This window comes from Paroedura picta, chromosome 8, assembly GCF_049243985.1.
Source record: "Paroedura picta isolate Pp20150507F chromosome 8, Ppicta_v3.0, whole genome shotgun sequence".
Taxonomy (NCBI): domain Eukaryota; kingdom Metazoa; phylum Chordata; class Lepidosauria; order Squamata; family Gekkonidae; genus Paroedura; species Paroedura picta.
The window spans coordinates 32,049,467-32,121,555 of NC_135376.1; the positions used below are offsets into that span (position 1 = coordinate 32,049,467).

Genomic DNA, 72,089 nt, shown 5'->3' on the forward strand with positions numbered 1-72,089 from the left:
ATTTACGAGCATGCTTCTTCCATTCAAATTGGACAAATAATAGTACCTTAATCCAGGAGGTACCATGAAATCACTTGGTGGGGAAATGATTTGTGACATTGCAAAATAAAATATTAAACTATTCTTTGTTTTGGTTGAATTGCTTTTATGAAGCTGGATTTTGCTGGCCACATTTTCATGGCTGTGAACAAAGCTAGCTCTCTTGGCTGCTTAAAGGATATCTATTCCACTCTACAAATAAGCACACACAAATAAGCACACACAAGTGAGGAATCTATGAGCAGAAGCCTATGTGATATCCAATAAAATTGTGTATTAAGATTAACAATCACTGACGAAGATGCAGGAAAATGGGCAGAATACCTGGGATACCATTTTGATTATTGATCACATTTAAGAAATTGAAAATATAAAAATAGATCTCGGGACTGTGCCGATTAAAATTCTGAAATCATGACAAAGAAGAAATGAATGAATAAATATTTTAGAAAATGTATTTAGCCTACAGATTTCCTTTTGGTTGGGTTCATTACTTGGAGGAATTGACAGTTCGGCTACTGGGAAAAGCTGAAAGCAGCAGGAGAAGAGGAAGACCCAGCTTTAGATGGATTGACTCAATTAAGAAAGCCACAGCCATCAGTTTGCAAGACCTCAGTCAGGTAGTTAACTATAGAATGTTTGGGAGGTCATTAATAAATAGGCTCTCCATAGGTTGGAAGTGAATTGATGGCACTTAACACACAGAGAGAGTAGCTCATTGGAATTTTAGACATTTATCTCTGTATTCCTTTTCATGTAGCACCTTTCCTTTGAAAGACATTCCAAAACAACTCATCAATAATACAGTGAATTTGAGCCAATTTGCATGGGATGATAATTGAAGAAAAATTTGCTTGTCTGTATCAATTACATTGCACAAAATTTCTTATGTAAATTTCTTTTGGTGACAGAAGGGTTTTTTTTCTTTTTAATTCAGTTCTGTACGCAGAATTCAATGGGAGGGATAATTTCAAACTACAATCTGAGTCTAACTGGCCTTGAGTTATTATGCTATTTCCTTTTAAGTTATAATTCCCTTGGTGAAGCTGAATTTTCTTGTTATTGTATGTTTGTCCAAACAAGTATCTCCTAGATTTACAAGGAGAAACTTGTTTCTCTGGGAAGAGGTGTTCTAGTTTCACATAAAAAAGGCCTAATCTATATATTCTTGCAAGAAGTCTGTACTTCTACTCCTGAAATAATGTCAGTGGCTAAAAGCAGATTCATTATTTTAAATGTTGTCCATGCAGACAAATATTATAAGCAAGCTGGCATGACTTTGGATAAAAACTTTACAAATTCCTGTTTTTGATAGTATTATTTTAAAGCCTTCAGCCAAAGTACAGAATCACTGCTTGTGCATTAGGATATGGTTTGAGGAACAGAGATTTTTTCCTATGTTCTTTTTTGGCACTCAAACAAACATACCGATGACACAGATAGATTTCCTTCTGATTTCTCTCAATCTTCTTTGTCTTTGTGAAGCTTTTAGCCAGCGCAGATGCTACAGCCCTAATGTGATATGTTTTATAATGTTCTGTCTGTCAGAAAGCTGGCTCTTGCTTTCTGAATCAACTGACTCTCCTGGACAGTTATCAAGAAGAGTATATTAAAGAAATCTGGGTTTGATGTTAAGAAAGCATAAATGATGATTGCAAGGTTGAGCCATTAAAGGAACATAGACTTGATACTAAGTCAGATGAATTACAAGCCCATCTATTCTGACTGGATGTGGTTCTTCAAGGTTTCAGACCAAGGTCTTTCTTTATCCTGCTATCCAAGTTTGTTTTAACTGTAGATGCAAGGGATTCAATATGGCACCATATATCTGTAAACCACCAAGAGGTGGCTTGCTGGGAGCAGCAGGATATACATCTAATAAATGACAGACAGACAGACAGACAGATAGATAATGTAAAACATGTACTGTACTACTGAGCTATGGTCTTGCCCATTTAAAAGGCTTCGTTATTCTCTATCAGACTTGCAAAAGTCCTTTATACCACTGTCAGTAGTACCTGGATCTTTACCTGAACAAAATCCAGCAATAAAATTATATCCATAAAACAGTCCTCAGGCTAGCAGCACACCATAAAAACCGCTTTAAAAGATAAAAGCCTGCACTTAAAAGCATGGGTATAAAAAGAAATGTTTGGCCTTGGTGCCTCAAGGAACGTATGGTAGGCACCTGGTGAGTTACAATGGAGAGGGTATTCCAAATATAGGTAACTGGTCCCACCCTCATGGCTTCTGTATTTAAGGCCATAGAAACAGAGTAGGAGAAAAGATTCTAATCCAGCAGTTTGGATAGCATGGTAGAAGGCGGTTCTTCAGTAACTCAGTCCCAAGCCACTTAGGGTCTTCAAGTTAAGAGCCAGTGTTTTGGATGCCACTGTGTCACAAAGTCTTACCAAGCCCAAGCTGGTGCTAGGGGATCTTCTGCTGCCAGCAAATGTTTCCCTGTTGCCACACAGTGTTTTGCCAAATAGAGTTTGGTACAAAGATCAGAACATCCCTGGTATCTCACAGGAATGTGCCAATATCATGTTTAGGTGCACACAGAATGACATCAATAGGCTGCCAATATCCCCCCCCCCCCATTTTCCTCCGTTTTCATCCCTGCCAATCCACTGAGTAGCAGCAGTAAAGCCCCTGCCAGAAGTGGGGTATACCCTGCCACCAACTCGGGCTTGGAAAGCCTAATGACAAAATTCCATAGAGTTAAACCATGGAGATTTACCCAAATGCCAGACTGTTCCTGGCAATGCACTGGTATCGTTTCTGGGCACACAGGGAGTAACATCAGCACATTGTCAGTGACAGCAGAAATACTTATATTAAAAAAGAACTAGTGCAATTGATTAGGGACTATTGGTTATACCTACTCTGAAAGACCTACACTGGTTTCTTATTAGTTTCTGGATTAAATTAAATGTGATGATTATCAGCTTCATGGCTTGGGACCTTCATATCTGTAAACCATCTTTGTTGATATACTGCCCAGCAGCAGCTTTGTCCTATGAATTAAGCAGGTGGGTAATATCTGCAACTACTTTGGCCAGAACTTTCATTGTGGGCCTGTGTTGTGGAATGGCTACCCAAAGGGTTAAGAATGCCCTCACTTTACTGACTGTCTAGAAACTGCATAATGTTTAGGCATAGCTTTACTTAAAGGTTTGGGCTATTTGTGTTTCTCGTAGCACCGAGCAAAGAATGAGAACATTTCTTAGGCTCTGTGAGGGTCATATTGATTGGTATCTTTTATTGTTTTAAATGACGATAGTTTGTAATCATTCATTTTTAATGAATTATTTGGTATATGATTTGGTGCATGATTTATATTTGGTGTATGATTTATATTAAGTCCCTGAGTGGAAAGAAAGACCTTAAATTGCAATATGTTTTAAAAAAATAGACCAGGAGAGGTAAAAGATTTGTTTTACAAGTTATATGAAATAGCTGATGATATTCTGCTCTTTATTCTGCTCTGGTTCGGCCTCCCTTGGAGTACTGTGTTCATTTTTGGGCACCAGAGTTGAAGAGGGATATAGACAAAGTGGAGCATGTCCAGAGGAGGGCAACAAAGATGGTGAGGGGTCTGGAGACCAAGACATATGAGGAAAGGTTGGGGGAGCTTGGTCTATTTAGCCTGGAGAGGACAATATTGAGAGGGGATCTGATAACCATCTTCAAGTATTTAAAAGGCTGTCATATAAAGCAGTGGTCCCCAACCTTTTTATCACCGGGGACCGCTCAATGCTTGACAATTTTACTGAGGCCCGGTGTGTGGGGGGGTGTAGTTTACTCCTCTACTCTCAACCACTGCCCTAACGCTCTCTGATTGCTATGGTAATGTTTAAATGTCCCTTCAAAATAAGATACAGACACGCCACAACAATGAACATAAGGAACATTTTATTTTCATGGAAATTTTAACTCATAACAATGACAAATCAATGGGAATCCTGAGCTTGTTTCTCTGCAACGAGATAGTCCCATCTGGGAGTGATGGGAGACAATGATCACGAAGTGTGTTGTAAAGGGCCGGGGGGGAGGGGAGAAGGCGTCCTTCGCAGCCCACCTCCAATTAGTCGACGGACCACATGTGGTCTGCAGCCCACAGGTTGGGGATCGCTAATATAAAGGATGGAGAACTTTAGGCCCCACCTGGAGGGCTGCAACCATTAGAGCACTATCAAGAGTAATCTGTAAAATCAAGGGAACATTTGTAATAATTTGACTTTATCCTGGAACTCTTTCCTTAGATATCTTCTGTAGCAGATCCACTCAGCTTAACATTTTAGTAAACAATTTAAGACTTTGGAAACATGGATGGTATTTGAAGACATTTCAATCCAGACTTGCTCAACAGCTAGTATATAATTATCATGTTTATTTTAATAAGTGTTATGTTACCACGATTTATTGTTGCTGTTAATAGGTTTCAAGCTATTTAAAATATTTACCTGGATATATATTGAATAGATACAAAAATAAATTGATCTGAGTTTTGATCCCATCACCAGGCTGAAGAATATGTTTTTCTCTTTACGTCTTGTCAGGTAGCTAAAATGGTATAATGCTATTTCTGCAATTCTCAGCAATGTGTACAGTTATCCATGATTAATGTCAGTTTTTTTTAGCTATGCCAAGACATAGAAATGTCCTACAAACATATAGAAAATATGACTTACTAAAGGAATGGTAGAAGATGGGGTGGATGGGTTTATTCTAGTTTTAAAACTAGTACTGAAATTCAAAGAAAAATAATAGTCATTCATATACATCATGGAATCAGAACCAAATCTGGCAGCTGGCATTAATATAGTAAATCACATAATTATATTAAAGATGAATTGCATGGCCTTACAGAAATAAATCACAGACGCTGTTTAGATCTCCAATCATTTGCTCAATACAAGTAGACTTAACAATGAGAAATTAATATGATTTTGAAACAAAGTAATGAAAGTCAGATTTCCATTTAGTTACCTATCAAGCTTGTGTTTTCTATAGCCCTGTAGCAAAAGTGTTCTGCGAACTTTCTGATTTCCTCATCTCTTTGAAGCGCCACTGCACTGATTAACACACACACACACAGAGGGAGAGAGAGAGAGAATACAATATAAGTGTAAATTCCACATTTTAATTATTTCAGATGGTTGTTCTATCTCATTGCTTCTTTGAATTGGTTAAGAGTTTTTGAGTGTTGGATGCATTAGGCAGACAAGCACAGCTGCCTTTTATGGGGAGGTATACCCTGGCTCAAAACTGTATCTTCCAGTTTAATGTGTTGTAAGGACCCTTATATGTTTGGGATTCTGCTGCACAGAACCAAGGACACTTCTTCCCAGTGATGGCCCATTCTGGACAATGCCTCAAGATGCCTCCCAGTTATTACTACCTATTTTGAGCAACTCACTTTATTCCTGCGAGCTAGGTGTTACTTAACCAGTCTGAGACTAGACCAAGTTAACTAAACACTCCTCTTTCCAGGACATTGTGAAGTAGGCAGAAAGAAGTTTTTCCTCAAGCCAATCTGGTAAAACCTTTTAAAAAATCCTTCTTAGCCCTATAAAAGTAGCCAATTGATGCCATAACAGCCCAAGAGAGGGTGGGTAGATCAGCTGCATCAGCAAAAGCCTGCATGGGAGGGAACAGTACTCTTGACATAGCTACTTATAGAATCATAGAATCATAGAGTTGGAAGGGGCCATACAGGCCATCGAGTCCAACCCCCTGCTCAACGCAGGATCAGCCCAAAGCATCCTAAACCATATCTTCTCATTGGCCAGACACTCTCCATCCCTGCTGTATAGTGTTCTATGCCTCTTTAAAAAGAAAGGGAACAGGGCAAACAAATCCAATACGTTAATATTGTGAATTGGCCTTCGAGACACAGACTGTTTTTATATGCAGTTAATTGTTTCAAGTTAATCAGAATTAAAGGAAGCTGCTGGGGTAGGTATGGATAAGGGTTAAGAGATAACAGAAAGCATGGTTTACAGTCCCATTCTAGAGAAGCAGCTGTGTTAACTCTGTGTCAACTCAAACCACAAAGAGTCTTGTGGCATCTTAAAGACTAAGATGTCTGTTTTGGCAGACACCTTCATGAGTTTTGCATTCTAGAGTCTTTATGCATAAGTTGTTCCAGTTCAGTGCTTCCTTTTAATGTTCTTAGAACTGATACATTAGAATAATAAGTAAGCAACAATTGTCCATGTCTAACATCCACTCAGGATTCAGTGGCTGCTGCCTTTGAAATGGTTGCCTGCTGGTGACTGTGATAAGTCAGTGTCATCCTGTTGCTTTCAACAGAATAAGGACAGCCTTATTTAATTATTTACAGTAACTAGCCAGTGCCGAAGGTAAATAGAAGACAGTTCCTATAGTTTCACAGATTCAATGCGTTGTGAGATAGAAGTCACTAGTACTAAGCAATGACTCTTGATAGCTGTGCAATCATAAAACTGAAGATCCTAACAATATTCATAACAGGCATCATAAGAACATCAACATTGACCAAGGTGATCTTGCATAGGTATAGATATGGATGGACTGGATTTTACTCCCTTCCAATATATTATCAGCTTTGTTTTGGTAGAATGAGCCTTGTTCTGGAGAAATTCTGTACATGGTCTAAGCATGTAGAATTAGCAATATGAACGTGAGACCATGCATGAATGGTATGGGCAAGTCATCCACTCAAACAGAGTGACTGAAGAAAAGTTTTGTAAGAAAGATATAAAGAGACAAAGAGAGATCTGGATTTCTTGGATACCAACAGGGAGTCCAACACCAATCTAGAGGTCAAGAAGATATCTGGACAGCAAATCAAACTACTATGGAAAGGCAGAGTCAGGTGCTCCTCACCAAACATCTGGTCATGAAAAGAATGCTGTGCCCTGTTATAGGGCAAAAATAGTGGTTATTTTTTTAAGAACGGTTGGTTTTTATAGCCTGCTTTTCACTGCCCAAAGGAGTCTCAAAGCAGCTTGCAATGACCTTCCCTTTCTCTCCCCACAACAGACATCGTGAGGTAGATGGAGCTGAGACAGCCATGACATTACTGCTCTGTGAGAACAGCACCATAAGGGCTGTGACGAACCCAATGTCAGCCAGATATGGTTTGCTAAAAAGAAAAGAAAAAGGTGTAAACCTCACTTACTGTACAATGATATTTCTTTAAACAAATAACAAACTGAGATCCATTAAAGGTCAAGTATTCCATGCCCAGTTCATAGGGGGAGGTCTCTACCCCCCCCCCCATACGACAGATCTTTCCCTTGCAACAGATTCAACAGAAATCCTTTTGCACTGCTAATATTTAAACTCTCTTAGGGACAAGATATGATTTTGCTGGGCCAAGTCTGCTAAACCCAGAACTCCTGTCATTCTGCAGGGCCTGTAAAAGGGAGCTCCTCCACCAGGCCTTTGACTGAGGCTGGCAGATTTAACACCATTCAGCTGGTCCCCCAGACATCACAGACATCCTTCCACACCCTGAACCCAACTGATGCCCCCCCCCCTTATGGGCTCTGCTTAAAAAGTTATGTTTCCCCTCATTATTATGACTGAACTTATAAAGGGGTGGGAGGATGGTTTAGCTGTCCATCAGGGAGGCTTAGCCCCATGCACATGATGCCTTATATAGGCAGCCACAGTTTTGCTTACAGTTCACGCCATTAGGTGTGCCACCTGCCAGCACACATGCTGCTGAGCCCTAGGCTGGCTGCGCCTCATTCAGGCCAGCCCTCCACAGCGTCAACCAGCGGCCATGGTTAATCACAGCCACCCTTTCATCTATCATTCAATCTTTTGGTGCCAAACCAAACAAATCTATTAAATGCCTCAATTCTGATCATCGTAGCTGAACATGTCAAGTTCAACTGTAAAACAAGTTCACAGTGAAATTTTTGGTGTTTCTGACAGACTCCTTCATAACATTAGATCATACAAGGTACCAGTTTGTCTGTTTTGTACAGGTACTCAATATACTGGCCTGCACTAGTCTCCTTTCACCCCAACTCTTCTGAAAGAGATGATTTAAGCTGATCTTTAAAGCAAATGTAGAATCGAAGGCACTAACATTCTATTTACATGTAAAGTCCCCTTTTATGTCAATGCTTCCTTGATGGAGCTCTTATTCATTTCTGTGCAGTATCATCCTAACCAGAATTACACCTGTCTAAAGCCTCTGAAGTCAATTGATTTACAAGGTCTGCTCAGAATGGCCCTGTAATTCACCCAAATAACTGGGATGTTTAAAAAGACCTTTCAATGAACATCAGAGGTTTCCCGACATAGCAGAGAGGTTCTAGAGCACACACCCCCAAAAAAGTCTACTTTCCCTCCTTTCAAAGAACTTATTAAATTGGGCTTGAATGCAAGTATTATGATCTAATTAGGTTATGGATTTGGACGTTGTAAGTATGAATTACAAAGCACTGTGATCATGTGGTTTCAATAGTATATGTGGATTTAATGAGCAAGCTGCTGCATGCCACATATTGGTGTCTCATTCCAGGTGGCTGGTTATAGGCAAAGCCTAATGTATATCACATTGTGGTAATCTGCTAACAATAGCATCTGGGTGAAACAGGTGTTCCAGGATTGTCTAACAAAAATTGGCAACTGATTTCCAAGCTTAAGAAGGGGAAGCAGGAGCATGACTTCAATAAAGGGACAGGCACAACTCTTCTTTATTTTCCAGCTGCTGGCTACAGATGTTAATTTATGCCGTTTCATACATTATCGTGGGTATTGTGGTTGCTGCTGTAAAACCTGTTCAACCTTGGGTGGCTCCCATAACTAAATAATGTATGCAAAACCCCTCACAAGGATAAAGCCAGTAACACATTAAATGTTCTTATTTGAGCATGGGAAGAACACACATTACATTTGCAACTGTGTATTAGACACAGAGGAATGGCCTAATGGATGAAAGGATGCTACTAAGGTAATTCCAGTCAGTAGAACACAACTGAGGTAATGTTACACACTAATCCTTAACATGGACTGAACTTGCTGGCCTTGACAATGCTGCCACAGACCTACTTTTTTTGGTATGATGCAAAGCTGGCAAGTCTACAAAGATCACCAGGAGCTTTAGACCACAAGCACTATATCAGGGCTCATGGTAGGGATGCAAGACAGATGGAGGGAGGCAGTCAGATAGGTATTCTGACTGGGCAGCTGAAAGGTCAATACATCCTCTAGTTGCTTAGATCAGGGAGTCAGGGCAAGCTAACAGCTTTGTAGGTCAACTTAAGAAGTCCCAAGTTATAGCATTCTTGCTGAAGCTAAGCAGGTATGAGTTTGACCACTGTCTGTAGAAATCCTTTGTTTCCAAGTCTCAATTCCATGTTAGAACAAAAATGGAATATAAATAAAAATAAGAGTTGAGGCTAAGGCATGGAAGACTGTGGGGGCCCCCTACAACTCCATATTCTATATTGAATAGGAGATTTAGTGCTAGATTGACTGAAATCCCTGGAGAGTTTCTTCCATCTGAGGTGCTGGGGGTGGGGTCATAGTGGGAGGATAGCTGGGCGGTGGGACTCTTTTCATTTGCTCACCAATGGGGTATTATTTCAATATGGATTATTGGATTTTTAATGCCTATGCATTGGGGGTTTTATTGTTATTGTAACACACCACAGGACATTTATCAGGAGTGTCAGGTAATAAATACAATAAATAAATATACAACTCATACAAGAAATAAAGAGCTCTTCAGAACACCCTATTACTAGCCAGTAGTAAGGGGGGAAAGCTATTACTGCTTGGAATTATTGTGCAAAATGTATGTCAGACTAGAAGCATGGAGATCTGAGTTCAGAGTCCCATTTTTACCTGAAGGTCACTAGGTGACCTTAGACCAGCCATAGTGTTTTTTTTTTAACCTAGCCTATGTCAGAGAGTTGCTGTGAAGATAAAGCTGGCACCTAAGTATGCTCCCCTGAGTTCCAAGGAAAATGGCTGAAATAAAAATAAAATAACTTATTGTCATTAAAACCATAAGAGCAGGAATTCTTGCAAGAAAAGGTGTAACTATATTGAACAAGTCATTGGCCATCTGTGTGTAAGGTGGTTAGAATCATATTTTGGGAAAGAGTTTAACGCATTCAATTAGGATTAATAAGTAGTAACATTTTCTAAAATACATTGAATAAGGAACATCATATACATTCCTGTAGTTCCTGTTTCTGAATATCATTTTTGATTTTGCCAAGATCCGTTACACTAAAAGACAAATAACTGAATTAAAAGAAGAGAAATAACATTGACAGCAGAGGAGCGGCAAAGCACAGTGTAGTATATACTTATCTTAATGTACTGTTTCTTGTAATCCCCTAGTGCCACCTCTGGCTGAAGCTCACTGAATATGAAAAGCTAACAAGCATTTCAAGGAGAAAATGAAGTGTAATGTGTTTGACAACTCCGTGCTTAAGCAGAATGCTGAGCGTCCTGCTGGGTTCACCACCTTTTCAAGCTGATAATCAAACACTGTATTCTCCGGCTCCTCTGATGGAGGGAGGTCTCCCCTGTTCCCCTGCTATTATTGTTAATAATGAAAGGTTAGCAAGAACAGAATGGCTTTGATATTCATAATGCTTCAGACCTCAGTACACCAAGGGAAAGCATACATACATTATCTCCTTTCCAAATGATCACTATATCAAATGGTATAATATCGCTGTTGCATTTGTTTGCTCGCTTGTTTTTGGGTTGCTGACAGACCACAAAATTGGCCTGGCTGGGTTTTGTTTGTTTGTTTGTTTGCTATTGTTCTTTTCAGATGAATGGCCAGAAACAAGGGGTGAAATAATTGGTCTTCTTCAGCTGTCTGTCAGCTGTACACATTAGGGGATTAGATAGCTTTATCCCTGGACCATCCACAAAATCAATAGGTTCTGAAGAAGAAGAGTTATATCTTATATGCTGCTTTTTTCTACCCGAAGGAGTCTCAAAGCAGCTTACAGTCACCTTCCCTTTCCTCTCCCACAACAGACACCATGTGAGGCTGAGAGAGCCCTGATATTACTGCTCAGTCAGAACAGCTTTATTATTCCAGTTGCGAGCCCAAGGTCACCCAGATGGCGGGATGTGGGGGAGCACATTTATTTATTTATTTATTTGTTTGTTTGTTTATTTATTTATTTATTTATCGTTACATTTTACCCTGCCACTCACATAAGGGCTTGTGGTGGCTAACAGAAATATAAAAACCCAATACATAAAACCCCAATAAAGCCTATAAATAATTTAAAAGAATCCCAAACTGGTTCCTTAAAACCATCCATGTATGTGTGTGTGTATGTGTTTATATATATATATATATATATATATATATATATATATATATATATGTATGTATGTATGTATGTATGTATGTATGTATGTATGTATGTATGTATGTATGTATGTATGTATGTATGTATGTATGTATGTATGTATGTATGTATGTGTATATATATATGGAATGGCTGTTGTGTTAATAACAATTGCTAATTAAATAGTTAAAATACTCATTAGGTGCCTTCTTGCTTACAGAGCTCAAGACATCTGGCAGTATACATGAAACATAGAATATATTAGAAACATAAAAGACAAAATTTCAAATCACAACTGAATACAATCCTAAATAAATTTGTCTTTTACTTCCTCCTAATGATTGAAAGTGAGGGGGCAAGTGAGGGGGATTGAAATGTTTGGGGAACATTTGAGCAATTAATATGTGCCTGAAATACAGATAATTTAGATTAATTAATCATCCTTTGTCCTGGTTTGGAGTACTATGTTCAGTTTTGGGTACCACAGTTGAAGAGGGATATAGACAAACTGGAGTGTGTCCAGAGGAGGGCAACAAAGATGGTGAGGGGTTTGGAGACCAAGGCTGATTCTGTGAAGGTTCAAGGAGGTGGCAGGTTAAAGTGAATGAGCGATAGGGTTGTGAGTGTCCTGCATACTGCAAAGGGTTGGACTAGATGACCCAGGATGTCCTTTCCAAGTCTATGATTCTATGATTTTTTCCCCATTTTAAAATAGGTTGCAAATATAACTGAGGGGACAAGTAAAATTGTATTTTGCTCAAGAAGACAAAATATCTTAAATGACCCTGAAGAAAACACAAGTAAAGCTATGAGTCCACCGAGTCTCTATATTTATTGGTTGGACTTGGGGACCTACTAGGCCCATATCTATCCATAGATGAATTTAGTTTGTATACAAAAGCATTTCTGAAAATCCAGGGCTCTGCAAGACTCAGTATAGCAACAAATTGTGCAACTAGTCACAGCTATGATGTTTTATGAAACACAATGGTGAGAAGGAAAGGAACGACAATAACAACTGAACAAAACAGTAATTGATGTTTCCCAGGCATAATCTTGGCATCTCTTTAAATCCTATTACAATGGTTTGCTTGCCAAGACCCTGAATATGCATAGGGTATTTCACCCATGAAGGTTGGAGCTACATTTCTTTGCTGCTTTGAAAGATCCATAACTCAAAAGGCCCTGAAAAGGCCCTGAGGCCAAAGTGAATATTGAAGGACTTTTTTTTAAGTGAAGAAATCATAATCACCCTTCATGGGTGAGATCTCTGGTTTGGTCTCTGGAGACAGATCTGTTCTTTAAAATAGCACTTTTGAAAGACAAATTCTAGATTAGAAAATGAGAGACCAGTGTACAACATACTTATGGTGATGTGAGGCCTAAGAAAGAAATTGGACCCCAGGAAATATATTGAGTGCAAAAATAGGTGTATCTGATGAGAAGTAAGTGAAAATAATGTGGCAGATGAAGTTGAAGAAAGCAGTGTTGTAGCAAAAATTATAACGATGTCTTATCCTATCAAATATTTCTGAGGCAAAATGATTCTTTTGCATACTTCTCATATGTATATTGTTTTCCAAAAATGTTTCCTTCCTTAGTTTTTACATCCCTTCCCTAACAGACCAGAGTCCTTAGTTTTTACATCCCTTCCCTAACAGACCAGAGTGGTTTCCTGCTTGGAGTATGAGGTCCAAGCCCAAGTCCATCAATTTACATGAAGCTCACTGTGACCGATCCCACCTTTCTTCCACCATGCTGCAGCAGGGGTTCACTCACCCAGAGTGAGCTAATAGCATTTGCAAGCTTGTGAAAGCTTGAGTCACATGCAGCATAGAAAGATACATAATTCTAACAATTATCAAGGAAGGCCATGTCTGATTACAGCCCCCATGCATTTTTCTCATGAAAACTGGTTTTCTTTAATTAAAAAAAATAATGGTTGATGTTACATACAAGGGTTTAACACTATGTTTCTGAGCATTGTGGTCTCACAAGATTGCCTTGGTACATACTCCATAAATGTCAGGTGAATATTCAGCCACTTTGAGAACTGTTCTGTGGTTTGTTTTGTCTCACTCGTCTTTATTTATTTACTGTAGAGGCATAGCATAACCACCTATGGTCTAATCATGTGATAGCCTCATCCAATAATTTATGTTAGTTTTGTATGTTTCATTTGGCCATTTTGTTTGGTTGTTGGGCCCTTATGTTTGTCAAACAGGCATGTAAACCATATTTGCAAAGCCTGCAAGACAGAGCCTCATATCCTGTTTTAGCTGATTTGAATCAGCTAAATTTGATGGAGATTAACTCTGCTCTGAATGTTTAGTTGAGCTCTAATGTACTGTTGATTGCTGGCTTTATACAGTGAATTGAGAGGTCCTTGGAATATGCAATGCAGCTGAAAGACCATAATGTTGATTGGTAACAGTTGGAACTAGGTAAAAACAGCAGTGCTAGCTTGACAAAAAATGCCTTTAAGAATTCTGATATTTTTGGAAGAAAGACAACTTTTTAATCTTTTGGATATTCAGCAATAGCTGTCAATGTTTAGACACAATTTTAAAATGATTGAAAACTAGCAAGAAAGCCCATTGCAACCAGGAATGCAATGGGCGCTAGGACCCAGGGGACACCAGGAGGTGTTTTTTTTTCTGCTGCGTGGAGCTGTGAAAGGCTCCTACAGGGTTTTTTTTTTCTGCTGCTTGGAGCTGGGAAAGGCTCCTACAGGGTTTTGTTTTCTGCTGCTTGGAGCTGTGAAAGGCTCCTGCAGGGTTTTTTTTTTCTGCTAGCTCTCGTGGGCGTGCCGGCTTGGAGCTCCTACAGGGTTTTTTTTTCCTGCTGCTTGGAGCTGGGAAAGGCTCCTTCAGGGTTTTGTTTTCTGCTGTTTGGATCTGCGAAAGGCTCCTACAGGGTTTTTTGTTCTGCTGCTTGGATCTGCGAAAGGCTCCTACAGGGTTTTTTTTTCTGCTGCTTGGATCTGCGAAAGGCTCCTACAGGGTTTTTTTTTCTGCTGCTTGGATCTGCGAAAGGCTCCTACAGGGTTTTTTTTTCTGCTGCTTGGAGCTGTGAAAGGCTCCTGCAGGGTTTTTTTTTTCTGCTAGCTCTCGTGGGCGTGCCGGCTTGGAGCTCCTACAGGGGTGTTTTTTCCTGCTGCTTGGAGCTGGGAAAGGCTCCTTCAGGGTTTTGTTTTCTGCTGTTTGGATCTGCGAAAGGCTCCTACAGGGTTTTTTGTTCTGCTGCTTGGAGCTGTGAAAGGCTCCTGCAGGGTTTTTTTTTTCTGCTAGCTCTCGTGGGCATGCCGGCTTGGAGCTCCTACAGGGGTTTTTTTTCCTGCTGCTTGGAGCTGGGAAAGGCTCCTTCGGGGTTTTGTTTTCTGCTGCTTGGATCTGCGAAAGGCTCCTACAGGGTTGTTTTTTCTGCTGCTTGGAGCTGTGAAAGGCTCCTGCAGGGTTTTTTTTTTCTGCTAGCTCTCGTGGGCATGCCGGCTTGGAGCTCCTACAGGGGTTTTTTTTCCTGCTGCTTGGAGCTGGGAAAGGCTCCTTCAGGGTTGTGTTTTCTGCTGCTTGGATCTGCGAAAGGCTCCTACAGGGTTTTTTTTTTTCTGCTGCTTGGATCTGCGAAAGGCTCCTGCAGGGTTTTTTTTTTCTGCTGCTTGGATCTGCGAAAGGCTCCTACAGGGTTTTTTTTTCTGCTGCTTGGAGCTGTGAAAGGCTCCTGCAGGGTTTTTTTTTTCTGCTAGCTCTCGTGGGCTTGGAGCTCCTACAGGGGTTTTTTTTTCTGCTGCTTGGAGCTGGGAAAGGCTCCTTCAGGGTTTTGTTTTCTGCTGCTTGGATCTGCGAAAGGCTCCTACTGGGTTTTTTTTTTTTTCTGCTGCCTCTCGTGGGCGTGCCGGTTTGGAGCTCCTACAGGGGTTTTTTTTTCTGCTGCCTCTCGTCGCGCTAGCGGCGAAAGGCTCCTCCGGGGGTGGTTTTTTTTTTTTCTGCAGCTTCTCGGCGGCTGGAGTCTTGTGTTGTGTTTGCGGCGGGGGCTTCCTTGGGGCCGGCCTGACGCGGTGAGAGACGCTTCGCGCCTCTCACCACGTCAGGCCGGGAGCAACTGCGAGCCGCGCTGAGCGCGGCTCGCAGTTGCTGGGGCTGGGAATCGGAGGGACCAATCGGCAGGCGCTTCGCGCCTGCCGTTTGGTCCCTCCGGTTGTCTGTCATGAGGAAGGGTCCAATCCGGACCCTTCCTCATCCCGGACACATCCCGCCCCAGAACCCCTTACTGTTTTATTTAGTCCGTGGCGCCCGCGGCGCCACGGGCGGTGTACAGATATTGTAATAGTAGAATCATGTAAACTACATATCAGAGTTTTTTCTTGATTCAGCTGAAAAGTCAACATACTTCTCATCAATATTTCACAAGAAAGGGTTAAAAGAAACAATTTCAGAATATATATATACACACACACACACACACACACACACATACAGAGAGAGAGAGAGGGAGAGAGAGAGAGAGAGAGAGTTCTATTCTCAACTATGGATGTTTGAAAACCATGAGGGCAAGATACAGAAATCTAAGTATATATGAATCTGGTGAGAGCCTAGATGACAGACCACTAGCCATCCAATATAAGTGCCTCAGGTTTTGCTAAGGTACTAGAATAGTTTAGATAAAGAAAAATCTCCAATTCATTAAATGTTATACTGTCCTTTGTACGGAAGATTTTATCAGCTTATCATGCTATGTGAAGTAGCCTTCACTATCAGGGAATCTACCATTTCTAAATCTGACCACATGGGAAGAAGATTTAGGTTCTTTGAAGAGCCAGCTTGATATAGTGATTAAGAGTGGTGGCTTATATTCTGGAGAACGGGGCTGAATTTTTACTCCTCTACATGTAGCCAGCTGGGTGGCCTTGGGCCACTCACAGTTCTCAGAGGTCCCTCAGCCTCATAGGGTGTTTGCTGTGGGGAGAGAAAAGGTAGGTGATTACAAGATACTTTGAGACTCCTTTGGATAGTAAAAAGTGGGGTACAAAAACAGCCTGGGACCCTCATACCTCTGGGACTGCTTCTTCTGGCATGATCCTTGCCATCTTCTACACTCTTCATCTTGGCATTCATTGAAGGTCCACTAATGGTCTGCCTTGGGTCAACTAGGATGAGGGTTTCAGTAGTGGAACCAGCTACCCAATGTGGTGTGTGCCTTGCAGGACCTCCCTCGGTTCCTCAGCATGTGCAAGGTTCCTCTTTTGGTGGCAGGCTTTGGATGATTGTGATCCGGCAGGCAGCTAGTAGATTTCAGCTATGTCTTTACCATCCATGCATCTTTCCCTGATTGACAGTGGATAAATTTTACTGGGGATAGATATTTAATTATTTTATATTTTTAAAGTTTATTATTGTATCTTTTGTATTGCTTTTCTTCAGTGTATTTTATATACTGTTAGCTGCCCTGAGTCCCATTTGGGAAATAAGGAACAGGATATAAATTTGATAAAGATTGAGTTTCCTTCTCAAAGACATTTTTGCCTTCTTATTTAAGTTAACAATCATTCAAAAAAAAAGGTGTAGTAACATGCACCTTGTAAGGAAACATATTGTCATTCTATTTTCGGCTCAGTAAAAAAATAATGCCTATTTAAGAACTTCCTACTTTTGTCTATTTCTCTTGTGTAAATCATCTGGTATTCTTAGAGTTTCTTTGCCATACAGTCTGGCTTAAGTGCCAGGAAATCAATAGTTTGTGATTATTAAAAATTGCTCAAGGAAACCACTAGGAGGTTTTAGATAAAACTACAATTCTTTGTGCACAGATCTGGCAGAATTTAATCTGACAGAAGTTATTTCTCATTCGTTATATACACAAAATTCTTTCATGTTCTTGCTTCTTAAGGAGCAACTCTACAAACATGAAACAGTTACTTAATTCTGAATGGAAAGGTATGCTTTCAGAACAAAAGGTGTTTTAGACACCCCAAAATGAAAGGCTTTTCATTTCACTTTTGCAATCATTAGCATAATTTTTATGCAAAAATACTATGTTAACAATGGCTAGCATAAATATATGTTAAATCTAAAGTACTCTACAGTGAAATTTAAAAATAAAATTATAGTCCAAGGGTTTCTGAACCAAAATACCTATTTCTAAATTTTCTCTTCTCTAAGCACCTTTAGCAATGCATAGGATAATTTATTAACAGAAAAAATAAATACTTCTCCTATGTCAGTCAATTAATTAGCATTTTCTGAATTAGCAACTGACTATGAACTTCTGACTAAATACCTGAACAATGTTTAAACATGTGAAATCTCTTTCTACGAGTAGAAACAGAACCAGATACTATGCCCCCAATATTTCTTTCAGCTTGGCCCTCCAGAAATACTATAGTTTTCATTAGTATGGGAATGGACCATGGCTCAATGGTAGAACATCTGCTTTGCTCAAAGTATGTCATCAGTCCAATCCCTGGTATACTCAATTAAAACTTGTTCACATGTGCATGTTAGTCACCTGATGACTGACAGATAAAGGGATGACTTGCACATATGAAAGAACCATCCTATGAAAGAACCATCCTCCCCACCCCCATATGTATGATCCATCCCCGGTCGGACCGGATTATTGGATCATCAATGCTGACCTGGCAGGAACAGTTAGCGGGCTGAAAAAAGCACTTGTCTTTTGGCTTCTATTTTAGGATTCTTTAGGATGCTTAGGGCTAATCCTGCATTGAGCAGGAGGTTGGACTAGATGGCCTGTATGGCCCCTTCCAACTCTATGATTCTATGATTCTATGATTTTTAGCCATTGAATGATTTAAGGGGTTTTAATGGGTTTTATGCTGTATTTTACTGGTTTTATGTTGTAAACCGGCTTGAGACAATCTGTCATGTGGGGTGGTATAGAAATGTGAATATAAATAAATAAATGGATCAAACATCAAACATCCACCTTTAACATTAGTTCAGATTCAGCCCTCCCCCACCCAGTAGTGACATTTCATACATTCATTTGCGAGAGACTGTTAAATCATGTGAGATGGATGCATGTATGAACTAGCCTGAAGGAGAACAATTCAACTGACAGATTTTCACCACAGAGTTCTACTTTTTACGAATCATCGCATAGGCCTGGCAGAGCTTTCTTATTTATGAACTGTTTGATGGCTGTCCTGTTCTCTACTCCTACTGTATATAGGGCCTAAATACCTTGCTTGACACAGAGTCAGTTTGGTGTAGTGGTTAGGAGTATGTCGGGTTCAATTCTGCACTCCTCCACATGCAGCCAGCTGGGTGACCTTAGGCTCGCCACGGCATTGATAAAACTGTTCTGGCCAAGCAATGATATCAGGGCTCTCTCAGCCTCACTCACCTCACAGGGTGTCTGTTGTGGGGAGAGGAAAAGGAAGGCGACTGTAAGCCGCTTTGAGCCTCCTCTGGGTAGAGAAAAGCGGCATAAGAACCAACTCTTCTTCTTCATCATCTTATAAGACTCAGGGCAGATTACAAAGCAGAGGTTTAAAATAAATATGTTAAATCATAAGAATTTAATTTCCCACTTTTCTATCATGGGAAAGAGGACAGGATCATAAAGATGGCCATTTGAGTTGGCCAGTGGATGCTGACAGGGAGGACAGTCGATCATATGTTTTTAGGTGTTTTATCCATTGAAACCAGTGGAATAAAGAACAGAATAATGAATATGAGGTGTAATAACTTACAGCAACATAATTAGATGAATGTAAATGCCTCAAATAATATTTCTGTAATAGAGAAATTATCTCTACTAGACAAAATGTTGACTGTTGGCTCAGATAACCAAATTTTCAAGGCTGTATCCAAAACATGCTGGGTAGTGGAAAATGCAGGCAATTGCAGACAACTTATAACAACCTCAAAGGGTTTGCAAGGCAAAAGACATTCAGAGGAGGTTTGTCATTGGCTGCATATCAGCCCTGGACTGCCTCAGTGGTAACCCCTCCAAGCACTAACTAGAGCTGACCCTACTTAGCTTCTGAGATTTGATGCGATCAGGCTAGCCTGACCAATCAGGTCAGGGGAGATACGAGAATATTCAACTGCACAAAAAGAGTAACAATAGTGGAATCGAGGGAGGGGGCTCAGAAAAACATAGGAGAAGGGAACAAAGACTATATAAAGCACACCTTAATTTGGAAACTAAGCTTGGGGCCATCCCTAAACATTTACTTTCATTATCTAATGTGCCAGCGGATTTGAAACATCAGGGTAGAATTTCCAGACTCTTCAGGTCATTTAAAAGCTTAAGAGATTATCAAACTAGTCATTTAAAATGACATTTTCACTGTGCAAATATTTGTCTGTTAAATAGGCTGTATGGCACAGGACCTGATCAGCCTTGGCAGCATTACAGGATCTTCATACACTCCAAACCCCACTGTTTCCTCATAAAGCTGTCAAGTCTTCGTTTAATGAAACATATATAAACTCAATGATGCTAGCCATGTCTCAGCAAGTTAATTCATTTTGACATTTACTCGGTGACTTCTTCTATTAGGGTTTTTTTTTTATCAATTTATCCTATTAGGAACACACCAGCATTTTCCCCGGGGCCTCAGGATGGGAAACCAGAGAACGTGTTTAATATTCAAACAACCCAAATAGTACCCCATATAAATAATAAGTCCTATTGAAGTCTTATGATGGTATATTTAAGAAGGCAGATTATTTGGGTTTTCATTGGGTGGCAGCAGCAAAGAGCAACCATTTCGGAAAAGTATTTCTTAAAATTGTTTGGGGCCGTATGCTCTGCTCTCAAATCTCTAATTTTAAAAATGGCCTGCTGAAAACAGAGACAGATTGAAAATGAAAGGGAAAATGCCACTTTAATTACTGACGGAGAATCTTTTATCTTCTATTATTCACAATAAAATGCAAGCTGAAGCATTTTCTCCCAAATGTTCATGCACATTTATTTTACAAAATTTTCTACGCAATTCTGAGAGCTTGCTAAATTAACTGCGGGCTTCCTAGTGCTTTTGGCCGAATGAACACAATCTTTTACAGTGAATTTTGCCTTTTGTAAAAAATAGTCAGGCCTAAAGCAAAAAAAAAAAAAAAAAAAAAAGCCAAATAGTGCACTCAGTTAATCTCATAGACTTTTTACCTCTGGAGAACAGGCTTCAAATCTTATTTAGGTCATAAGAGTATGTCTGGAAGGGATGGAGAAAGTAGATTGGCTTGACGGTCTCATCATAGTTCCTCAGGGATGAATGTTCACAACATACTTCTCAGCAAAAATATGACTACAGGCAGTCTCTGTGCAAGAGAAAGAGCAGACACAATGCTGATCCAAACAGAAGGGACAGGAAAACATATTAATTATTAGTAAAGCTGTGAGGAATACAATTCAACTTTGAAAATAAAAAGTGAATCCGTTGCCCTGGAACCAATGACTAAGGACCTATAATCATAGGATAGTTTTCCGCTGGTAACTATCCTGAGAACACAGCCTCAGGCTGATCTACTCTGGCTGATTTATTTAGGTCCTTTATTTAGGTTGTTGTATTTCACTGCAGAGTTTGTATCCTAGATATCTCGTCAACCTCTAGATGGGGTCTGGAAATCTCTATTAATTATAACATCTCCAGCCTACAGAAATCAGATCCCCTGGAGAAAATGGCTGCTTTGGAGGGTAGACCCTATGGCATTGTTCCCCATTCTTCTCTTCCCAGATGCCACCCACACCAAGCTCCATCCTGAACATCTCCAGGAACTTCCCAACACAGTATTATCAGCCCTAGTGTATATCCCACACACTAGGAACAAACGCGTTATGAGTTATATGTTTAGTTCTCTCAAGATGAATTGTGATGTTAGTCAGTATGAAAATGAAGTTAATCAATCTTCCCATATTCATTTCTTTGAAACTGCTATAACTTTCTGACAACAAACCAAGCCTGAAGCCGCCTCAGAAGTTTTTATGAAAAAACAATGATCTCATGGATGTTAATTCCATGTTTATGCAAATAAATCTGCCATCTCATCATAAATTAGCACTGTGTAACTGTATGTGCTGATAATCAGACTATGTCACATGAAGCCATTCTCAACGGCCTTAAGTCAGCATGCACAGAGACAGCACAATATTGGAAGTGAAAATCCTTTGGTGAATTTCAGGTTTAAGGAATTTGATTGCTTTTGTTAAGTAATTACTATGTTTCAATATTTCCCAGGATATTGCTGTGTCAGGATTTGATAAGGGCCCCTTGATATACATTTTTTCTTTGCATTTTTAAAATCTCTAAATACTATTTTAAGTACTTTCAATAAAATTTCAATAAAACAAATTTTAAACATTTGGCCAAATGCATAGTAATGCTCAAGGGTTGAATTCCAAAATAAGACTCCTAGATTTAATCATATTTTATGTTGGCTGTGTGATTACTGCCAGGAAGTCAACTTGTGTAGCAATTGGCCATATGGTTAGCTATTTAAATGAATGGGCATCCATATGGCTTAGGATAACAACATTACAGGGTCACTGTGACCCTCTATGTTAGATTGAGTCCTGACAGTCTGAGGGCATATGTTTCAATTCACACTATGGAAAGTGTGGTAATAATCTACACATTCCTATAGTATGCATCTTGTATAGTTTTATCCTGCCTTTTCTCTAAAGAGCTGAGCATGGCTAATAGAATGCTCTTTTCTTCTATTTTATCCTTGCAACAGTCCTATGAGATAGCTTAAGATGAGAGAAAGCAACCAGTCCAAAATCATCCACATGGCTTTCTCATGGTTTCATGAAAACGTTGGTGGCCACAAATATGGCTGTAATGTATGAAATAAGGCAGCTGAAGCATGTGTTATCTCAAAGATCCATAACTCACACCTTGGTCACTGTTCCTTTGATTATCCCGGCATGTCAACTATCGGTACAGTACAATTCACAGAGAAAATTCTACACAATTCTACATAATTACTCGGAACAGCAGAGCAATAAATAATGCCTACTCCAAACTTCCCTTGCTCTAAAAAGCAGTTATTATTGTTGCTGCTGTTTTTAATTGGAAATAGTGAAAAAACCAACAAACCACTGAGTTTTCTGTACCATTTTGAAAAGAGAAAGAAGGCAAAAATCTCTCAGATAAATTATTCATGGGGATGTCTTTGGCCAACTGTGTGGTTTATGATGCTCCTTGAGGTTAATTAAGCCCATGGACATTTTTTGTAAGTTGGGAGGGTGGGTAAGAGGAGTTATGGCAGGAAGAAAAAAAATGTTTGTTTGCCATTACTCTGTGACTTCCTTTTCTTGTGGGTTCCCCGCCCCTCCATCCATGATAACTATGTCTGGGCTAAGCAAAGTTAAATGCATATACTGAATTATGGAAAGGCAACCAGCTGTGAATATTTGCTATGCTCCATTGCAATTAAAGGAAGATCTTGTAAAAGGAATGAGAAAGCCACAAAAAAGCCACAAGTACTTCTCTTTCTCTGTAGCAAACGCAGGACTTAGCCAGAAGGTTGTGATATTAGTAGCTTGTCCCTGACTGATGTTGGTTGAAGGCAAATTATATTGATGGGGATTAGACAGCCACCTGCAGGAAACTCTATAGTCCCTGTTAGTTTTCTCTTTAAGGTTTCACAGTAGAAACGGCAATGTGGACTGAATGTTGTTTTAGCACCATAACGGTTGATATTCCTAGATTAGGAAGCAACAATCCATGTCTGCACAACTTTCCAAATTGGACCTATTCAACAAGGTTGGCTGCTTGCTGCTGTAGAATCCCAGCCTGTGGGGTAACTTTGCTGTGTCCGATGCAACGTTCATGTTATTTGTATCTCTATCCTAAAGCTGGCAGAATTGTGGCCTCCAGCTTCTTCATAGGTTAACGGATAAGTTCAAACATACAAAATGCACACAAATTAGGATTAGTCCTAATACATGGATTCTTGCTATCAGATCATAGGATGAAATCATTATTTGATTTCCCTCATATTCCCTGAAGCCTAAAACTGTTTTGTTATTTAAAAAGTAAAGGTCATGGCAGGAGTCCCGATCGCTTTGTTCCTGACTGTTTGGAAAATAGTAGCATATGCAATGTCCAATGTGTGAGTGTGTATATTAAGTGTCACCCAGATAGCCCTAATAATTAATGTCACCCCATCTAATTGCCTTGCTCAGGTTTTGCAAACTGAGGACCGTGGCTTCCTTGATGGAATCAGTGAATCTCATATTGGGACTTCTCAGGCCTTTAACTTTTCCTAGTATTATTACCTTTTCCAGTAACTATTGTCTTGTCACAATGTGGCCAAAGTATGACAGTCTCTATTTATTTCAGCTTTTAGGAAGAGTTTAAGCTTGATTTAGGCTTGATTTGTTCTAGAATCCACTGATCTCTCTTTTTGGGAATCCATCCTTATCCATGGTTCCTCTATCCTTATTCATGGTTCCTCTATATATTTATGAAACAGCCTGGGGGATAGAATGTGTCTGGCTGTCCAAGTTGGAATAGGGCCAATCAGGGTGCAGCCAGCACCCTGATTGGCCCTGCCCCTACAGCTCCTGCCCTCCCTCCCTGGACTCCAGCCACGTTCCTCTCAGATCTGCCACAGACAGAGAGAGACACACACAGAGCCCCGCCAGACCAAACACAAGCCTTCATTCCCTCCTATCACTCCTGTTGCGAGAGAGGCAGAGAGAGACATAGAGAGAGCCATGCCTGTTGCGACGGAGGGAGAGACAGACAGACAGACAGAGCTGCCCCAAACTGCACACCAGCCCTCCTTCCCTCCTACAAACCAGCCCTTAATTACCTGCTATGCCTCCTGCTGCGAGGCACACTGAGACTCACAGCGAGAAGGAAAGAGAGAGTCTCAGAGAGAGATCTGGACCTCCCGGTGTCCCCTGGGTCCTAGCGCCCATTGCATTCCTGCTTGCAATGGGCTTTCGTGCTAGTAGTATTCATAAAACTCTCTATTGCATTTGAAATGAATTGACTTTCTTCCTGCCGAATTGTCCTTCTTTCACACCCATCCATAGTAATGGAGACTACTATTGTATGGATTATCCTGATCTTGGTCACCAGCAACACATCCTTACACTTAAGAATTCTCACTAGCTCCTTCATGGATGCCCTTCCCACTCTGTTTCCTTCAGATTTCATGATTGCAGTCTTCATTTGGGTTGTTGGAGCAAAGGATAATCTCGACAATTTCTTCATAATCAACTCTCAAGTTGTGCAATTTCCCTGTGGTCATTACTTGTGCCTGCTTGATGTTTAGCTGTAAACCTGAATTCACACTTTCTCCTTTAACCTTCATTGGTAGTCATTTCAAGTCTTCTCTATTTGCTGCCAGTATTATGGCAACATCTGAATTTCTCAAATTGTTAATGTTCCTTCTGCCAATTTTCACGCCACCTTCATCTAGATCTAATCCAGTTTTCCTTATGATGTGTTCAGCATATAGATAGAGGTTGGGTAGCTATCTAGCATAACTGACTTCTATCAAGATCTATGCCACTGTGTTAACTTTTCTGCAGTTGTTCCATTTCCTCACCTACATTCACCACAAAATAAATGAATGTGTGAAACTAAATTGCAAGATAGTGGCAGTAACTGATGTAGGTGACTCTGGTGGCTGCCACTGAGTGATGACTGAGAGCCACTGAGAATCCGAGCTGAAAGCATTTCATATGAAAAGTCCCCCTGTGTGTTATAATAGTTTGGGCACCCTCGGCCTTGTCATCTACTGTTGCTGACAGGCTTGAACAAGGTCCAATTTAATAAAAACCTTTCCTCCTACCAAGACAGACAACAAGTGGTTTATGGCCCAGTGCAGCCACTTCTGCACTAATGCGGACTGGAAGAAACAAGCCAGTCTGCTCTCAACTTATTTCCACAACTTCCTGGGTGTTTTAATAACAGCGGAATACCATCCTCATCATGACTTTTTGTGTAGTGGAGCAAACAACAAATGCCTGGTTCCCTTTGTTGAAGGCCTGTTTATTAACTGTAGGACATAAGAAATAACAAAACATGGCCAAGTTTCATCACAGCAGCTTGTTGATGCCGTGGAGGGCCGGCTGGAGGCGACCGCGACCGCCTCATTGGACCATTTGTGGTGCACACTGCATAAACGCAGCATGGTACCTGGAAGCCCCTACCTTATTTATACTCAACATTGGTGTGCTGTGTCTTATTCCATCCCATAATGCCCTCTTGCAAGTCAATACTTAACTGTTTCTAGAGCTGGATGTCCTGGCCTGATTCTGAGGATTCTTAGTATGCTCTGAACTCCTACAGGCTGCTAGCAGGGAGACTGAGAAGCAGGGAGACTGAGAAGTCCCTCCTATTCTCCTGCTTTCTCTGAGGCTTCTTAAAGTGACAGCATATGATAAGCCCTTTGTCCTTCTTCCTTTGAATGTGCAAAGAAATCAAAACTGTTTTAAGTGTCTTTTAAAATCCCAGTGCAAGACACACATGGCTGTCAGTGAAAAGAGCAGCTCTGTGCCTGATTTCCTCTCCCCTGTATAGGATTGCCAGCTCTGAGTTAGGAAATACCTGGAAACTTCAGAGGTGGAGTCAGAAGTGGGTGGAATTTAGTGGGTGGGAGAGACCTCAATGAAGTTTAATACTATGGAGTCCCCCCTCCAAAGCAATTATTTAACCCAGGGGAACTGATCTCTGTAGCCTGGAGATGAGGTATAAAACCAGGGGTCCCCCAGTCCCCCCTGGGGATTGGCAATCCTACTCCTGCAAAAACTTGTAAAACAACACATGTGATTGGGCCTTATCATGCTCCAAGTTTGTATTGCTCCAGATCCACTGGCTGCTGCTTCTGGGGCAATGAAAATCTTAGCATTTTTGTGTTAAATCACACATTTTGTAATACTGGCTATTACAACACATAGGAGGAGACGCAGTGCTGCTGTTTTTGATGGATGCCTCACATCTCCTGTAACATGTGCCTCTGGTATAATATGGACTGAGAATAGTAACAATCTCCTTTGAGTAGATCATTTCTATTTAGTAGTAGGAAGTAGCAGGGTAGATCAGGAGTATCTTAGATCAAAGCCAATTTCCATTTCTCACACTTTTATCCTGCTCTTGCCTCAAGGAATATAATACAGTAAATACACAGGTATTCTATAACTCTTGTGAAATGGGGTAGATTGAAAGGCAGTGATATCTACTTATTCATGGCTGGTACTAAGGTTGCCATATCACCACTAGAGATGGGAGGTCTCCAGCTCCTGGCAGCAGTAATGACATGAGTTTTCTCTAAGAGTCATTGGAAAATCACCATAGAATTTCTGGCAATTCCTAGAGTGGGCTATCATCACTTCCTTTTATCCCAAAAGAGACATCATGCAATTGCTGATGGTAGTTACCCACTGCCCTGCCATATTGACGCTTGCATGGCCTGGCATGACTTTACAGATCATGCTTTGAGTTTTCCTTGCCCCAGATCTCTCCAAGCTCATAGTTTATCTAATACATATATAACATTCTCTCATTGTGATTTTCATTGAGGGACAGAAGGTGAAGTCAATGGAATTCCCAGACTAGAACCCTGATTATCAACTGGTTAATTTCACAGAGATTGCTACAGGATATCTTTTTGGACCATATAAATTCAAGCTCACAGCACCACAGACTCACACATTTTTACTGTGGCATTAACTTCATGAAATAAGTAACACAGACATTTAAGTTTATGTCTGCTGTAGGGAGAAACACAAAGTGGGGAATCACAAAGACATCCTGATGATTTCAATCCCCTTTCCTCCACCACACTTTTTTTATATAGTCCCCCCCCCGCCAGCTACAGGCTACACTAACTCCCATTGGCTTCTTCTCTGTTATACACCTGCCAGTCTACCACTGCTCGATATTCCCCATTAGTTTCAGCCCCTTTTTCCTTGCCTTTCCAACTCAGTTCGCTTTTTAAAAACATCTGCACTTACTGTATATACTCGCATATAAGCCGGGTTTTTCAGCCCTTTTTTAAAGCTGAAAAGTCCCCCTCGGCTTATATGCGGGTATTTAAAAAAGAAAAACAGCTTCCAGACAAGACAGGAGGGTGGGGGTGGAAGACAAGTATACTTGCCTGAACAAGCAAAGGAAGGAACAGCAGAGATGCAGCAAGCCTGGGAGGAAAAGAACAGTCTCTGCCTCCCCCCCTCCCTGCCTTAACGAGGCTAGCATGAGGCCAGCACGTGTTGCAGGAAGCTCTGAAGCCTCTGTCTCAGAGGGAGAACAGAGAGCAGAAAGAGGGAACACCCCTAGAGGAAGGAATAAAGGCAAGAGAGATCATAGGGAGAGCAGAGGAGGGAGGAGGGTGGGAAGAAAAGGGGAAAAATCCTGCCCAAACAGGGGGGAGGGGAGGAAAGGAGTAAAAGCCACTATCCAAACACCACCCTTGGCTTATATGTGAGTCAATAAGTTTTTCCAGCATTTTTGGGTGTAATTAGGTGCCTCGGCCTATATGCAGGTCGGCTTATACGCAAGTATATACAATATGTGGACATGACTGTGAAATGGATAAGGGATCTCAAAATTAGTGAGATTTTTAGTCAGAATTTTTCAAAACCAGGGTATTTGGAAATCTTCCAGTAGATAAAGCAGCTGTAGGTAATGAATCAGATGGTGTTCTTTGATGGTACCTAGAAGCAGTTGGCTGTATGTACAGGATGATTTATTTAGCTTTTAGTTGATTTACCGTATATTTTAGAGTTTATATATCTCTTGCATAGTTGTATTGTGTTGTCCAGAAACTAGACTATATACAGAGTACTCTAGACATACATAGGTTAATGAACTGTGTAAATTGTTGAGATCTAAATATAACTTCTTAATGGTCTCCTTCATGTAGATTATGAAGTCAACATTGATATTTGTCGGGTAAAGGATAAGCATTTCAGCAATGTATTCCCTAATTGTGCACATATGTTTTTCAGCAAAATGTTTCCTAACATTATAAAATATATACTAAATGAGTCGGCAGTGTTTTTGTGAAATGCCTAATCAAATGCAAATTGAAATAGCAACTTGATAATTTATACTACTTAGTCTACAAAAGATTTTTCTTCTGAGGTTCTTCACCTTCTCTCATGAATGAATGCATTTAGAAAAAACCTAACATGAAATGGTGGGGTTTTTTTTAGAGGAAATATGGTCAGGAGTCTTGCTCCTTTTCATTCAGTGTCTTGAAATGAAAGGCTACTTGCAAGAAGATAGCTCTATTGTCACCATTATTTATATTAATAGGAAGAAGAATTACGCTGGATCCCAAGGCCCCCCATGGATTCACATTGATTCCACACACATTTCTATCAACTCTGCTTGAAACCACATATTAAAACCCACCAATCTTTCCACTACTGCCTGATGAAAACCTCAACAGAAACAGCTGCATTTCACATGTGGTTTAACTTAATATCCTCTCCTGTATGTATAACTCCGGTGCTTTTTTTGAAATGTATTCACAATCCTCTTTTGTTTTACATTGTGAATATAGTCATGTCTGAGAACACAATGAGGCTGGTAGCACTTCATTTCTGCAATGTCCAACATAACTTCAATTTATGGCATAAAACATGACAGCCAGAGCATGGGCAATATTCAGTAAGCCCATAAAATTCTTAGCTAGCTTCATACCAAGCAATTAGGAATCTCATACCATAGTAACCTTTTCTCCTGTAAATTCTGAAGAATTTCATAGCTGTGAGTGGCAAAGAAAATATTTTTAAACATTGGAAAAATATGTCTGTATTAATTTATCACACATAATTTCTGATTTCTGACATATTCATTTCATTGTGCTATATTTCTCTTAGTGACTGCAGTGTCACATAAGATTTGACTAAAAACAAAGCTTCTTTATTGGCATGCCTTTTTGTCGGGTTTGTTTTCATTGTTCTGTGTCAGCATTTGTGGCATGGGACATTTAGAAAAGGAGGCACAGAATCCTTATGACACAGCTTATATCAGAAAAGGAGCTACCAAAGTTGAATTCACAGAGTTACACACATACTGCCTAAGAAGCCAACTTCTACTCAGGGTGAATGCCCCATACCAACTGGTACATTTCATGGGAGCCACATTTACCATACAATAAAAATGCTGACATGACTCAGTCCAGAAGTTCTTACCCATAATCATAGATTTATCAGTCACATATATGTTCTCTCACAATTATATGGTTGGCAGCTCTGGAATGGGAAAATCCCTAGAGATTTTGGGGGTGGAGGTGGGAGTGAGCAGGATTTGGGGCAAGGAGGAAACTCAGTGGAATATAATGTTATGGAGTCTACCCTCCAAACAGCCATTTTCTCCAAGGGAACGTATCTCATTAGTCTGGAGATAGCTACAATTCCAAGGGATCCACAGGACCCACCTGGGAACTGGCATCCCTACAGGAGCACAAATCTTCTTGGAATACATTTTCAAATACATTTTTGAGATACAGTAATATATTGTAATAATACATATTATATTATGCCAATGCAAGCTTTTTTCAGGCTGTGCGGTGCCCTATAGCAATATACCATTTCAGATGTGAAGTTATGCATGCTTAAGGCTTAATGTAATATTTTACTAACACAAGATATCAATACTTCCAGTATGCTGGAGATAGCCTTATAGACTGTATCTCAATGTATCATTGTTTGAACGTGTGACATACTAAATCAGACCAGTGGTACATCTGGCCTACACTTACTGAACACAGCTCTTTTAAGTCACAGGCCTACTTGTTTCACAGATCTGTTTTTAGTTTGAGATATCAGCAGCTTGATTATAGAAATAAAATTTCTGTGTTCACCTATGTTCTTGACTCATACAGGTAATTCAGGAAGTATTGGAAAATGCATAATATAAATTGTATTTTCCCCTTATGTCAACTTTCTATGCTGCACTGAGATCCCTAATTTGACTACATTTTCCTGCCCTGTTAGTATCCTGGTATAGTAGCTAGGAACGATGGTACAAAAGTAACCCATACCTTTCCTGGATAGATCTGAGTAGGGAAGTAAGGAAAACTGTTTATGGGGGAGCAGGTAGAAGGTTGGTTGGTGAGTGGGAAGGAGAGAAGAAAAGCAGGGGGAAAGGGAGATGCTATGAGGGCTTTTAGGAAAGGAAATGAATGGAAAAGAAGAAATTGTGAGGGAGCTGAAAATGAGATGTTCCCTGCAAGTCCCTGTGGACCCTCAGCTTGTAAAATCATAATTTAAAAAGTATATATTGGGATAATGATTGAACACACTCCTTCACATTCCCCGGAAAGGACAAAAAATAGGACTTCTGTTACTGAACTTCAAAACTCAACTCTCATGGAATGGTATATAACAGGGGGATATGGTATCCTGCAGCTGATGATAGACTATTTTTTTGTCCATAGAAACTGTGAGTTCAAAAAAAAATACTTTTGTAAAACATTGTAATTTATTTCACTCCAAATGATAAAAGAGAGATACGAGCAATGGGACTAAGCATTCCCAATGGACATTTTCCAACAAAAGATAAAGGCACAAAGAGAGGAGGTCATGAAAGTGCACATTATTAACATAATCAGAGAGAGGGGTGTCAGCAAATTAGATCTGAAGATGCCCATGTCATCTGAAATACAAGCCTAGGGCCAAGCAATACAAACGCACAGAGTGTGGAATCTGTGCTCATTTCCAACAGATTAAAAAGAGGGTTTCAAGGCATCAATACGTGTGTGCTACAGTCGCTAAAAAACCCTCATAATTGAATGTCAAAAGTGGACTCTGCATTTCATAGAGGGTTTTTCACAGGCAAATAAGCTTTCAAAACAATGCAGACTTGCCTTTTTGGTAGCTTTCCCATCATTTCTTCCCCTATAGAAATAAAATTCTACACAGTGACAGCAGTATAAAAGTACGGGAAAAGAAGCAAGATTTATTCTGATGGCAGAGAAACTGAATAAATCCTGTATGTCTGTTTGCACTATAAAAAATGTGGGGCCTTTTCCTCTTTGGGGGAAGGGTATCTGAGGAAGTACATCAGAGATAGCAGGATATGTTCTAGGATTACAGGACAAATTAAAAATAGGTGTATAATATTTTTAAATGGTATTTTTTTCAGTTTGGGTCTATTGGACCTGACCTTTTTTTGGTATTTCTGAAAACTGTCAGATCCCAATACTGTGAGTTCCCTATACTGGGATATGGATCCAGGATTTTTCATAAATTCCAATTTTTTGGGGGGGGGGGGGGGTGCAATAGACCTGAGAACCAAAATAAAGGTGTTGGCTTTTCTTCTCCTACAGCATGATCTACACTGTGCTGCAGGAGAATCTGGCCCCAGGATCTGCTTGACAGAGAGAGGTCTCTTCCCACTGCATACAAATCCTGACTGGGATATCTTCTCCTGCAGGGCAGAAGCTGCAGGAGAATCTGTCCCCAGATTCTGCTGCATCACAGCAGCACAGCAGCTTCCAGACCTAGCCCCAAGCCAAGCCAGCAGGAACAGTCTGCTCCCCTGATCCTCAGTCTTCTTCAGTCCCTTTAAACTTTAAAGGGATTTGGATTGCAGTAGAATCCTGACAAACGGCTGAGAGACCGAAGCAGTCTGGTTCCCCTGATCTGGTGTTTTCAGATCTACCAATAATTCTTCTTGGGATCCCCCCCCCCCAGTTTTCTTGAGAAAACCTAGATACATTTGGAAAGCTGAAATATACCCCAAAATACTGGTTAAGAAGAAGAACAACAACAGAAGGAAAAATCTCTTGAAACTGACAAGAAACATTTGAAACTGACAAAATCAGCCTGGGAAACCCACAGAAAGCCTTCAGAGACACCAACAAAAACAGGAGGGTAGGGGAGAGAAAACAGTCCTTAATCTTCCTGGTAAATTGAAATATTTATGAGATTTCTAAGAACCTTTTTTTCTCTTTCCAATATACTCCTATATACTCCTGCCAAATATAACCCAAAATACTGATAAGGTATTTTGAGATATATTTTTGACTTAGGTATATCCAAATACACACTCTTACTTGTGACTGTGGCTTTTTAACTTGCTTTAATAATAACAGAGGGGGTGGGGACAAGCTAAATTATACCTTCATACAAATGCAACATAAATGACCCATTATGCATGGGCCGGAACGCCCACGCTGGGCATTGGAGAAAATCAGGGGACAAGTCCCAACATCAAGCTGGGAAATCGGCAGTTTGAGAAGCCAGGGGTGATCTTTTTGAAATACAGCAGTGGTAGAGGGAACATCACACCAATGAGGAGCAAAGCCAAGGCATTTCAGGGTTGGGAACCCCTATTTCATATATACAAGATTTCACCATCCGAGCATGATGAGCGATACTAGATGAGCCACCAATTGCTCACTTAGCTCTTAAGATGCGTCTCATTGTATTAAGGTTTATCTATCTATCGAAAGATATTTAAAGGGGAAAGATATAGGCTTTTTTGGTTGAAACTTGCAACATAGGTGTTTCTGTGGGCTTTTGTTATTGCCCATGAGTTTTGCTAATCTTGCAGTCATTTATTGTAATCCCTTCATGAATAACTGGTGCTTATGGTGAAAGTACAAAAAGCATACAATAGATCCAGTGTTGGTTATTTAAACGCCACATCTGACTATGCAGGTACAAACAGAGGATTAACTGAGTAATCATGTGCTTTACAAGTAAATTTAATGAACTAACTATGACCCCAGGTTATATGTGCCTCTTCTCTGATAAATGAGGTAATTAGTTTGGAAGATGCAACTTGGTACTAATTTATGAAGGTATGGCTTGGTCTTATGCAAAACCAAAACCAAAAAAGGAACACAACACAAACTTGGCTTGGTCTTATAACACAAGTGGCTACTGTGCAGGCACAAAACTGGTCAATGCAGTGCTAAACTCAAGATGACATTTAACATGAAAGATTAGTGTGATCTGAACAGGACTGCTTGGTCAGAGCAGTACTATCAGGGTTGTGACAAACCTGAGGTCACTCCGCTGGCTGCATGTGGAGGAGTGGGGAATCAAACCTGGCTTGCCAGATTAGAAGCCATCACTCTTGACCACTACACCATACAGAAACAGTCTCTCTTCACTTTGCATCTCCAACCTGGGCCTAATTGAACTCCTCTGGGATTTTTTTTCAAAAGGTCTTCCTTCAAAGCTAGTGCATGACTTTCAAGAAATCTATCCTGAAAATGTAACATGTAGTTTGGCCCTTAGAAACTGAAGGAACATTGACTTGGTTCATTTCAAGTCCTTCCTAAGCACATTTACTTAGAAGTAGGAACTATTTAATTCAATAAGAACTATTTAATTCACATACATAGATACGTACATACATATACATACATACATACACTGTTGTGGTCATTGGTAGGTGCCCAAGATCCATGCTTTATTTTCTCTGTTAGCAGAAGTCTTCCACTTGATCAGAAAAAGGAGGGTGCGGCCTTTTTAGCCCTTTGTTGCATTAAACAACTATAGCAGTGTTTCAGGCACAAGTTCACGAACACTTTTCCAGGGACATGTCTAGTTGTGTGGGAGAGAAGAAGCTGAGAATAAGAAGGTTCGACTGGGCTAATGATGAACTTGACTTCTGAAATACCTGCTCACAGCCAGCTCATGACACTTCTCCCCCATCCCACAAAAACAACAAACTGACAGCAAACAAGCCTTGCCCAGTTTGCATATTCCAATCTACGTTTCAAACAGAGCCCTTTGCTTTTCATCCTAAAGTGGTACTTGTTAAAGGAGCTGTGACCACTCAGGCTGTTTCCTTTGAGGATGATAACACTGCTGCAGAAGCTTCATTATTATGCTAATCGAGCACAGTCTGAGCAGCTTTCATAACTGCCACATTAAATCATCTACCAAGGGGAAGCCTCGAGAGCCATTTACATTGCACCGTATGCATATTAATAAGGCTGGAAGCCACGGAGTTGTTTTTGAAGCAATAGGCGGGTGGGTTGGAGGAGGCAATGGAACGCTGCACGTCTTGAGAGAGAGAGAAAAAAAATCAGAGGTGGGTTAAAACTTCACAAAGGTTTCTCAGAGATGCAGCTTGGAGGGTTTGGCCTTCCTGTCATGGGGAGAAGAAAACAGAAGAGAGATAGGAAGCAAAAGGCAGGGTCGCTAACAAATGGAGCAGTGATCTGACACATGGGTTCATGTGTACCTTTCAGCACTGCTGGGCTTGCTTCCGCTAAGGGAATGCATTTGGTGCACGGTGACATTGAAGAATCTCGTTTTAATATATATGGCTGGCCCAGACCAGACTGCATTTCTGCATCCCATGCAAGGCAAGTGGGGACAGAACTATGTAGCATCAGCAGAAACATTCATCCCTGCATTTAAAATGTGCATTGCAGGTGGACACAAACATGAACACATGAAACTACTTTATACTGAATCAGACCCTTGGTCCTTCAGGGTCTGTGTTGTGTACTCAGGCTGACATCAGCTCTCCAAGGTCTCAGGCAGGGGTACTCTTCTTGATTCCTTTTGCTCATCTATGCTTGACCAATCAGCAACATTCTGCTTCTTTTTAAATTGCCACAGTGCCCCTTGGAACTTCTGCAGTCTGATTCTATGTATGGTTAACCAAGCTGAATGCAATTTATGCTAAGCAAAGTATACCCAGGATCACACCCCTAGAATGTAAAATAGCTTGTACTTTACTTCAGTTCACAAGACGCAAGTCACACTTTTTTCCATCTCTCCTAGCCTTGATATTTTCATTACCTCAGTCTAATGGAGTGGTTCCCAAACATTTCCAGGCTGCTGCACCCTTGGCTCCCAGGCACATCCTTAGTGCCCCCCCCAACATATGAACACCCACCTCTTTCATGGTGTTAGGTCTGCTGTAAATTCAAAACACATTATGTTGTGTACTCTTCTTTTTCTGTTTGTTTTGCAGCAGCCAAATTTTAGTCTGGAAAAAAAGATGTGCATTCTTTGTAAAAGCCAATTTTGGGTCCTCATTGGGGGAGGGGGGAGACAGAGAGAGAAAGAGAAGCAAGCAATGGAAAATCCTATGGCCAGGAGCAAGCAAGAAAAGACTTTTCCAGCCTCCCAGAGATGAAGACTTCTGGGGAAGGATTGCCAGCCCTGGGTTAAGAAAATTCCCGGAGATCTGGGGTGGAACCTAAGAAGGACAGAGTCTGAAGAAGGGAAGTAGCTCAGCAGGAATATGATCCATATAACCTACCTCCTGAGGCTGTTGCTTTCTTCTGGAAGCTTAGCAGCGTTGGCCTTGGTCATGGTTTCCCTTCCTCTCCCCACAAAGACATCCTGTGAGATATGTGAGGCTGAGAGAGCTCTGACAGAATGGCTCCATATAAACAGCTCTAAGAAAACTGTGACTTCGCCATGTGGAGGAGTGGGAAATCAAACCTGGTCCTCCAGATTAGAGATTTCCACTCTTAACCACTGCATCATGCTGGGTCCTCATGGCATGCCTCATTAGTCTTTAAAATGATGATGGCATCCATCAGTTGGACCTTTTGCACACCATCACGTCTGGTTTAGCCCTTAGGAAGGTATTTGAGCAAGACAGTCATATTTTACTTTGTTTTTGGGAGGAAATTCAGGCAATAAGAGAGAATGGAAAATTTTCTTAGACCAGTTAGAATTTTCAGTGTCTGAATATGGTACAGCTGGAGAGTAAAAGGCATGGGAAGCCAAAACAGTGAAGAAAGATCGAGTGGATGTTACTGTTAGAGGTTTTGAGTTCCTGCCTGCCTGCTGTTCTCAAATGGCTGAAATAAAAAAAATATATATATAATGCAGCTTTAAGAGCCGAAGAGGAGAGTTGGAAGATAAACAGTTGGGATAGGAGACATAAAGAAAACATTCCAATTGTCTAAATGCGAATGCTAGGAGACAATATAGACTTCTAGAGAATGGAAGGCCTAATGGTCTATAAGGGGTTAAATTTACACACACTTGCACACACTCAGTCCCAGGCCAATTAGAGTTTATCAGATATGGAATAATATTAAACACTAGTGTTGTGTAATCACATTTCTTCTAGTTAATAAACTTTTTCAAATGGAATTTCAGGAAGGACATAACAACTACCTAACCAAAAACAAACAAACAAAACAGAAAATGGTCCCAATGGAATGACAGAGAGAACTAAACAAAGTAAATGGTAGAACTATGCCCTTTGTAGGATCTCAGAATGGTGCGATGGACTTCTTAAGAGAATCTGGTAGCGGATGATGTAAAAGACCTCTTCTTGAGGCTCCTGAGAGTTGCTCGCAGTCAGAGTAGATAGTACTGAGCTTGACAGGCCCGTGTTCTTATTCAGTATAAAGAAGCTTCATTTCTTTTCAGTGGGTGCCACTAATAGATTGGTATACTTTATTCATTACCCAGGTTCTCTGATGAGAATCCAGCATGTTCCCCGGCCAAGAATCAGGACCAAGAATCACCTTTCAGTTGTCCTTATTAATTCATTGCCAGGGACCAGAAGTAGCATGTTCAACCATTTCATTAGCTCTTATTGTGTCTTTGATAGAACTATAGTTGACCAATATCTTACTATAGTAGTTGCCAATTGTGGAATCTGTATATGCTTTCAAGAGAAATGGTTCTCAGGCAGCTGTGTCTATATTTTGCATTCTCTGTGGGTTCTCTTATGCAGCTGTGCTTGTCAATTCACCCTGTGTGGGCACGCCATTATCACCGGCTTGCCTGGCCTTCCTGCTGCCTCCCTAATTGTGTTTGTGGAGCATAGCAAACTGAACAAATTATTTTCAAGTTCTTATCTTTTTCTTGTTATTCAAGGATAGCATGGTTCAGTGCATGCTGTTTAATTTTACTTACTTTGCTGGCTGATCGCATGCCAGAAGCCAATAGGAATAGCTTTATAATCTAACATTATGTACAGGAGTGGGGGGGGGGGGAGAAGATAGAGTTAATCTTTTTTTTTTAATCAAAATTTTGTAACCTTTCCAGTTTTGCATTTCACATTTCTGATTGAAACATCTGAAGCAAAATATAAAATCACAATTTTAATATTAATATGAAAAAATCCTCAAAATCCGGAATTCAAATGCTTCCTGGAATTTCTTGCTCATTTGGATTTTCTCAAGCTGAAACTACACTATAAGCTATCATCAAATACTAATAATCCTTTCATGTAACCTATTAAATATAGTAGAATTAAAAATAACCACTACAGATTGACTGTCAAGCATTTTCGAATGTTAAATATTATTGCATTCTAATTATGACATTCTTTAAGATATGATTTACTAGCAGCATTCATACTATCTTCTAGAATATTCAGGGCTTCTCCATTTGCAATCTACAGCATACTCCGGTACCTTAATCACCTGTGTTTCAGGGAGACTGCTTGTTCACCAGTAGTGGTCTCTTCCTGGAATACAGCTAGATTTGCATCCCGAGGCACATACTAAGTATCTGACAAAGGGATCTTTGACTCTTGAAAGCTTTAAGCCCCCCAAATCATGTTGGCCTGGATGGCTGGCAGCAGTGCTCTGCCCTGGCTGGCCTGTGCAGGCACGCCAGGCACAGGCCTGCCCTTGGCCCCCACCAGGCCTGCGCCGATGCTGCACAGGCGCACAAGACGAGAGAGGCTCGCGGGAGAGGTGCGTGGGAGGCAAGGTAAGCCCAGTCAGAGGGAAGGAGGCTGCCGCCACATGTGCCACTGCCATCACTGCTCACACCGCTACCGCCACGAGACGAGGCCTTTTTATAATATTACACAAAAGAAACAAGAAGTGGATGAAACAAGACCCTCTGTAAAAATTATTTGAAGGGGATCCAAAAAATGCCTGGCCGGCCATTAATGGTGACCAGAGAATAAGAATCCCATGTTATTCCATATAGCAGAATGTATGTGTAGGTCAGCTGTAAGCAGCAAATGATTACGAAGGAGGTTAGAGCATGTTTATCCACTTCTCTTTGCATTATCCCATTGTCTGGGCACTAGCGCAGTTTAGCCAATGATTCCTCATGCAATATTTGAGTTACATGAACTGGCACAATAACTTCTATGACCTCAATAAGGGGCTTGAAGAAGCTGTTGCTAAATATATGTTTTATTTATTTCCTAGTCCTGTAAAAAAAAAAGTGACTATTTTCAGAACTGTATGGAAATCAGCAGGTTGCCTACCTGTTCTATTTTATTTTAATTTTTGCCAGCCAGTGTGAATTGCTCAGCATTTAGATTCCAATGTTGTATAAACGGAGAGCTTGCAAATTGATGATGTTGAAAATAAAACCTGTATTAATAGAGTTGGCAAACAAAATACTCTTGTAATGGAATCTGTACATATGTAACATCATTTCCTAGCTTGGTAAGGTGAATTATTTCACCTTAGAGACAACTTAATACAAGAGAGTGCATAAAACTGGAACGCTGCCAATGCCTCTGCATTCAGGGGATTTCATCCACATTAATAAAGTGCTGGTCTGTAGATTCCAATTAGTCAAATAAACTGGAGCAATCATAAAACTTGAGGATAACAGATTTCAAAGATTTTGCATCTTTAGGCCATGTGTATAATGCCAGCTCTTGCAGGTGGAATGCATACAAATAGGGATTCATATGCCAGACATACTGCTGGCATTTCAAAACATAACAAAGGAAATGCCCCTACCAGGCTGCTAAAAAGGAGTGCTATTTTTGTCCTCTAGAAATGTCTCAGTCATTGCCATTCAAATGCACTGTCTGTAGTTCAAACACAAAGGGAACCCCATTGTTTCCATAAATGTTCCCTTCCTTACCTTGTCCATGGGCTGCAACACTGAGGAAGAATTCTGCCGTGCAAGCCTGATTGCAACGCTGGGTCCGATGTTGAGCAAAGATAGCAATGAATCACAAAATGTAAAAGCATCAGTTGGACCCGATGATGTTATAAATCAGAGGCAAATCTGCTTTGATGAAGAAATTGTATACATTTTAATTGACATGAAATCAGACTGTTGCCATAGAAATTCTGCAGAAGTCCCTGGTAGAGACGTTAACTGTAGTTAAAAATATACATTGCAGGGTAATAAATCCCTATTAGCATCTTTAGAAAGGCTCTGGTGACTATAATTTACTATTACATTCAAAAGCACTGTTTCCACTTCCGTGTGTATTTTAACATCCACAGTACATTAGGAGACTCCTTGGTAGAGACATCAGCATGAGACAAGAAATGAAAGCAGCAGAGCTTTGTATGTAGAAGGATCAATCCCCAGTCTGTGTTCAAAGTTGCTCTGGTAGCTGGACTGAGGAGGACTCCTCCTTGATGCCTGGAAGAGCCACACCACTTAGATTCAACAATACTGAACTAGAATGATCAGTGGTCTGAATTACTGCAAGCAGTGGTGTCTCATGATGCAGAATGAACTAAATGGCACAACTCAAAAGTAGAGCTCTACACCCTCACTGGCAGGCAGCAAAGACAGGGCAGGATAATCTCTTCAGCACTATTGCTTCTTTGCCTGGCAGCAGTAACAGATTAGGGAATTCATATTAGTCTCCTAGATTTTGATGATATGGTCATGGTCTGAGCTTCTCCCCTGCAATGGAAGTACCTCCTAAAAGGAGGGTTTCGAACTCTGCATTTGGAACTTCTTGGTGATTTGGGGGAGGTGCCTGGGGAGACCAGAGTTTGGGGAAAGAATTCAGAAAGGTTAAAGTTCATCCTCCAATTCTGCCAGTTTCTCCAGGAGAATGGATATATATATATATATATAGGCTATGAGTTTAATTCTGAGAGAAATCCGGACCACTCTGGAGGGGCACCTTTCCTAGGGGTCTTCCAGTGAGGCTGTAAAACAGAAATACTGAAAAAAGTGCCTGCAGCAAATTGAATGGTTTGGGGCTTAATTGGTTTCACTGTTCAATTATGGTTTTCATGAACTCTTGCAAATTAAATATTAATATTTATGTATTTGTTTACTTGCCTTGTGTCCTGACTGTGTATACAAATGTTCTAAATAAATAAATAGCTAGCAGAACTCCACTTGACCTTCACCAGTCCTGTAGTGCTGTAAAAGATGGCCATTTTCAAATTGTCTTTGTATTCTGTTTTAGAAACTGGTAGCCAATGGATTTCTTTCCCTATCATTTCAGTAACCAGCTGATAACAGAACTTATTTACCTATTCATTAAAAACCTGCTTGTGTTGGTTAACAAAGGGTGGTTGAGCTGCTTTTGAGGGAACAACTTTCTTTCCTTTTTCTACCCCTTCATTACACTTCTGAATTACTGTGGTATGTTGTTTAAAATGTCCATAGTGCTTCCTACAGGGCCACTCCCCCACCTTTTTTTGCTGCACTATTTTCCTTAGAGGTTTTTTTAAAAAATATGTTCTAAGTTGAGCACTATAGTGTTAAACCAATAAAACACTTCAGTGCTATAGCACACCATTGAGATGCCTTGATTCCATGGCGTCACTGGAGACAAGACATCTATAGCACTATAGCACCAATATAGTGCACAACTTAGAACATTAAAAAAAAACTCAGATGAAAGTAATGCAGCAAAAAAGGGGGGGAGCGTGTGTGTGTGTGTGGGGGGGGAGCAGCAGTCTTTGAAATGGCTATAGTGCTTCAGAGATGACTCATCAACAGAAGGAAATTTGTTGCGTGAATAACATCCAGTTTAGAATGGTCATGTGAAAATCATTGATGGGCTTCCTAGCTTTGCTGCTTCCAACAGATGACCACTGTTGAGGATGTGGAGCTTCTGTCACTCTCAGTTATCACTCAGCAACTGCCGCTAGTGTCATCTACATCCATTCCTGCCACTAACTTATAATTTAGTTTAACATATTAATTTATTATGTGGTGAGCGACGGTGAGAAAATGGAACAACTAAAGAAAAGCGAATATTGCTTCATAGATCTCGATATATTAGATAGCATCAATCTATATGCAGAACACATCATAAGGAAAACTGGATTAAATTTAGATAAAGGTGGAGTGAAAATTGGCAGAAGGAACATTAACAATTTGAGATATGCAGATGACACCAAATTACTGGCAGAAAATAGTGAAGGCTTGAAATGACTACTGATGAAGGTTAAAGGAGAAACTGTGAATGCAGGATTACAGCTGAACATGAAGAAGACAAAAGTAATGAGCACTGGGGAATTACACAGTTTTAAGGGGGATGATGAAGAAATTTAAATTGTTCAAGGTTTTTCTTGTTTTTATCATCAACCAAAAAGGAAGACTGCAACTGAAGAAGCAGCCATGAAGGAGCTAGAAAAGATTCTTACGTGTAAGGATGTGTTACTGGTAACCAAGATCAAGATAATTCATATCATATTATTCCCAAAATATTATATATAGGTGTGAAAGTTGGATAACGAAGAAAACTGACAGGAAGAAAGTTTGTACATTTGAAAGGTGGTGTTGTGGGAGAGTTTTGCAGATACCATGGACCATAAAAAAATATGGATTCTTGATGAAATCAAGCCTGAAATCTTCCTAGAAGCTAAAATGAGCAATCTGAGGAATCATACTTTGATCACATTATTAGAAGACAAGAGTCATTGGAAAAGACAATAATGCTACAACAAGTTGAAGCCAGCAGGAACAAGGGAAGGTTCAGCATGGGATGGAATGATTCAACTGAGTCAGCCATAAACCTCATTTTGTAAGATATGAGCAACACTGTTAAGGATAGGATGCTTTGGAGGTCATTAACTCAACGGGTCACCATAAGACAGAAGTTACTGGATGGTACTTAACACACACACACAACATAAAAACTGTGACCTTGTTCAGGTCATTCGACACTACACAAAAAACCTGAGGCTCTTCTCTTGCTCCATGTGATTTCTTCTTCCTTCTCATCTTACTTTGAGGTAAACCACTGTCTTTCTTTTGGATCCAGGCAATGTTTTTAAGTTGCTCTCTGAACTTGAATGTTTAAGCTAGGTTTAATCAGCTTTGCAATTCTATTTGGAAGCAAGGCCTATGTCTGTCTGTCTGTCTGTCTGTCTGTCTGTCTGTCATCAGATTTATATCATGCCACTCTTGGATACTAGCTCATGACAATCCAGGCAATAAAACCCCATAAAATATCCATTAAAACTCCAACATAATAATTACAACAACCCATGATGGCAAAATAACCCTCCTAACAGGAAGGCCCTTACGAGGGCAGCATGGGGGAAACCAAACTGCGCCAAGCTGTCCAGTGCAATGTATTAAGAGGGACCCTTAGCTCTAGCACTGTCCCTGACCATAAACCTGGCAGAAGAGTTCTGTTGTGCTGCCCTGTCTGGCCACACCCAGTGGCAGCTGGGAGGAATATGCCCTTAGCCGGGAAGCAAAGCCTGAATCACCAACTGTTTAACAGAGTCAAAGTCCAGTCTGGATCTCAACATGTGCTAAGGTAACCAACATCCAGGGGAGAGCCAAAAAGAGAGAATCAAAGGAGCCAGCAGGGTTCAAAATACCACTAAAGCTGAGTCAGGAATCAAAGCCAGCCTGTTTATCAGAGTCATATCCAGGAGCCACAAGCAGGAGTCAAAAACAAGGGAGTAAACTGGCAAAGCTTCTCTGTAGCGATGGTGGACCAGGAACAGGCAATCAGACTGATGGGAGGGGTTTTTGCATAGATTGCATCCATGCTGAGTAGCTGTTTCTGCTTTGCTTAAGTGAAGCCTGGCTGAGGGGTTAATTGGCTGCACCTAGAGAATCGATCTTCATCTTTCGAAGCAGCCCCAGCTGGGTTCCGTCTAGTTTGACAGTGAGCCTGAAGCCATCTTCTATGTTTTGTGAAGTCTGCTCTCCTTCACTGTCTTCTGCATTCTGGTGAATTGTCTGGTCTGTCCTGTGGTGCCAGCAGGGTTGGGGTTGAGTCTGGTGGAGGCACCAGTCTATTCCTGTGGCTAGGTCCTGGCTGCTTCTCTGGGACAGAGTCTAGATCATGCCGCTCATCCTCCTGTGCCCGTTCTGACAGCTCTAATGGCAGTAAGGTTAGCCGCACTACTTGATTAGCTGCACCTGCATCCTGTTGCTGTGGCAATGACTCAGAGGCTAGGAGTGGGGGCAGGTCCGGAGGCTGTAGCAACGACGTGACACCCATTTTACAGGCCCTAAAAAAAGCTGAAAGCTCTCCAAGGACCTGCAGTTCCTCCAAGAGCTCATTCCACCAGGTCAGGACCAGGACTGAAAAGGCCCTGGTCCTAGTTGAGGCCAGGTGAGTCTCCCTGGTGTCAGGAATGACCAATAAGTTAGTACCTACCAAGTGTAAAGCCCTGCATGAGACATAGGGTGAAAGGCAGTCCCTCAGATATGCAGGTCCCAGACCACGAAGGGTCAGTATCAAGACCTTGAACCTGATCCAGACCACAACTGGCAGCCAATGCAGCTGCCTCAGCACAGGCTGGATATGGGCCCTCCAAGTGTTCCTGTGGGGACCCTAGCAGTTGCATTCTGCACCATCTGTTATTTCTGGGTCAGGGTCAAGGGCAGGCCCACAGAGAGAGTTACCAAAATCAATTCTGGAGGTGATTGTTGCATGGATCACCATGGCTAGGTGCTCGGGGGAAAGGTAGGGTGCTGGTAGCCATGCCTGGCGAAGATGAAAAATGCCTGGCCAGCTTCCTTCATAGGGCTTGTGATTTATCAGCAGAAGACACTGATGGTTATGGATCTTTTCTGCATTCTTTTCCTTCCTATAAACGCTTCTAATGTCAGGAGAGTTGATTCTAACCAATAATCATGAGGCCAAGGGCCATCATTGACAAAGAAGAACTGAGCTATCATGTTCCTCTTATATCAGTTTTGGTGATGGTGACCTATGGACATGGATTTTCACCATTTTCTTTCTTGTCCTTATTTCCTTTAGCTTTTAACTTTCTTTTATCTCTTTGTTTAATTATTTACTATCTCCAAATCCTCCTTTAGTAGAAAAGAAATAAAACAAAATCTATAAAATTATGTCCACAGTGTTTCATAGTTCTGTTATTGGTCCACAGTGTATATTTAATACCAGTGATGTCTCCTTTTGTTTTTATAATGATAGGCACAATGGGAAACTATTTATGTTTGAGTATATTAATAAAAAACTACCATTACTGAAAATTGGCTTATTCATTTTCTTTGCATCCACAACTGGCTGAGGTTACACAAGGGAAAATCAATAAAACAGATTTAAGGGTGTGAAATAACCATATACTTTTCATTGAAAGACAAAAAAATGTGAGTGACATCTCTATATAGTAATAGATTTCATTCTTTTGCTATTTATTGGTAGTCTAAAAGATAAGGCTGTATTAAAACATGGTTGGAAATATTAATATGTAATAGAAAGGCAACTCTAACAGCTGACTTTATCAAAATGAATTGCTGAAAATAAGTTTTAGAAATGTAACATGAATGGTTGCTGACATGGAAGAGGGAAACAGTGTTAGGTTAATGTCAAATTTACGGGTGATTTCTTTTCCATTTGATTCAACGTTGGTCTTCTTCTTCTATGCTTCTTTAGTCCTTCCTTCTTCTAGAAGTTTGGTATCTCAGCAGAAGCCATTTGAAGCTAGTCAGGCTGCAAGTTTTGAACTCCTGTATTCATTAGACATGCTGATTCATAAGTCACCTGTGTCTGTCCATCCTTGCTGACATCTGGGGTCCTGACTCTCTTTTGCTCCATCCCGCTGTCTGGCCCTGTGTCTTATGTACACTGATTTGTGTTCTTTCATCTTGCTGTTTCTCTTCTCATACTTCTCTGGAGACATCTGTTGTTAGATTGGCTGCTTCCTCTTTTGGGGTCCTTTTTGGTTCTTTCACAATCATTCATACTGCTATTACCTTTCTGCTCAGAGTTAACAAGTTACAAGGTCATGCCATAATTAATTTATGGTACTTCTATATTATATCAATTATCTGGTGATCACATAATAAAGATGAAGAGAAAAGAAAGTGAGTGGCCATAGCATCTGTAATATTTCTACATCTGCAGTCCATCAAGATCATTAGCCAATAGCCCAAGACAAACATTCAGGTATGACAGGGGATATTTCTATTTGACAGAATATTTTGATATTTTTACCATAAGCCCCCACTTCTGAACATGATGGAACTTGTAGACTGAATGAACCAATAGGTAATTTATGTGTTGGTCAATCCATACTCTGGGGTCTGTATCTCAGAAGTCAAATTTTACAAGCAATTTTAAAATTAATTATCTTGGTAAAGATTTCTTAATTTAAAAAAGAGTCCTATGATGGCCTCATTCACTTCACTTCTCAGAGGCAAGATTTTCTTTCTGTTTTTCTTTCCCTTTGCTGACTAAGCTGCCCTAGCAATGTGCTTTCTTCTTTGTTGAATAACTATGGCTGTCCCACCCTGTCATAATATGATATTTTGGCTGTTAGTTTAGTCCAGGACCCTGAGGGAAGGTTTGGGAATCTCCTTTAATTTAAACAAATGGCACTCAAGGCACTTTGAAATTCAAAACTAACCAAATAATTTATTTAACACAGAAGGGAAAGGACAGGTGGAATCAGGGATTGAACATTTCTGTGGTAATATCAGTACATTCACTGACATTTGTTCTTATATTTTAGGCTAATGAGAGTTTCTTAAGTTTTTCATAGCAACTTAAATTTTTACGTTGAGAGTCTTTTGTTCCTATATCCCCCCCAAACACTTTAGTAATTTGAGTATTCTCTAATTTGAGTATTCTCTAACTCATTTGGTTTGGTTTTCAATAGACTGGTGCACTCTTTCCAGTACTCAAATTCTTTCTCTTGAAACACCATTACTCCTCTTGATTTTTTAACTGTTGCTTAAGGTTTCTAAAGGTAGTTTCTAGTCACACCAGACCAGAGATCACTGCACTCCTCAGAACTAACTCCTTGTTTGACTGGGTAAGGTATTTTCTTCCCTTTCTAGAAGATCTATTCCTTTTCATTAGCCTGATTCGGAACCTTCACCTACTTCACAAACTTCTTTGCCAACTTCCCCCCCAGTTCTCTGTCCAGCTACTCTCAGCTAGGACTGAAATCCAACTGAATTCTCCTCCTTTATATACTCTGCTGATACTAACCAATCAGATTACTTGGAGCAGCTTGTCAAGGCTCTCTGGCTCTGTGAAAAATAAACCCTTCACAGTCCTTTATCTGCTTACACATAACTTCTAAACTTTTAAAAGAGCATTCTGTCACAAATCCTATGCTCTTTTATGAAGAAGAATAGAGCAAAATAGGCATTCTAGATCTGACATGTAGTTTCTAATTGCTCTTCCCAGAAAAAAAAAATACGGTCCCTTTTACATTACCTTACAAAGGTCAAAAATGCAATTAATATTGATGCAGCTGCAGGGTAACAGAAATAATCAAGTTTGCCCACTCTTTACTTGTAGATTAGTTAGTACTAAAACTTCCTGGGTCAGCATTACTGCAACTTAGATTTGTGCCCTCTATATTTATCCTGGCAAAGGTTTACCACTTTAAATTATCTACTTTAGTGACACAGCATAGTTTCATTCATGCCAGATCTTTATTGGTTGGTAGAGGTCAGGTTAAAATAAATTGCATCAGTGTATTTGTGTGATCAATTGATTGCAAGGTCAAATACAGCTTAAATCCAGGGGAATGTTGGAACACTGGAGACCCTAGACATTTTCTTGAAATCATTGGCTGCTTCAAAAGGTGTGATAACGGGAGGCTTTGGGCCATTAACACCATCTGGTCATTAAGCCCCTTGAAATTGTTATAGCTTTTATAACCTCTCTTATCTAAAGCAAACAATTAAACATTTTAATTACATTATTGGAATGACAGGAGATAATTGAAGTTATCAGGAAGTAAAGTGGCCACATTAATGTGAGTTACTGTGTCACTGTTTACCTATGGAGTTGCCATGTAGTTAACACAGACAAGAGTTATTACCCAGCCTCTATTCAATTAGGCCTGGATCCAGGTTGCTTCTTCCATAAAGGATGGCACAAAAAAGGAAGAGATGAAGAGAGAGAGAAGCTGTTTTGTATTTAAGGAGTTCTCATATATTCTAACTTGGCTCAAGCCAGGTGGGAATTGTATATCTATCCAGTGTAGTCTGATCACAGAAAATATCTGTTTCTATTGTTTCTTTTGTTGCTATCACCACTGCCATTTCATAGGGCCATTCTGCAGCCAGAAAATATAGTGAGATTTCAAACAATGTTGTCAGCATCCAGCCTCCCAGCAGCAAACCGACAGCTACATCCTCCATTTTAAAGCTCTAGTTGGAGAATCCACAAAACTGGATTCCCCCAACTATGTAGTGCTAGCAGCCAGCAAGCCACACACTAAGGAAATGTGTGAAGGTTATGTAGCATTATCTCCACCTCCAGCGCCCACCCTTGCATCCGCCTCCCTCTCCCTTCTCCCAGGGACAGGGCTTTTTGTAGCAAACTGCCTGGAGCAACAAATACATTTTGATTCATCCAAGCAGAGGAAAAAAAAATTCCCTCAACAGTTGAGAGAATCATAGAATCATAGAGTTGGATGGGATCTCATGGGTCATCTAGTCCAACCCCCTGCACTATGCAGGACACTCACAACCCTATTGCTTATCCACTGTAACCTGCCACCCCCTTGAATCTTCACAGAATCAGCCTCTCCGTCAGATGGCTATCCAGCCTCTGTTTAAAAATTTCCAAAGATGGAGAACCCACCACTTCCTAAGGAAGCCTGTTCCACTGAGAAACCGCTCTAACAAAGCATTCCTCTCAACCCCCCCCCCGCCCCCACTCAAAAAAAATCCAGGGAAAATTAATTTCTTTAAACTTCAAAGCTTATTGTTCCAAAAAGGGTGGCATTAGAATAAGCACTATGCATCTATGATCAGAATGAAGAAGATTTATGTTTAAAAATATTGCTTACATTGCAGTTCCTTTAAAACAGGAAGAAAGGTCATTGGCTGTCTGGCATGATTGACAGGCAGGGGGAGAGTTGGGTATATATCCTCCACCATTTTAGGCAGCCACATGGAGTGCCAAGAAGCACCAAAAAACAGCAGATGAAAGTGAGAGAACAAGAAGCTGAGAAATGGCAGGGGGCTATTTTTTATAGCGTCATGCAGTTGCGCTGGCGTGATGCTATATTTTTAGATGTGCGGGTTGGCCCATAGTTTTCCACAAATAACAATGTAGCTATTTCCCCATCCTCTAAGCATCACCCAGGTATGTGGTAACTCAAGGAGACTAAAGAGCTATTTGAGAGGGGAGTCCAACAAAATCAGAGTCCAGTAGCACCTTTAAGACCAACAAAGATTTATTCAAGGCGTGAGCTTTCGAGTGCAAGCACTCTTCGTCAGAGTGGAGTGGTAAGTGGAAATGACCATGTTAACCACTCCCTGGGAAACAGCAAGCAATAACAAAGCTTTCAACAGAGTCGGTAAGGAGGCTCTCAGGATTCCTCAGAGCAGTCTGGAAACTAATTTGATTTCTCGGTCTCTGAGGTCAAAGTATCCTTATTGTTCCTGCAGCTTCCTTGGTGTCCACCATATGTCTTTAAAAGGTGTATAGGGCTGTGAGTATTAAAATAATATTGTTTCTGTGGCAGCTACCATATTAGTGGTTGTTTTATTTTGTCCCAGTCTCAGATCATTTCCTCCTGCTTGCAAATGCACGATAGAAAACTGCACATTGCCATGCTTCTTGATAGTATTTTAAAAAATACACTTCCACATTGCTATTGGGAAATGCCACAACAATAAAATATATATTTTTAATACTTCACTTCCGTGTTGCTACAGGATCACACAACAACAATAAAACAGTACCTTAGAATCCTTTTTGGGATACTGTCTATAATAGTCTCGCTTAATGTTTGGGTAGATTTGTGAAAGGCTGGCCATGGTAACAGGACCCTGATGATTTAAAACCCAGAGCACAGAGGCTAAGCTAATAGGGCTGCCTTATCACGAGCAATGAGAGACTGTGCAGGGAAACTTCCTCATGAGGAAATGGTCTCAGTGTATTTGTTCAGTTTCCTGTCTTCTTCCCTGCACCTGGGCTTCCTCTGTGTTTTTGGCTGCACCTCCTAGGATAGTCATTTGGAGTTGCACCCACCATCCTGCATCAGAATTCAAAAGGATATTTGCTAGAACAACACTGGCGGTGCAGTAATATCTATTGGCCAGCCTCTGACAAACTTGCAGCACTAACTATACTTCAGAAGTAAAATGTCGTTAAACATGACATTCTTGATTACATATGCTAAATACCATAACAAATTACATCTTCCTAAAATAGCCAATAGCACTGGCAAACCACCCCGTATTGAGTCTGCCATGAAAACGCTGGAGGGCGTCACCCCAAGGGTCAGACATGACCCGGTGCTTGCACAGGGGATACCTTTACCTTTACCTTTAAAATAGCCAATCATTTATTTCTAATATTACTGTACTGCATATAACAAATTCTGTTGTGTATAAATTACTACATACTTTTTAAATTAGGGAATATCTCCAGTAAGGTACCAACAGTGTTGTTCTTTGATTCAAACTATCAAAGGTTCCTGTTATTCCTATTAATGTCATCTGTCTACGCAGCAGGAAAGCAGATGTGCCATAGCTATTCTATGGAAAAACAAGGTTCTATAGTCCCAGAAGGAATATAGGTGAAAGCAACCAGGTTACAGGTTGTTTTGGTTCTCCCAGGACTAGAATTCCAGATTTTTGGTCTTTACGCTTTTTCTATACAACTGCAGGAGTGCCACTCAATAATGAAAAGATGCTTTATGTCTCAAGAAAACAAGTTTAATCTTGAAACATGTAGGCATTCACATTAGACTTTTCAAATACACCAAATATCCCTGTTTAGCAGGCACACTTCCCAGTACCATAATTCCTAGCAGAATCATGTCTTAACTTGTTGTTTAGGATACTTTTTCATATGTATATTCAGTTCAGACCACTATGTAATAATTTTCTATACCTTTGTCGGATTGCCTAGTTTCTATAATCATGCCTTGTATCCATTGGTTTCAGTGGGAAATACTTATCTGTAAACCGCCCGTGGCGCCGCGGGCGCCATCTGTAAACCACCCGTGGCGCCGCGGGCGCCACGGACTAAATAAGACAGTAAGGGGTTCTGGGGCGGGATGTGTCCGGGATGAGGAAGGGTCCAGATTGGACCCTTCCTCATGACAGACAATCAGAGGGACCAATTGGCAGGCGCGAAGCGCCTGCCGATTGGTCCCTCTGATTCCCGCCGCCAGCAACTGCGAGCCGCGCGCAGCGCGGCTCGCAGTTGCTCCTTTGCCGCTGGCCTGAAGCTGCGTCAGGTCAGGGGAAGGCTCCAGAGAGCCTCGGGTGGGGTGGGGGGGCGGCCGGCCCTCTCCTGGCTGCTGGAGCGGCTTCGCAGCTTCGGAGACGCTGCGCGGCCGCTCCAGCAGCCAGGAGAGGGCTTCGGAGAGCGTCGGGTGGGGTGGGGGGGCGGCCGGCCCTCTCCTGGCTGCTGGAGCGGCTTCGCAGCGTCGGAGACGCTGCGCGGCCGCTCCAGCAGCCAGGAGAGGGCTTCGGAGAGCGTCGGGTGGGGTGGGGGGGCGGCCGGCCCTCTCCTGGCTGCTGGAGCGGCTTCGCAGCGTCGGAGACGCTGCGCGGCCGCTCCAGCAGCCAGGAGAGGGCTTCGGAGAGCGTCGGGTGGGGTGGGGGGGCGGCCGGCCCTCTCCTGGCTGCTGGAGCGGCTTCGCAGCGTCGGAGACGCTGCGCGGCCGCTCCAGCAGCCAGGAGAGGGCTTCGGAGAGCGTCGGGTGGGGTGGGGGGCGGCCGGCCCTCTCCTGGCTGCTGGAGCGGCTTCGCAGCGTCGGAGACGCTGCGCGGCCGCTCCAGCAGCCAGGAGAGGGCTTCGGAGAGCGTCGGGTGGGGTGGGGGGGAGGCCGGCCCTCTCCTGGCTGCTGGAGCGGCTTCGCAGCTTCGGAGACGCTGCGCGGCCGCTCCAGCAGCCAGGAGAGGGCTTCGGAGAGCGTCGGGTGGGGTGGGGGGGCGGCCGGCCCTCTCCTGGCTGCTGGAGCGGCTTCGCAGCGTCGGAGACGCTGCGCGGCCGCTCCAGCAGCCAGGAGAGGGCTTCGGAGAGCGTCGGGTGGGGGGGGGCGGCCGGCCCTCTCCTGGCTGCTGGAGCGGCTTCGCAGCGTCGGAGACGCTGCGCGGCCGCTCCAGCAGCCAGGAGAGGGCTTCGGAGAGCGTCGGGTGGGGGGGGGGGGCGGCCGGCCCTCTCCTGGCTGCTGGAGCGGCTTCGCAGCGTCGGAGACGCTGCGCGGCCGCTCCAGCAGCCAGGAGAGGGCTTCGGAGAACGTCGGGTGGGGTGGGGGGGCGGCCGGCCCTCTCCTGGCTGCTGGAGCGGCTTCGCAGCGTCGGAGACGCTGCGCGGCCGCTCCAGCAGCCAGGAGAGGGCTTCGGAGAGCGTCGGGTGGGGTGGGGGGGCGGCCGGCCCTCTCCTGGCTGCTGGAGCGGCTTCGCAGCGTCGGAGACGCTGCGCGGCCGCTCCAGCAGCCAGGAGAGGGCTTCGGAGAGCGTCGGGTGGGGTGGGGGGGCGGCCGGCCCTCTCCTGGCTGCTGGAGCGGCTTTGCAGCGTCGGAGACGCTGCGCGGCCGCTCCAGCAGCCAGGAGAGGGCTTCGGAGAGCGTCGGGTGGGGTGGGGGGGCGGCCGGCCCTCTCCTGGCTGCTGGAGCGGCTTCGCAGCGTCGGAGACGCTGCACGGCCGCTCCAGCAGCCAGGAGAGGGCTTCAGAGAGCATCGGGTGGGGTGGGGGGGCGGCCGGGCAGGGCTTCAGAGAGCCTGGGGGGCGGGGGCCGCCACCCTTCTGGCTGCCGGAGCGGCGAACGCGCCGAAGAGCCGCCGCCCGATCTCAGTTCGCCCCGTTGACCAGTCGGCCCAACTTCGTCGCCAAAACACTGAGCCCCAATGACCAGCCACCACGGGAGCCCACACCCTGCTTGCCAATGAAAGCAGAATGGCGCCGCGGAGCCGCACCCCATCCTCAAAAATGGCCCCTCTGGACGGTAAGCTCCCTCGCCTCTTTCTGCCTAATTGGGCAGCACGCCGCAGAACAAGCTGCATTATTGATTCAGAAGCCTTCAAGATAAAAACTAGATGCTGTTCGTTTTTTTAAAGTTGGAAGACAGGACAAGGATTACTTGGATTGAATAAATAACGCTGTCTTACCCACATCAAGCCTTGAGAGGAGCCTGACAGAGCACAAGTTCAAACAAGGAAGTTATTTGCCAGGTAGTAGACCCTGAGTGCTGCTCCACTACCAAACAATCAGAAGACTTCTGACAAACTGCAAGCACTTAATAACATTTGCTTGCCAACTGCTAATTACCCCTTTGAATGATTCAGTTATGCCTGCTACTAGATAATTAGTTTAGTCATTTATGGCTGCACGTCCGCTTCCACGGGCCCCTGCCAGCACCCCCCAACCCACACTCACTGCTAGCGCCCATTGCATTTAGAACTGCAATGGGCTTGATTACTAGTCTTGATATAAATCCCTACTCAATTATGGGGGAATTCACAGAGATTCTTCCTCTCAGTTTTGGGAATTTGGTTACCAAATTTCAGACAAATAACAGAAAAAGTATCTATTTTATAGGCAATTTGAAAAGGAACACATCAAGCATCAAGGTATATTTGGTGTCAGTTGTTGTCTACATGCACATATCCAGATGTCCTTTTAAAATATTTTCAGTAAATAGTAGGTGCACAAGAGTTTTTGTTCTGTAATTCCGTTCTGTAGAAATAAAATAAAAATGCATCAGCGATTACTTTTTCAAGTAAATGCACAAAATAATAGAGCCTATTGAATTTTTTTTAAATCCCCAATATTTGATATGGTAGCTATTCTATGACCACTACAGCAAGAAAAACTGAGACTAAACATTGTGTAAAAATACTTTTTTTTTTTTAAGAAACAGCGATGATTATACAGCTGCTTCTCAAGCTATATTAGCAGGACAGGCCCTTGCCGGGTAAATTAAAGCAACATACTGCAAACCAAGAAGTTTTCAGCCACAGAGAAGGGTCGGGAGCCCACCAACTAATTCTTGTTGAGAGAATGGGGAGTACAAATGCACAAGACTGTCTCCCAGGTTTTGTGCACAAAATTCTGGATGGTAAATCCTTTGGGTAATCCAATAATGTTGATTTAAATTGCTTACTGTTTTCAGTTAGCACATAAGCCAGCGGGCTGATTTACACACACATTACTGGAACTAGTCTAAAGTTCTTTGAAGATTTATATGTTCCTTTTGTGGGGTTTCAGCTATAACCTGCAATGCAGCTGCAGTTCCACAGCAATTTGGGTGCAGTTGAATAAATCGTAGCAATCTGTTCCTCCAGAACTTTCAGAGGTAAACTATATGTGAGAGAAAAGACCTCTGATGAGTCTCCCGGCCTTTTTTGTTGCATTCATAAAAATATAGCATTGGGAAGGTGCATAACTCTCGTCTTGGAAGCCACATTAGCTATCAAAATAGATCCCCTTACAGATGCTTTTCCACAATGGGAAAAGTAGATGGAGGCTTGTATTTTTCACACCAAAGTTAGAAAAGCAAAGCACCTTCTCTTTCTGTGCTATTGCAGCAATCAAATTCCCAGCTGCATTCCAGCCAAAAAAAAGTTGGAAAACTCCCTAATGGGTTTCCCAAACTAGAGCAATTGGGTTTTCAGTAGCAGAAATACAGGCTGAGTCCCATTGTAGCGCAATATGGAAGTATATGTACTAATTAAAACAAAACAAAACACATTTCTTGCTCAGGGAAATTCAAGTTTCCTATGGAGCATTCCCAGAACACTTTTGGCACTCATAATACTAGGTTCTGATTCCTACTTATCTTCTGCAAATTTGCTGAATTGTCTCCCACATCCTAACTTTTACATTCTTGTAGTTTTCATGGCATCCTGGCTCTTATATTGCTCATTCTCATGTAATTACAGCAGCAATTCATTGGTGTATTGTAATCCCTGAATTAATAGTATTGTCACTGCAGCTAGGAGCTTTTAAAAAAAGACAAGTTATAAGAAGGTTCTCATTTAGCAGCATGTGGAAATAGGTATAAGCCATTCCCAGGGCACACACAGAATAAATCTACAAAATATAAGCATCCCTTACTGGGAAAATCACAGTCTAAAACCTGAGTTACTGCAAGATTTGTCGCTTTCTGTTTTTTTGAATTATTAATTGACTTGCAGGCTGGCACTGTGCCAAATAAGACGTGACTCTGTGGAATGGCATTAATATGGTCACAGCTTTATTAGCCCAACCCAAAACAGAGGGTTGGCCCCAATTTGGGCACAAAGGAGGAGACCTGTACCCCACAGCCATAAGACTGCGACAACTCGGAGCCCATAGGCACCCTGGCACCACCATTCCCAGCAAGGAAGACGGGTCCCTTGCCTCTGGGAAGCACCCTATATGAGGAACCAATTTGGCTCCCCAGGTCACTTGGCTTTGAGCCCCTGGTCACCCAGCAGGATCAGCTACACTCATATCAGCTGGCCCCTTAACGGGACTCCCAACACCTCAGGGAGTCCAGTGTACAAACCGGCTCCCTGTCAAACAGGCTCCTCCTTATATTCCTTAAGCCACAGCTATGATAATAAAGATTTCAAACAGTAACACAAACCCATAACAGTGCTCATCCCGCAACCCAAGGGAGGGTGGGTAGGAAGCTGTCCTGTAAGCGTCTCAGTCAAAGAGGCCAATCCCACTGCACATGGCACCTTTTAATATGCCCTGGGGCCACACCTCCCAATTAACATTATGTGTGCCGCCGGCACACACTTGCCCAGCCGTTGCACCATTTGCCGGGCTACCACAGCGTCAATCGGTGGCTGCCCTTAATGGTGGCCGCTCTTTTGTTCAAGGTCTGATTTTGCCAAAATTAAAGAGAATATAATTTAAAATTAAAGAACACAATTTTGGAATGAATGGAAGGAAGGAAGGAAGGAAGGAAGGAAGGAAGGAAGGAAGGAAGGAAGGAAGGAAGGAAGGAAGGAAGGAAGGAAGGAAGGAAGGAAGGAAGGAAGGAAGGAAGGAAGGAAGCATGGAAGCATGGAAGCATGGTCAGTGTCAAAAGAATTGACCAAGTTTTAAACATCATCAATATTAGTGACAAAGCGTTTTCTCCTGGATTCCACAACCAGGAAAAGGACCGTAGACACTGTGTACCAGAAAACTAGAGAACTGTAAATGCTATATCAGTTTTTAAAAAGGAATGTGGAGAGGAGCCAGGAAATTACAGGCCAGTCAGCCTAACATCTGTCCCAAGCAAATTAGTTGAAACTGTAATCAAAGATAGAATTGTTCACCACATAGAGGAGCAAAGCTTGCTGAGGGAAAATTTCAAGCTGACAGCAGAAGGGCATGCCAGGAAGTGGGATGGAGCGAAATGGGATGCTGAAACGGCTTGCAGCCTTACAGCAAGGTGAAGACAACTGTCTGCTGTGAGGCTTAAATGGCTCACAGTCATTTTGGTGCTTCATTTTTCTTCTCAGAGGACCTGGTTGTCCACTGTGTGAGACAGTAGATGGACCACTGTTCTGATCTAGAAAGGCTGTTTTTGTATTCTAATTGGGCTGCAATAGAATATGCATGCATGAAAAGCTGTCAATTGCACTGTACTGTGCTGGTTGAATACATGGAAAGTAACCTGTGAAATAGGCTTGAACCGCTCATGAATAGTCAATCTGCTCAATGAAAAATCTTGTTGCCTACAGCCAGTGAACAAAACCTGAGCCAAATAGGCAGGTGTTCAAGCATCTCTAGAGAATATATTTACTCTTGTAATGCTGATGACAATGGTCATTTTAATTACCTCAGAATCAGCTGTTGTTATTTGAAATAGTGGTTAGGAGTGTGGACTTTTAATCTGTCATGCCGGGTTCGATTCTGCACTCCCCTACATTCAACCAGCTGGGTGACCAGCTCGCCCTGGTGTTGAGAAAATTGTTCTGACCGAGCAGTGATATCAGGGCTCTCTCAGCCTCACCCACCTCACAGAGTGTATGTTGTGGGGAGAGGAAAGGGAAGGCAATTGTAAGCCTCTTTGAAACTCCTTCGGGTAGATAAAAGCGGCATATAAAAACCAACTCTTCTTCTTCTTCTATTTATTTATTTATTTATTTATTTATTTATTTATTTATTTGCTCTTCTTTTAGCAGAAACAGCATTCTTAATGGGAAACATTTCAAACTGCATTTCTGGAGTTGATTTGTCAAGCAATGTAGCTCAGCAATGCCAAGTTTTATTGCTTACAAATCACCATTGGACTTTGTATATTGCCTGTACAGAACCATGGAACCCAGTAGAAGTAGCATTCATGACTTTGATCATTACCAAACATACCTGATGGATGCCTTCAGGCTCTCAGCTTTCTCTCACTGCTATTGCCTAGGCTCCGTTTGACATATTCTCTCTGTTTAAATCACTACAATTTGCAACAGGTCATTCATCTTCCCAGCTACTTCTGACAACCCTCCTGTGCACTGAGCCCCAATAAACAGTGAGGCTGTGATGATAATGCCATAGAAATGTCAAGGTCCTGGGAGTTCAGTAATCACTACAAAACTACATAGAGAAAATAATTTGTTTGGGGGTTGCATTCCACCTGCTATTTTTCGTTAAGCAATTGTAATGCTAAGCTTTTTTATAAAGGCAGGGTTAACAGCAAGGGTCTTGTTTTAAGACTCCATAAGTGGATATAGTTTAAAGAAATTTTCCAAACAGAAATTATCTTAATCCAAGAAGCTCCATGTGAGGAAAATTCAGATGTGTTTCCAGTAAAGTCAAGGCCTACCTGAAATAGAGAACTTATGAAACGTGTTTGCGTCCTTGCCTACATTATTCAGATTCAGGGCACAGAGTTTTAAGGGGTTACTAAAGCCTTGCATGTGAAATGCAAGGGTCCCAGGTAAATTGCTATGTCATATCCATTCTCATTTTTGGGTTATTGGTCTTGGATTTGTGGTATATTTCCTGTATAAATGTATATATGTTGTAGAACAGTCTGGTCCTCTCCTAACATTTGTGTGATTTAGTTTGGTCCCATTGGGTGGAACTCTTGTTTCAGTTTCCAGTTTTGCTTGCTGGACTTATCTCCTTGAGAATAAATGGCTGATGTTTAGAGTCAGCTTGTGTCTACTGAACTCCCCTAACCTGGGAACCCACAACCGAAGGGGGACATTACAGGATTTGAGGAAGAATAAATATGAGTATTCTTTTCTTTAACTCCTACCTCTTTACCAAGAGAGCATGGATCACATGAGGTGTTCAAGACAGAAGTGTATCCAAGGAATCTTGTGGTCTTGCAATGAACTATATTCAGTAAACTCTGGGTAGGAGAATTACCTGAGCAGGATTCTGTTTAACAAGTGGAATTGCATATATCCCGAATTACTGAACAAGACTCACAGCAAGATATCCATCCTCCCCTTCTTTGTCCTTCCCAGCCCCTTGATTGTCAGATTCTATTAGTGCAATACTCATTCAGTGAGCCAGCTCAAGCCCAAACTACAGACAAGATATGTGGGGAAGAGTAAAACTAAGGTGCTTCTTCTCTGAATGACTGTTTTGCCCCAATTTAGCTGTGAAAGTTACATCCATTGATGTGGATCCACTGGAAAATTTCCACATAAGCTAGGTTCTGTGTGCAAACAGAAGGGTGAAAAAAACCTCTCACTAGCTCCCTTGTGCTAAATTAAACAAAGTGTATCCTGAACCTTTTCCCCGCTTTCGTATAGAGAGTAACGCATGCAAATGTAGGGAACAAATCATGTGGTGTCACAAAACTAAGATCTGATACATTTGTTAGCGGATAACTGTAGTTCATATATTTTTGTGTTAGATGTTTCTAGGCATACCTTGTCCAAAATAAGTCTTTTGAAAGGGAATATGTCCTTCAATTTTAACCATCACTTTGTTAGAAGCATTGTATATGTGGAAGTTTGTCTATCTAACAGTTTCAATAATTTGTAAACACTTTGTTATCAGTACCACAGCTAGATGAGTTCTGAAAAACATTTCCTACAGATGCTCAATTGTGCTTCCCTTTGATCACTTGGCATCTCCTTTTGCTTGCTTTTTTTCCCCCCACAGATAAAGAAATTGTCATCAAACTGGTTTTGTGCAAGAGCTCCAGGGAGATAACTACTCATTTGTTTATACAAGCTTTTTTTTCTGTTCATGATGTCAGTGTTCATGCTGCTTTCATTACACTCTTGGCAGTGATAAAATTTTTAAAAATCGCACCTCCGTGTGATGGATGGATCATCAATGGCAAAACTAATTTCTTCCATTACTGAACAGCCTATTGGCAAAAACGGCCCAGTGAGAGCTATCAGAATTTCATTTCATAGAGCACCCGATGGCATTCCATATTGTGGCTGCTCCCAAACAGTTAGCCTCTGAGATTGCATTATATGTTACAAAGTACTCTTAAAGGGGGACATTGGACTGACCTGTGTTTATTCTTTTCTCACTTGCACTATAGCTTTTAATTGGAGCTTGTGGATCTCATTCTGTGGATCCAAATGGGCCTTTAAGAGCTTAGAGACCTTACTGCGGAAGAGATATATGAGCTTCAAAACCCAGGGAAAAAATGGAAGGAGAGAAAGAAAAAAATACAGATCCTCCATGTTGCTTTTTTCAGGTATAAGTCATTTATTGTCCAACTAAGATGGAAATTTGTGCTTTTGGACTCAAAAGGTATTGAAGTTGTAAATTTGTGTTTTGTTTTTAAATACTACTATTGTATATCAGGCAAGTGTGGGCCAGAACTATGTCATATTTGAAATAATCATAACTGGCTCCCTTGTGTAGGCTGTAAGGCATGCACTGACAGTCTAAGAACACCTTAACCAAAAATGCTAATCAGTGGTGGAGAGGTGGGATCAGGCAGTTTTGGGTCTGTCAGATTTAGAGAGAGAGAGAAAGAGAATGAGACATGAAGAAGAAGAAGAAGAAGAAGAAGAAGAAGAAGAAGAGAGTTGGTTCTTATATGCCACTTTTCTCTCAAGCCTAATAAATGTGAACTTATCCCTAAAGGCTGTAGAATTCTGCTCTGCAGAGAACTAGCTCTGCTTTCACCAGCATTTACAGTTTCATACACACATTCAGCTGTACATGCATTGAATGTACGTATAGGGTAGAAATAGAGTGTAAATGAGAGCAGGAGCATAAGTAGATTCACTGTCACTCATGATCAAAGCTTCAGATTTCCAGGGTACCTGGAGGAAATGCAAAAGCCTGGTGACCTCCCCCTCTCCCCCACTACCTACTACTTTCAAGGATACCATTTATTGAAAAGTTGCTCTTTTTAACAATTTTATGAGCATCTCTACCACACTGTGCCATGAAGAACACATAAACCCCTCATCATATTATATGATGTTCATTTAAATTGTGAGGAATTTGGCACATATTGTGCTGTGCAGTGGTGTGTCATTAAGCTGCATGGCAGGATACAAAGTAATCCACCAGAAGTTCTTTCTTTCCCCCCTTTTAAAAAGAAGACTCGGGATCAAAGAGACTAGTGCATAATTGAGTAATTGCTGTTTAGATCAGTAGTGGAGAAGGGGAAATTGCCATTTGCCATCTCTTGTACCGAGTTGCTTTTAATTATTTGGCGCTCCTCATAAAGCTTTCCTAATTACTATTTGAGTTCATGCTTCAGTTGATCCAGTGTCCGGACCTCCTACTGTCTACTTTGGTACTGATAAGCCATAAAATGGGGAATGAATTTGATAGCCATGCTGATTAAGTGTTCTCCAGACCCCTTTGGCTACTGTTATAGAACTGGAGGCCCGAAAAAGAACAGGTTGAACTTTCTTCTCACCACAAGCTCCTACTTGAATGTGATAAATTTAAAACCTTGCTACTTTATAACAATTTGGAAACATGGCCAGCTATCTATATTTAGTAGAAAACAAAGAAAGATAAAAGTCATTTTAAAATGTGACTGGCATCAAAGAACTGGCATTAAAGAACATTTTATTTTAATGTTTATAGACAAAGGATAGGCAGAAGGTGGCCATGGTCCACCTCTGATCAGTTTCTGGTGGTCTACCAAGTGCTGGCAGGCAGCTGCTTCCTGGCATTCTTTCAAAGAATGCAGAATTGTATGCACTTGTCTTCCAGCAGGGGACTCTTTTTACATTCTTAAGCAAGAGTATATATTTTATGTGAACCGCCCTGAGCCATATGGGAGGGCGGTATACAAATCTAATAAATAAATAAATACACCCAGGATCACTGAGATCAGATTAGTGTTACCTTGATCATTCAAAGATCCAAGGGTATTCTTGAGGAGGAGGAAGTAAACCACATACAACTGGGTAGCCCATGCTAGTTATAAAAGCGAGCCAGAGGGGTTTTGTTATCTTCCCAATGAATATCAGCATGCCTCACCTTCATAGGCTTTTCCCAGAACCTGTCCTTGGATGGAAGAAATGGGATTTTGCCACATACAATATCTATCAACTGCTCCAAAATGAAATGATTTATGAAGAACTCTAGTTTGCCAACTGAGAAAATAACGGAAAAGATATATTAAAACAGCTATTTTATAGCTTCTTCCTTTATTATTGCTTTGGTCTTGCATCATGAGTCATAGAAGAATAATTCATCATGAATAGCAGAAGCAAAGTGAGGAGTGTCAGTGAAGCGGGAAGGAACAAGGATTTTTGCTATGCAGGCATTAGAATGAGGAAGAATGAGGTTTGTAGCATATAACCTTCATCCTTCATCCTGGGTAAGCAACAGCAAGGTGGGTGATTAAATGTTCTGTATTCTGTGTCTGTTTATATTCATTATTTTTGTTAATGGATTTGGTTCTCTGATTTTGTACATTTGTATTTTGTGATTATTTTTGGATAGGTTTTATGCACAATTTATACAAAAATATAGATAATATACATGTATAATATATGCACATTTCTGATTTATTGATACACCATTGTATTGGAAAATAAATATTTTTACAAGGAAAAATACATGCTTCTGTTGTTTCTGAACTCCTGCAAGCCCAGGAACTACAATGGACAAGGGCATGGGCTGGACTCCATCTTTATCAGGCCATCTCATCCTGGGAGTCCACAAGGAAATACAATATACATGTCCCAATGAGGTAATCCAGGTCCCTTGAGACACTACTTAATTGGGCCAAGTGTCATCTTTAAATGATAAACTCAGAAATGTAGCTTTATTATCTTTTACGATCATTTAAATATTGGGCCATCTCTTGTCACTAATCAGTATAGTCCACAGAGCTGTTCCCTATGAGGTCATTTTTTACTCTAAACTATTACAGAACCGAAAGGGGATAGTCTGGCATTTTAGGTTCAGCTCATCATCTTTAAACTGATCTCTACCACCAAAATGAGCCTCTTGTGGCGCAGAGTGGTAAGGCAGCGATATGTTGTCTGAATCTGTCTGCCCATGAGGTTGGGAGTTCAATCCCAGCAGCCGGCTCAAGGTTGACTCAGCCTTCCATCCTTCCGAGGTCGGTAAAATGAGTACCCAGCTTGCTGGGGGGTAAACGGTGATGACTGGGGAAGGCACTGGCAAACCACCCCGTATTGAGTCTGCCAAGAAAACGCTAGGGGGCGTCACCCCAAGGGTCAGACATGACTCGGTGCTTGCACAGGGGATACCTTTACCTTTACCTTTACCACCAAAATGACAAGACTATATTCTCTCTTTGTGATGGACAATGTTTGGTTCCATGGTCATAAACCGTAATTTCCCTTGCCAAAGCAGCCTCTGTCAAGACCACTTTCCTTCTCCTACAACCTTCCTTCACAAGTTCTCTGTCCCCCCCCCCCTTTCTCTCAGTTCCCATAGCCTATTCCTCCTCTTTATCCTGAAACTGGGAAGAAAAATGGTGCATCATCCACCCATTTCCAGCTCCCCCTTCCAAGGAAGGAGGAAGAAAAAGCCATCTAAAAGAAAAGAGATATAATGGCATCTTGCTTGCCTCTCCAGCCAGCCTCATTCCATTTTACCTCCCCACTTGGCCCATTGAGGAAAGTCCAATCAGGCCTTGTTAGACACTCCCTCTACAATTCCTTCTATAATTGATGATTTCCCTGCCATCCTCACCAATCCTGTTCTCATCCTCCTTGCTCCCATACTCCTGGTATCTCATGGCTGTAGTTCAACAGAAGTATTCATCAGTAGTAGGCATGCCAAGCCTCCAACTGTGGCTATAGACCTCCCACCAGCAACCCTAGCAGCCTGCTGCCACTTAGAGAGGCAGCAGAAGAAAAAAATGCTATGTCAGGGAAAACCTGGAAGTTACATACTCTGTGTAAATTCCACATTTATTCCCCAAAGTGTTGTAGAAATGTAGCCAATATTGCATCTTCCTCATGTTTCCACCTTTAACACTTCTCAGTTGCCAGGCTCAGCCTAGAAATCCTGATGGTTGGGATTAATCTGAGTTCCACCACTGCTCATTGAAAGCATTTTCAACTGTCACGCATTTCTTTATTATTGACTACAGAATAAGATAGTACAGATGAATCCCAACCATCAGGGTTTCCATGCGGAGCCTGGCAACTGAGAAATGTCCAGGGTAGAGACAGGGGGAGGATGCAATATCGGCTGTATTTCTACAACCCTTTGGGGGTAAACTGGAATTTACATAGGGTACGTAACTTCCGGGTTTCCTCTGGAAGTGACATACCACTGCAGCTGATGTCACCTTTTTAATTATTTTAATTTTAATTTAATCCCTCCATCTATATCAGACCAAGGTGCATATATGGACTTAAAAAGTTCTGCAGCCCTTGTTTCCCAGAAAGCAGTGCAAGGAACTGGAAAATGTTTTTTGGGGGGGTGGAATCAACAAGATTTGCACAAGGGAAAACCAAAATTAAAATGTGAATTTTAGAGCTGAAATTACTAGGATTAAATATTTAAAATCATTTCTGATAAGGCATATTGGGGAGTAAACAATAACAGTTTATTTCTTTGTAGTTTCTCTACCTGTATTTTGTTTTTGTTTTTGTTTTTTAACACTAAAGAGTGTTCTCCCCCCCCTTTGTATCTAAGCAGCAACTCCTAAATATAAAAATCAGTGATGATCCGTCATTAGCAGAACTCCTCACAGGAACACAGCCTGTAAATCAGACCAGGGTATTTCTGCCCACCTCCGGGACTGATCTTTATGAGCAGATGTTCTGTAAACCTGGGGTACCCACACAGGTTTATTAGTTTGCTTACATGTAACCCCAAGACCTTCAGGGAACCCTTCCAGCTGCCTTACATTACCACACACAGAGCAGCACTTTAACAGAGCAATTAGGCAATCTCTCTCCAAGTGATGAGTGCAGTATCTGTATCCAAAATGAGAAAATATTTACTTAGGAAAACACATAATAATCAGCAGCACATTAGAGAAGTATTGATGCAATGAGCTGTTTTGAACAAAGTTAGGCAATCTGCTGCAATCTACAAACCTGGCTCAGTTTCTGATCCATCTAATTTACCTGTGCTGTTTCTAGAATTAAAAGAAGAGTTGGTTGTTACACCCCACTTTTCTATATTATAAGGAGTCTCAATGGGGCTTAAAATCTCCTTCTCTTTTTATTCTTCCAATAGGCACCATATGAGGTAGATGGGTCTGAGAGAGTTCAGAGAGAATTGTGACTGGCCCATGGTCAACCAGCAGGCTTCATGTGGAGCAGTGGGGAATCAAACCCAGTTCTCCAGATTAGAGTCCACCACTCTTAACCACTATATCATACTGAACTGAAATTCTAGGGACATTTACCTGGGATGTTACCATAGTGTCATACTGCACAGTATCATGCTGGATATATGTTTTTAAGGCTTTTTTGTGGTGATACTCACCTGTATTGGTACCTTTTTCAAGGCTTTCTCAGGTCTTAACATAGGAATTAGTAGAAACTGGCACAACCTTATATGTGACAATTGGAAAATTTTAGTTTATGAAAAAGGAATGTGTTTTTTAAAAAGCTCAGACATTTCTATTTGCAGTGGCCAGTCTAGTGTTCAGTGTTGGTTCTAAGGATCATATCACCTCTGTGTGGATCTACACTTAAAAGGGTCTAATTCTGCTAGAAGCTAGAGTTTGCTCCCAGTAGGAAGTAACATTAATGTATAACGCAAGCTTAAGCATTCATTTCCTAATAAATAAATTAAATCAGAGAAGTCACAGATTTTAGTGACACTAGTTGGAGACTTACACGGATTTTCAAGGGGCATTTAATTTTCTTTTCCCCGCTATTTCCTTCCCCCTTCCCTGCAAGCCTCTATAGCTTATCCCCTTTTCCTGCTTTCTTCATTCCTAACCACACTCTAGGCATACTCTTTATCTGCCTTACTATCTTAATCTCCTCCCTCTCCAGCAGCCTCTACTGATAAAAAATGGAGTTGGCCAGTTTTAACCCCTGGTCTGGGCCCAGTTGCACAGTAAGGAACCTGTAAGGACTTGCAGGGGACACTTGACTTTCTCCTGTATCCCTCCCCTACATAACTTCTCTCCCCCCTCCTCCTGGCAACCTCATATTCTCAACTTTCCCTCCTTCCTTCTCTCCTTCCTAACCCCCTGTCAACCTACCTTTTTATCTGCCCTTCCCATCTTTAGTTATATGTTATTTATTTTATTTATACCTCACTTTTCTATATATATCAGGGACCGAAAGCAGCTTACAGTATTCTTTTCTCCCCAGTTTTGTGAACTCAACAACCTTGTGAGGTAGGCATAGCTGAAAGCATCTGACTGGCCAAAGGACACCCAACGAGTCTCATGGCAGAATAGGGATTTAAACCTGGGTCTTCTATATCCTAGCCTGAAAAACTAAGTATTGCACTATATTGGGGTTTTGGATGACTATTGGATCCCAGGCCTAGGTAAGTTATGCATGTCATGTGGTGGTTACTGCCAGGCCTGGAACCAATGATTCCTCCCCGTGACTCATTCTGCACAGTGGCAGCTAAGCCAGGTTGCTGCCAGTTCTTTGTGATGGGGCAGTTTGTCCCACCGTTTCCTCTGTTTTGGGCAGTATGCACCATCCATCCTGGGGTTCTGCCTCCACATGAGACAGCCAGGGAAGAAAGGTTCTGCCATGTTTTTCTGTGGGGGGATAAGGCAGGGGCTGGGTTTTTAACTATTTAGAAATGCAGTAGCAATACCACATTCCTAAAAAAAAAATGCAGGCAACTCGGTGGTGCTGCACAGTGCCACAGAGTTGCCTAGAGCACTTTTTGTGTCCCTTACAGATACCATAGTCAGCCCAGAGCAGGGGAAGAGTCAGGCCTGGAAGTCCCAGCTCTTCCCTACCACACAGCCTTGGCTCTGCATAAGCCCTATTAGTGACTGTGTCAGAAAAAGAAACACAGAAATATCCATGATCCCTTGCCATGGGTCAATGGAGAGCCTGAATCGGGTCAGGCCTAGACCACCCCTAGGCTGGCAGCAATGACAAAAGCCATGACACGAAGGCTGGCAGTTCTGTTATGGTTGCCAAGCAACAGCTAATGAGAGCATTTGTTTCTTAAAATGATAGATGTACTACATTATTTTATAAGGATTTAAGCCTTCATGTTTGATTATTTCTTCAAACTAGAGGTGTTTTTCAGGTTTTTAGAAAGATGTGTCTTTTCTTTCCATGGTTCCATTTTCTTGATTTATGTTTCTACAAGTGGAGCCATGTTGAGAATTAAATATGCTGATTACTAGCTGGGATGCTTATGAAACTTTTCCAACCTGTATTTATATTTGATTGTTAATTATCTGGTCTTCTTCCAAAAGTAGAACTAATGCACAAAGAATGTATTGCTCATTTTTGTTGTTTCCACCTTCAAAATTTGCAAACACAGTGCACGTGTATAGTGTGCCATTGGATTTTAAAATCTTTATTTCCCCCCCTTGTTTCTTTCCATTCCACCTGTGCCACAATTCATTGGCAAAATAACATAAAATGAAAATCTAGAGATGATCAAAAAACATTTACCGGTCTGAATTTTTAATGTATTTACCTATATTATTCTGGGGGAGTATTTTACTGACAAACATGCACACAAGTATGCATGGATAAAGCACTACAAAAAAGTAAGCTCGATGTGACTGTGCATATAATTCCATTTTATTTCTTTTGTAAATACACAGGTGTGCAGGTCTATAGCAAAAAGAATAACACTAGAGATTTTTCTTGTTGTTGTTTTTCTTCCATTTGGGTAACATAATAATGAAAAATGTAAATGAAATGAAAGGACTCAAAGGTGAGGAGAACTCTGCAGGTTCATTTTCCAGAATTAATTTCAGAAATTCTCCTGTATGTCAAAGAATACAAAAAACATAAAATACAAGGGAAGCATAATATGAGAAATACTTTCATCCCTAGATTCTGTTTTCAATTGGTTGGTCCATAATTTAATAGGAAGGCTGATTTACTGCTGTCACTATGGGAAAACTCCCATGATATTTGTAATGGAAAATGTTCAAAATTCCAGGCCATTCTTTTTCTTTGATTCTGATACTTATGTGAATAAACCTATCCACAAGTGTGGATATGCAAAAAGTTAACTAACTGGAATAATCAATTGTACCACATCAGTAGATTTGTGAATACTTAGAAACATAGAATGACCTCCAAACATTTCTGCAGGACTTTTTTTGTATCCAAAATGCACTCACTCCATGAAATGAAGCTGTAAAATAATGTTATTATGCAAAAGCCATATGAATTAGTTCAATTGACCATGAGCTCACCAGCAATACACATAATTTCTTTTCACTAAGGCCCATTATGCACGGCCCGCTGAAACGGCGATTTCGGGTCACATGGAAAACGTGGAGGGGGAAGATGCGACGCACACTGGTTATGCATGGGGCGGGGCGCAATGGCGGCAAAACCCAAAGTAACTGATTATGCACGCGGCGATCCGGGCACCGCTTTTGGTTGCGCCCCGGTCACCCGGAAGCTGCGCTTTCTTCCGCATTTCACTGACGCGGCTTTTTCGGCGGCATGCACCGAAGCTGCGGCCGGTTGCAGCCGGCTCCGTGCGTTATCGGTGATTTTAGTCGCCGCCATTCCACCCCGAATGTGCGCTAAAACCCCCATGCATAATGGGTCTATGTGAAAAGCAGCATCACTAAGTGAAAAGAAAGTCTGTCTTACTAAGTAGGTATTCTATTCTAAATCAAATTCCTTTAAATGAAAGCATAACCCCCCTTTTTTTTCTTAGCTGGGGTGAAACAGTATTTCAGGTGGGATTGTGCATCTACTGACCCCACATTGGCCACAGCCATGTAGAGAAGGAGGCAAATGTTGTTGTGTTTCCATGTATTTCAGAAATTTAAATAGGAACATCTTCAATCTGCTTGGGATTTGGCAGCCAGAGCTCCATGGGTGATGGCTACAGTCACATCAAATTTCATCCCAAATTGATGGGGGGGAATCAAATATTAGAGCTATGAATGGATTTTTTTTGCCTCAAAAAGTGGACACTTTCTTCTATTTGACAGGGGATATTCCATTGAAGAAACAGAGCATCTCTGACAATTTCACCTTGATTGGTGAAATAAACAGAAGTGTTCCAGAATTGAGTTTTCCACTGAAATGGCTGAAAATGGAAATACGGAAACAAAAAACAAATGGGATTCATCACAAAAATAGCAGAATTGAACAGAGGTAATATTGCAATTTACAATCCCATTCAAAAACTCTGCACACACTCTACATTTGTATTCAGCACTAAAGTCAATTGTCCTGCAGTGGTCAGACTTCCAAAACTGTTAACGATTTACCAGTAGAGAAGTAGGGACACAAACTGGACCTTTCCATCCTTTGAAGTACAACTCCCTGCAGCTTAGCTTTGATTAAAAAGAAAACCACATGTTCTCACTAACTTATGCAGAAAGTTATACTTCCAGGCCTCCAATATAATTCCTATAGGGAAACTAATTAGACAAAAACCCTGTTGGATATTTTCCCACAAAAAGGTAGCAATGTTGACGGAAATTTAAGGTTTTACTGCAAACACAGCCAGACCAAAAGGCACCTGTTTTTATTCTTACATTGTAAAGGTTGGGATGAATGTGTGAAGAAGAATTGGTTTTAAAGCAGTCTGCATTCTAGCAAATGAAAGGAATGCAGACATTCTCACAAAAACACATGTTCAAAAAAGGTCATGCAATTTATGTTTCAAATGTGGCATTTCTGTTTTTAGGCACTCGTATCTGAAGAGAGACAATTCTGTATTATACATTGCTATGATGGTCTCAATTCACTTTCCTCACTCAGAAGCAAGATCTTCCCTGTGTGTTTCTTTCCCTTCTGTGACTGAGCCACCCTATTTATCTATTTTCTCCTTTTCTGAAGAACTATGGCTGTCTACCATCATCAAGGTATAATATTTTGGCTATTTGCTCAGTCCATGAACCTGAGGGAAGGAATGGGAACCCCTTAACTTAAATGGCACATGAGAAGGTTTTATATTCTAAATTAACATAATACTTTATTCATCATAGATATGTCAAGTGAAATCAGGAGTAAAATTCCTGAGGTAATTCAATATAGATAACTCGGTAAAATCAGTATAAGCACAGACTTTAGTTCTTGTATTTCAGGCTAATGTGACTTTCTTAAGCTATTCATAGCTATTTAAAATCTTTTTGCTAAGAGGTTTTTGTTCCAATGTTTTCTCCAAGCACTCCAGCATACTTTCTTTAGTATTCTCTGACTGTTCTGGTTTCCAGAAGGCTGGTATACTCTTTCCAGTACCCAACCCCCTTCTTTTGAAATACCAGTACTCATCGTGAGTTTTTCTAACCCTTAAGATTTCTATAGGCAACTTGTGCTTCAGAACTAACTCCCATTTTGACTAGGTGGGAATTTTCTTATCTATCTAGAAGAGCTATTTCCTTTCCTTAGCCCAAATGACCTGTCCTTGTTAACTTTCCCCAGTTTTCTTGTCTGCGTTAAACTGTTCTCAGTCAGGGCTGCATTCTGAAACTTTCATTACTCAACTCTTCTCAGCTAGGACTGAAATCAGACTAAATTCTCAGCATGCAGTTCAGAAATCTTTCTTTGTTCAGTGGATGCTAATCAATCATATATTTTGGAACAGCCTGTCACTCAAGGCTCTCTGGCTCCAAGGTCCTTTATCTGTTTACACAGCACTTCTAAGTGTTTACAGCAAGTTTGGCAAATTCACATTCTCTGTAATTCTGCAATTACTGTTTGGAAAACTATGAAAAAAAGCCTGGAAAGATAATGTGTCACCTAAGTAGAAGTAAACTAGTTAAAGGCTAAATGAGTGACTAAAAGACTGAAGTTTAATACAAGTAGTGTAAAACAGGTGGTGGTCAGGCATTATACAATAGTAAGTGCCATTGTGAGCCTTAAGCTGCACACGGTGACAAATGTTTGGCTGAATATATTTTATATCCACTGTGCAAGAATAAAAGTGTCCAATACTGAGCCTTTAAAACTGTTTAAAGATAATGCTGACGTTTGCAAATATGATTTTAAATATACACACCAAACAACAAAACACATGATGGAGAAACAAGCCTACAGTATCATATTGTTATCTGTATCTTTTTCCTGTTTCCTGTAAACCACCCTGAGCCTTCAGGGAGGGGGGTATATATATATACACACACCTCTAGAAGGGGGGTATATATATATATACACACCTCTAGAGTCTTAGTTTTCAGAACACTGTTTTTTCTCTTCTCTTACAAGAGTTTCAGATGGTCATATTTATTTTACAAATGCAGATTAATACATATGCTTCTTCATTATTATACTTTTATCCTTCATTGCTCTAAGAATCCTTGCTGGAGTTTCCAGGCAACCTCTTCAGAGTAATTTCTTTTTAATGTCAGGATCTCAAATCTAGGAGGATAGATATCTTGTATATTGCTATTTTCCCGAATGCGGGTTGAAGCTGATAAATATGACCATCCTACACCGAACTGACGATCAGTTGTAACTGTTGTCTGTCCAATGGGAAATGTACAAGTATACAAATCCCAGGTCATAGTAGCCATGCCTCATAGCCACTTACTTCCATAAATATTTGCAGTGGCTTAAACAGGGGGCCTTTTCATTAACAAGGCCACTTAATGTCTTCAAAGCTGTCAGGGATTTAAAAAGGACGTGTAAATGGGATAGGAGACTCTTGCCATAAGGTAAAAGTTCCAAACTAGTGCATTAACTCCCCTCCCATCTCTGTAAGCCAGTACTGTAACCCCTTTTCCTATTCATGTTAACACCCAGTGGGGTGTAGCACTCGTAGAATCAACCCAACAAAAATGTGCTCAAGCTGGAAAAGGAAATTCTGGTCCCAGTAAGAAGCAGAGTAGAGGAAATTGAAAATCCTTCAGAATGCAGCACATTAGGTGATAATTGCTGCATTCCAAGAGTTCAGCATTGTGGCACCCACTTCTAGTGGATTGAAACGTTATGATTAACCATTCTGAAGTCTCACTCCTAAGGAGAGCAAAAGTCCACTGAAGATAGGCCGGGATAATTTATTGTTGGCTTTCACACCTCAAGGTTTCATACAGCGCAGTCAATTATTGATGCAAGACTAATAAAATCTTAGGCATTTCAAGCTAAGTTTGCAGGGGAAAAACCTGCTTTTGTTTCTCCCCATCAAGCCAATAGCCTGGTGTAATTTACTATCCATCTACATTAATGATGCACAAATTTTCCTTGGTTTCATTTGGAACCAGTTCAACTTTATGGGCTTTTTAAAAGAAAGCTTGAGAAAATCTTGCCTTTTCTCTGTGCAGTGAGGGCCCAAGCCTGGTGAGGGGAGCTCTGCTGAACTGGGACTAGGATTTCAGGGCCCATACAGGGTGAAAGCCCATTGCTGTGATACAGTCCATTTATTTGAGAAATAAAAAGCATTTGTGAGTCATTGGAGGACAGGGATATTGGAACGAAGTCTGTATTTGCCTCAAGGGACTTATTATTGGGCCCTGCACAGTGCTCCATTGTTCCCAAGGTTTAGTGGGTTCCCAAGGTTTAGAGATGTTCCCTGCTGGCTGCTGTCTCAAGCAGTGCCGTTTTCTGCAGCTTTTAGCCAACTCTTTGCAGGGTCTGCTTTGGCTGTAATTAGTGTCCAGGACTTGGGCAAAATAAACTTTAACCCTAAAGCAGAGAAATACTTTCAGATATTGTAGATTTGGTCAGCTGTTCAATGACATGCTCACCTTCATGAAGCAGAACTTCATACATGTATTAACATCGCAGGTGGGTCAGCTGGAAAACTGCTTTATGGGCATATGTGCAGAATCTCAGGGGCATTTCCCACGGCTTAAAAATAGCACAATGGTTGCCGATTGAAAACGCTACTAATTTGCCATAACGCACGACGTCGTCAACAATCTGCAACAATCCTGAAACCGATCAGCAATAAGCGCTTCGTTGTGGCGCTTTCAGGGGAATCCAGAAAACTGGATTCACCCTCCGGATAGCGATACACTCCTGCAACCAATCTGCAACAGTAGCGCTAAAGACCTGTGCGTTACCATTGTAGCTGGTTCTTCAAAGTCCCTCCCCCTGGATCTCTCCTCCAAACTTCCGGCGAAGCGATCGCCATTTTTTTTTCTCGGAGCGAGCGGGGATAAACGCACCGGCGAGCCTCTTTCTGTTTAGAGGCTTCCCTGGCTTCAGTCCTTCACCTTTAGTCACTAAGCACAAACCACATAAAAGCCCGTTTGCAGAAATAAAGTCCCTTTATTTTTTACACATAAATTCAGCCGAAAATCGAGCCCGTGAGAAGGGGGG

At 41.4% G+C, this 72,089-nt stretch overlaps 1 long non-coding RNA gene across 2 annotated transcripts; it reads right to left on the minus strand.

Annotated features, from left to right (window-relative positions):
- Positions 1-3,939: 3,939 nt before the first annotated feature.
- Positions 3,940-39,166, minus strand: LOC143842610 (uncharacterized). Of its 2 annotated transcripts, none has more exons than XR_013233220.1 (4): positions 39,105-39,166; positions 33,704-33,875; positions 20,514-20,665; positions 3,940-5,112 (listed from the first exon to the last, which is right to left on the minus strand). It is a non-coding gene; the product is annotated as an uncharacterized LOC143842610 (long non-coding RNA). The 2 variants fall into 2 exon arrangements; XR_013233219.1 differs by having other exon boundaries at positions 3,940-5,117.
- Between the last annotated feature and the right edge of the window lie 32,923 nt (positions 39,167-72,089).